The following is a 72,089-nucleotide window of genomic DNA, read 5'->3' as shown; positions in this document are numbered from 1 at the left end:
CCATTGGTTCTAATAACTTCCCGTGTACATTCTTTGGCATTACTGTCTGTTAGATCTCATTATAGTTTTGTTAAAACACGGAAAAACGAGCCCTTATGTATGCACTTCTTTCCCTTATTTCATTGAACGAGGGTCTCGTACTGGCAGACTTGGTGTGTTTAGGATGTATAAGAGGGACAATTAATCAGCTGCCCGCTCATAATTTCACGTGCTACATGACGCCAAACATGCGCAAAAGTGTGTTTTCACATTTGTTGTTTGGCTTATAGATGGCGCTGACTGTCACTCCTACTTCTACATTCACACATAAACTCGAAAAAGTGGATGGAGGCAAGGCCGCTGTGGTAGCTCAGTGGTTAGAGCATCTAACGCGTTATTCGAAGGTCGTAGGTTCGATTCCTGCCCACGACTGGTTATTTTTTCATCCTTTTTTCTTTCTTCTTATATACATTCCATTGGTTCTAATAACTTCCCCTGTACATTCCTTGGCATTACTGTCTCTAGATCTCATTATTGTTGTGTTAAAACACGGAAAAACGAGCCCTTAGGTATACACTTCTTTCCCTTATTTCATTGAACGAGGGTCTCGTACTGGCTGACTTGGTGTGTTTAGGTTGTATAAGAGGGACAATTAATCAGCTGCCCGCTCATAATTTCACATGCTACGTTTCGCCAAGCATGCTCATAAGTGTGTTTTCACATTCGTTGTTTGGCTTATAGATGGTGCTCATTCCTACTTCTAAATTCAAACATAAACTCGAAAAAGTGGATGGAGGGAAGGCCGCTGTGGTAGCTCCGTGGTTAGAGCATCGAACGCGTTATTCGAAGGTTGTAGGTTCGATTCCTGCCGACGGCTGGTTATTTTTTCATCCATTTTCTTTCTTCTTATTGAAATTCCATTGGTTCTAATAACTTCCCCTGTACATTCCTTGGCATTACTGTCTCTTAGATCTCATTAATGTTGTGTTAAAACACGGAAAAACGAGCCCTTAGGTATACACTTCTTTCCCTTATTTCATTGAACGAGGGTCTCGTACTGGCAGACTTGGTGTGTTTAGGTTGTATAAGAGGGACAATTAATCAGCTGCCCGCTCATAATTTCACGTGCTACGTGACGCCAAACATGCGCATAAGTGTGTTTTCACATTCGTTGTTTGGCTTATAGATGGCGCTGACTGTCACTCCTACTTCTAAATTCACAGATAAACTCGAAAAAGTGGATCGAGGGAAGGCCGCTGTGGTAGCTCAGTGGTTAGAGCATCGAACGCGTTATTCGAAGGTCGTAGGTTCAATTCCTGCCCACGGCTGGTTATTTTTTCATCCATTTTCTTTCAATTTATTGACATTTATTTGGTTATAAAAACTTCCCCTGTACATTCCTTGGCATTACTGTCTGTTAGATCTCATTATGCTGTGTTAAATCACGGAAAAACGAGCCCTTAGGTATACACTTCTTTCCCTTATTTCATTGTACGAGGGTCTCGTACTGGCAGACTTGGTGTGTTTAGGTTGTATAAGAGGGACAACTAATCAGCTGCCCGCTCATAATTTCACGTGCTACGTGACGCCAAACATGCGCATAAGTGTGTTTTTACATTCGTCGTTTGGCTTATAGATGGCGCTGACTGTCACTCCTACTTCTAAATTCACACATAAACTCAAAAAAGTGAATGGAGGGAAGGCTGTGGTAGCTCAGTGGTTAGAGCATCGAACGCGTTATTCGAAGGTCGTAGGTTCGATTCCTGCCGACGGCTGGTTATTTTTTCTTCCATTTTCTTTCTTCTTATTGACATTCCATTGGTTCTAATAACTTCCCCTGTACATTCTTCGGCATTACTGTCTCTTAGATCTCATTGATGTTGTTTTAAAACACAGAAAAACGAGCCCTTAGGTATACTCTTCTTTCCCTTATTTCATTGAACGAGGGTCTCGTACTGGTAGACTTAGTGCGTTTAGGTTGTATAAGAGGGACAATTATTCAGCTGCCCGCTCATAATTTCACGTGCTACGTGACGCCAAACATGCGCCTACGTGTGTTTTCACATTCGTTGTTTGGCTTATAGATGGCGCTGACTGTCACTCCTACTTCTAAATCCACACATAAACTCGAAAAAGTGGATGGAGGGAAGCCCGCTGTGGTAGCTCAGTGGTTAGAGCATCGAACGCGTTATTCGAAGGTCGTAGGTTCAATTCCTGCCCACGGCTGGTTATTTTTTCATCCAATTTCTTTCATTTTATTGACATTCCATTGGTTATAATAACTTCCCCTGTACATTCCTTGGCATTACTGTCTGTTAGATCTCATTATAGCTGTGTTAAATCACGGAAAAACGAGCCCTTAGGTATACACTTCTTTCGCTTATTTCATTGAACGAGGGTCTTGTACTGGCAGACTTGGTGTGTTTAGGTTGTATAAGAGGGACAATTAATCAGCTGCCCGCGCATAGTAAATTCACGTGCTACATGACGCCAAACATGCGCAAAAGAGTGTTTTCACATTCGTCGTTTGGCTTAAAGATGGCGCTGACTGTCACTCCTACTTCTAAATTCACATATAAACTCAAAAAAGTGGATGGAGGGAAGGCCGCTGTGGTAGCTCAGTGGTTAGAGCATCGAACGCGTTATGCGAAGGTCGTAGGTTCGATTCCTGCCCATGGCTGGTTATTTTTTTATCCAATTTCTTTCATTTTATTGACATTCCATTGGTTATAATAACTTCCCCTGTACATTCCTTGGCATTACTGTCTGTTAGATCTCATTATAGCTGTGTTAAATCATGGAAAAACGAGCCCTTAGGCATACACTTCTTTCCCTTATTTCATTGAACGAGGGTCTTGTACTGGCAGACTTGGTGTGTTTAGGTTGTATAAGAGGGACAATTAATCAGCTGCCCGCACATAATAAATTCACGTGCTACATGACGCCAAACATGCGCAAAAGAGTGTTTTCACATTCGTCGTTTGGCTTAAAGATGGCGCTGACTGTCACTCCTACTTCTAAATTCACATATAAACTCAAAAAAGTGGATGGAGGGAAAGCCGCTGTGGTAGCTCAGTGGTTAGAGCATCGAAGGCGTTATGCGAAGGTCGTAGGTTCGATTCCTGCCCACGGCTGGGTATTTTTTCATCCACTTTTCTTTCTTCATATTTACATTCCATTGGGTCTAATAACGTCCCCTGTACATTCCTTGGCATTACTGTCTGTTAGATCTCATTAATATTGTGTTAAAACACGAAAAAACGAGCCCTTAGGTATAGACTTCTTTCCCTTATTTCATTGAACGAGGGTCTCGTACTGGCAGACTTGGTGTGTTTAGGTGTTATAAGAGGGACAATTAATCAGCTGCCCGCATATAATAAATTAACGTGCTACATGACGCCACACGTGCGCAAAAGAGTGTTTTTACATTCGTTGTTTGGCTTATAGATGGCGCTGACTGTCACTCCTACTTCTACATTCACACATAAACTCGAAAAAGTGGATGGAGGCAAGGCTGCTGTGGTAGCTCTGTGGTTAGAGCATCGAAAGCGTTATTCGAAGGTCGTAGGTACGATTCCTGAGCACGACTGGTTATTTTTTCATCCATTTTCTTTCTTCTTATTGACATTCCATTGGTTCTAATACCTTCCCCTGTACATTCCTTGGCCTTACTGCCTCTTAGATCTCAGTAATGTTGTGTTAAAACACGGAAAAACGAGCCCTTAGGTATACACTTCTTTCCCTTATTTCATTGAACGAGGGTCTCGTACTGGTAGATTTAGTGCGTTTAGGTTGTATAAGAGGGACAATTATTCAGCTGCCCGCTCATAATTTCACGTGCTACGTGACGCCAAACATGCGCCTAAGTGTGTTTTCACATTCGTTGTTTGGCTTATAGATGGCGCGGACTGTCACTCCTACTTCTAAATCCACACATAAACTCGAAAAAGTGGATGGAGGGAAGGCCGCTGTGGTAGCTCAGTGGTTAGAGCATCGAACGCGTTATTCGAAGGTCGTAGGTTCAATTCCTGCCCACGGCTGGTTATTTTTTCATCCAATTTCTTTCATTTTAATGACATTCCATTGGTTATAATAACTTCCCCTGTACATTCCTTGGCATTACTGTCTGTTAGATCTCATTATAGCTGTGTTAAATCACGGAAAAACGAGCCCTTAGGTATACACTTCTTTCCCTTATTTCATTGAACGAGGGTCTTGTACTGGCAGACTTGGTGTGTTTAGGTTGTATAAGAGGGACAATTAATCAGCTGTCCGCGCATAATAAATTCACGTGCTACATGACGCCAAACATGCGCAAAAGAGTGTTTTCACATTCGTCGTTTGGCTTAAAGATGGCGCTGACTGTCACTCCTACTTCTAAATTCACATATAAACTCAAAAAAGTGGATGGAGGGAAGGCCGCTGTGGTAGCTTAGTGGTTAGAGCATCGAACGCGTTATGCGAAGGTCGTAGGTTCGATTCCTGCCCACGGCTGGTTATTTTTTCATCCACTTTTCTTTCTTCTTATTTACATTTCATTGGGTCTAATAACGTCCCCTGTACATTCCTTGGCATTACTGTCTGTTAGATCTCATTAATATTGTGTTAAAACACAGAAAAATGAGCCCTTTGGTATACACTTCTTTCCCTTATTTCATTGAACCAGGGTCTCGTACTGGCAGACTTGGTGTGTTTAGGTTGTATAAAAGGGACAATTATTCAGCTGCCCGCTCATAATAGGTTCACGTGCTACGTGACGCCAGAAATGCGCATAAGAGCGTTTTCACATTCGTCGTTTGGCTTATAGATGGCGCTGACTGTCACTCCTACTTCTGAATTCAAACATAAACTAAAAAAAGTGGATGGAGGGAAGGCCGCTGTGGTAGCTCAGTGGTTAGAGCATCGAACGCGTTATTCGAAATTCGTAGGTTAAATTCCTGCCCACGGCTGGTTATTTTTCATCCATTTTCTTTCATTTTATACATTCCATTGGTTATAATAACTTCCCCTGTACATTCCTTGGCATTACTGTCTGTTAGATCTCATTATTGCTGTGTTAAGTCAAGGAAAAACGAGCCCTTAGGTATACACCTCCTTCCCTTATTTCATTGAACGAGGGTCTCGTACTGGCAGACTTGGTTTGTTTAGGTTGTATAAGAGGGACAATTAATCAGCTGCCCGCGCATAATATATTCACGTGCTACATGACGCCAAACATGCGCAAAAGTGTGTTTTCACATTCGTTGTTTGGCTTATAGATGGCGCTGACTGTCACGCCTACTTCTACATTCACACATTAACTCGAAAAAGTGGATGGAGGCAAGGCCGCTGTGGTAGCTCAGTGGTTAGAGCATCGAACGCGTTATTCGAAGGTCGTAGGTTCGATTCCTGCCCACGACTGGTTATCTTTTCGTCCTTTTTTCTTTCTTCTTATATACATTCCATTGGTTCTAATAACTTCCCCTGTATATTCCTTGGCATTACTGTCTCTTAGATCTCATTAATGTTGTGTTAAAACACGGAAAACGAGCCCTTAGGTATACACTTCTTTCCCTTATTTCATTGAACGAGGGTCTCGTACTGGCAGACTTGGTGTGTTTAGGTTGTATAAGAGGGACAATTAATCAGCTGCCCGCTCATAATAAGTTCACGTGCTACATGACGCCAAACATGCGCATAAGTGTGTTTTCACATTCGTCGTTTGAATTATAGATGGCGCTGACTGTCACTCCTACTTCTAAATTCACACATAAATTCGAAAAGTGGATGGAGGGAAGGCCACTGTGGTAGCTCAGTGGTTAGAACATCGAACGCGTTATTCGAAGGTCGTAGGTTCGATTCCTGCCCACGGCTGGTTATTTTTTCATCCATTTTCTTTCTTCTTATTGACAATCCATTGGTTACAATAACTTCCCCTGTACATTCCTTGGAATTACTGTCTGTTAGATCTCATTAATATTGTGTTAAATCACGGAAAAACGAGCCCTTAGGTATACACTTCTTTCCTTTATTTTATTGAACGAGGGTCTCGTACTGGCAGACTTGGTGTGTTTAGGTTGTATAAGAGGGACAATTAATCAGCTGCCCGCTCATAATTTCACATGCTACGTGACGCCAAACATGCTCATAAGTGTGTTTTCACACTCGTTGTTTGGCTTATAGATGGCGCTGACTGTCACTCCTACTTCTAAATTCAAACATAAACTCGAAAAAGTGGATGGAGGGAAGGCCACTGTGGTAGCTCAGTGGTTAGAGCATCGAACGCGTTATTCGAAGGTCGTAGGTTCGATTCCTGCCCACGGCTGTTTATTTTTTCATCCATTTTCTTTCCTCTTATTGACATTCCATTGGTTATATTAACTTCCCCTGTACATTCCTTGGCATTACTGTCTGTTAGATCTCATTAATGCTGTGTTAAGTCACGGAAAAACGAGCCCTTAGGTATACACTTCTTTCCCTAATTTCATTGAACGAGGGTCTCGTACTGGCAGACTTGGTCTGTTTAGGTTGTATAAGAGGGACAATTATTCAGCTGCCCGCTCATTGTTTCACGTGCTACGTGACGCCAAACATGCGCATAAGTGTGTTTTTACATTCGTCGTTTGGCTTATAGATGGCGCTGACTGTCACTCCTACTTCTAAATTCACACATAAACTCAAAAAAGTGAATGGAGGGAAGGCCGCTGTGGTAGCTCAGTGGTTAGAGCATCGAACGCGTGATTCGAAGGTCGTAGGTTCGATTCCTGCCGACGGCTGGTTATTTTTTCATCCATTTTCTTTCTTCTTATTGACATTCCATTGGTTCTAATAACTTCCCCTGTACATTCTTTGGCAATACTGTCTCTTAGATCTCATTAATGTTGTTTTAAAACACAGAAAAATGAGCCCTTAGGTATACTCTTCTTTCCCTTATTTCATTGAACGAGGGTCTCGTACTGGCAGACTTGGTGTGTTTAGGTTGTATAAGAGGGACAATTAATCAGCTGCCCGCTCATTGTTTCACGTGCTACGTGACGCCAAAAATGCGTATAAGTGTGTTTTCACATTCGTCGTTTGGCTTATAGATGGCGCTGACTGTCACTCCTACTTCTAAATTCAAACATAAACTCGAAAAAGTGGATGGAGGGAAAACCGCTGTGGTAGCTCAGTGATTAGAGCATCGAACGCGTTATTCGAAGGTTGTAGGTTCGATTCCTGCCGACGGCTGGTTATTTTTTCATCCATTTTCTTTCTTCTTATTGACATTCCATTCGTTCTAATAACTTGCCCTGTACATTCCTTGGCATTACTGTCTCTTAGATCTCATTATTGTTGTGTTAAAACACGGAAAAACGAGCCCTTAGGTATACACTTCTTTCCCTTATTTCATTGAACGAGGGTCTCGTACTGGCAGACTTGGTGTGTTTAGGTTGTATAAGAGGGACAATTAATCAGCTGCCCGCTCATTATTTCACGTGCTACGTGACGCCAAACATGCGCATAAGTGTGTTTTCACATTCGTTGTTTTGCTTATAGATGGCGCTGACTGTCACTCATACTTCTAAATTCACAGATAAACTCGAAAAAGTGGATGGAGGGAATGCCGCTGTGGTAGCTCAGTGGTTAGAGCATCGAACGCGTTATTCGAAGGTCGTAGGTTCAATTCCTGCCCACGGCTGGTTATTTTTTCATCCATTTTCTTTCAATATATTGACATTCCATTGGTTATAATAACTTCCCCTGTACATTCCTTGGCATTACTGTCTGTTAGATCTCTATATGCTGTGTTAAATCACGGAAAAACGAGCCCTTAGGTATACACTTCTTTCCCTTATTTCATTGAACGAGGGTCACGTACTGGCAGACTTGGTGTGTTTAGGTGTTATAAGAGGGACAATTAATCAGCTGCCCGCACATAATAAATTCACGTGCTACATGACGCCAAACATGCGCAAAAGAGTGTTTTCACATTCGTTGTTTGGCATATAGATGGCGCCGACTGACACTCCTACTTTTACATTCACACAAAAACTCGAAAAAGTGGATGGAGGCAAGGCCGCTGTGGTAGCTCAGTGGTTAGAGCATCGAACGCGTTATTCGAAGGAAGTAGGTTCGATTCCAGCCCACGACTGGTAATTTTTTCATCCATTTTCTTTCTTCTTATTGACATTCCATTTGTTTTAATACTTTCCCCTGTACATTCCTTGGCATTACTGTCTCTTAGATCTCAATAATGTTGTGTTAAAACACGGAAAAACGAGCCCTTAGGTATACACTTCTTTCCCTTATTTCATTGAACGAGGGTCTCGTACTGGTAGACTTAGTGTGTTTAGGTTGTATAAGAGGGACAATTAATCAGCTGCCCGCTCATAATTTCACGTGCTACGTGATGCCAAACATGCGCCTAAGTGTGTTTTCACATTCGTTGTTTGGCTTATAGATGGCGCTGACTGTCACTCCTACTTCTAAATCCACACATAAACTCGAAAAAGTGGATGGAGGGAAGGCCGCTGCGGTAGCTCAGTGGTTAGAGCATCGAACGCATTATTCGAAGGTCGTAGGTTCAATTCCTGCCCACGGCTTGTTATTTTTTCATCCAATTTCTCTCATTTTATTGACATTTCATTGGTTATAATAAGTTCCCCTGTACATTCCTTGGCATTACTGTCCGTTAGATCTCATTAATGTTGTGTTAAATCACGGAAAAACGAGCCCTTAGGTATACACTTCTTTCCCTTATTTCATTGAACGAGGGTCTTGTACTCGCAGCCTTGGTGTGTTTAGGTTGTATAAGAGGGACAATTAATCAGCTGCCCGCGCATATTAAATTCACGTGCTACATGACGCCAAACATGCGCAAAAGAGCATTTTCACATTCGTCGTTTGGCTTAAAGATGGCGCTGACTGTCACTCCTACTTCTAAATTCACACATAAACTCGAAAAAGTGGATGGAGAGAAGGCCGCTGTGCTAGCTCAGTGGTTAGAGCATCGAACGCGTTATTCGAAGGTTGTAGGTTCAATTCCTGCCGACGGCTGGTTATTTTTTCATCCATTTTCTTTCTTCTTATTGACATTCCATTGGTTCTAATAACTTCCCCTGTACATTCTTTGGCATTACTGTCTGTTAGATCTCATTAATGGTTTGTTAAAACACGGAAAAACGAGCCCTTATGTATACACTTCTTTCCCTTATTTCATTGAACGAGGGTCTCGTACTGGCAGACTTGGTGTGTTTAGGATGTATAAGAGGGACAATTAATCAGCTGCCCGCTCATAATTTCACGTGCTACATGACGCCAAACATGCGCAAAAGTGTGTTTTCACATTCGTTGTTTGGCTTATAGATGGCGCTGACTGTCACTCCTACTTCTACATTCACACATAAACTCGAAAAAGTGGATGGAGGCAAGGCCGCTTTGGTAGCTCAGTGGTTAGAGCATCTAACGCGTTATTCGAAGGTCGTAGGTTCGATTCCTGCCCACGACTGGTTATTTTTTCATCCTTTTTTCTTTCTTCTTATATACATTCCATTGGTTCTAATAACTTCCCCTGTACATTCCTTGGCATTACTGTCTCTAGATCTCATTATTGTTGTGTTAAAACACGGAAAAACGAGCCCTTAGGTATACACTTCTTTCCCTTATTTCATTGAACGAGGGTCTCGTACTGGCTGACTTGGTGTGTTTAGGTTGTATAAGAGGGACAATTAATCAGCTGCCCGCTCATAATTTCACATGCTACGTTTCGCCAAGCATGCTCATAAGTGTGTTTTCACATTCGTTGTTTGGCTTATAGATGGTGCTCATTCCTACTTCTAAATTCAAACATAAACTCGAAAAAGTGGATGGAGGGAAGGCCGCTGTGGTAGCTCAGTGGTTAGAGCATCGAACGCGTTATTCGAAGGTTGTAGGTTCGATTCCTGCCGACGGCTGGTTATTTTTTCATCCATTTTCTTGCTTCTTATTGACATTCCATTGGTTCTAATAACTTCCCCTGTACATTCCTTGGCATTACTGTCTCTTAGATCTCATTAATGTTGTGTTAAAACACGGAAAAACGAGCCCTTAGGTATACACTTCTTTCCCTTATTTCATTGAACGAGGGTCTCGTACTGGCAGACTTGGTGTGTTTAGGTTGTATAAGAGGGACAATTAATCAGCTGCCCGCTCATAATTTCACGTGCTACGTGACGCCAAACATGCGCATAAGTGTGTTTTCACACTCGTTGTTTGGCTTATAGATGGCGCTGACTGTCACTCCTACTTCTAAATTCACAGATAAACTCGAAAAAGTGGATCGAGGGAAGGCCGCTGTGGTAGCTCTGTGGTTAGAGCATCGAACGCGTTATTCGAAGGTCGTAGGTTCAATTCCTGCCCACGGCTGGTTATTTTTTCATCCATTTTCTTTCAATTTATTGACATTTAATTGGTTATAAAAACTTCCCCTGTACATTCCTTGGCATTACTGTCTGTTAGATCTCATTATGCTGTGTTAAATCACGGAAAAACGAGCCCTTAGGTATACACTTCTTTCCCTAATTTCATTGTACGAGGGTCTCGTACTGGCAGACTTGGTGTGTTTAGGTTGTATAAGAGGGACAACTAATCAGCTGCCCGCGCATAATAAATTCACGTGCTACATGACGCCAAACATGCGCAAAAGAGTGTTTTCACATTCGTCGTTTGGCTTAAAAATGGCGCTGACTGTCACTCCTATTTCTAAATTCACATATAAACTCAAAAAAGTGGATGGAGGGAAGGCCCCTGTGGTAGCTCAGTGGTTAGAGCATCGAACGCGTTATGCGAAGGTCGTAGGTTCGATTCCTGCCCACGGCTGGTTATTTTTTCATCCACTTTTCTTTCTTCTTATTTACATTCCATTGGGTCTAATAACGTCCCCTGTACATTCCTTGGCATTACTGTCTGTTAGATCTCATTAATATTGTGTTAAAACACGGAAAAACGAGCCCTTAGGTATACACTTCTTTCCCTTATTTCATTGAACGAGGGTCTCGTACTGGCAGACTTGGTGTGTTTAGGTGTTATAAGAGGGACAATTAATCAGCTGCCCGCTCATAATAAGTTCACGTGCTACGTGACGCCAAACATGCGCATAAGTGTGTTTTCACATTCGTTGTTTGGCTTATAGATGGCGCTGACTGTCACTCCTACTCCTATATCCACACATAAACTCGAAAAAGTGGATGGAGGGAAGGCCGCTTTGGTAGCTCAGTGGTTAGAGCATCGAACGCGTTATTCGAAGGTCGTAGGTTCAATTCCTGCCCACGGCTGGTTATTTTTTCATCAAATTTCTTTCATTTTATTGACATTCCATTGGTTATAATAACTTCCCCTGTACATTCCTTGGCATTACTGTCTGTTAGATTTCATTATAGCTGTGTTAAATCCCGGAAAAACGAGCCCTTAGGTATACACTTCTTTCCCTTATTTCATTGAACAAGGGTCTTGTACTGGCAGACTTGGTGTGTTTAGGTTGTATAAGAGGGACAATTAATCAGCTCCCCGTGCATAATAAATTCACGTGCTACATGACGCCAAACATGCGCAAAAGAGTGTTTTCACATTCGTCGTTTATCCCAAAGATGGCGCTGACTGTCACTCCTACATCTAAATTCACATATAAACTCAAAAAAGTGGATGGAGGGAAGGCCGCTGTGGTAGCTCAGTGGTTAGAGCATCGAACGCGTTATTCGAAGGTCGTAGGTTCGATTCCTGCCCACGACTGGTTATTTTTTCATCCTTTTTTCTTTCTTCCTATATACATTCCATTGGTTCTAATAACTTCCCCTGTACATTCCTTGGCATTACTGTCTCATAGATCTCATTATTGTTGTGTTAAAACACGGAAAAATGAGCCCTTAGGTATACACTTCTTTCCCTTATTTCATTGAACGAGGGTCTCGTACTGGCAGACTTGGTGTGTTAAGGTTGTATAAGAGGGACAATTAATCAGCTGCCCGCTCATTGTTTCACGTGCTACGTGACGCCAAACATGCGCATAAGTGTGTTTTCACATTCGTCGTTTGGCTTATAGATGGCGCTGACTGTCACTCCTACTTCTAAATTCACACATAAACTCGAAAAAGTGGATGGAGGAAAAGCCGCTGTGGTAGTTCAGGGATTACAGCATCGAACGCGTTATTCGAAGGTTGTAGGTTCGATTCCTGCCGACGGCTGGTTATTTTTTCATCTATTTTCTTTCTTCTTATTGACATTCCATTGGTTCTAATAACTTCCCCTGTACATTCCTTGGCATTACTGTCTCTTAGATCTCATTAATGTTGTGTTAAAACACGGAAAAATTAGCCCTTAGGTATACACTTCTTTCCCTTATTTCATTGAACGAGGGTCTCGTACTGGCAGACTTGGTGTGTTTAGGTTGTATAAGAGGGACAAATAATCAGCTGCCCGCTCATAATTTCACGTGCTACATGACGCCAAACATGCGCAAAAGTGTGTTTTCACATTCGTTGTTTGGCTTAAAGATGGCGCTGACTGTCACTCCTACTTCTACATTCACACATAAACTCAAAAAAGTGGATGGAGGCAAGGCCGCTGTGGTAGCTCAGTGGTTAGAGCATCGAACGCGTTATTCAAAGGTCGTAGGTTCGATTCCTGCCCACGACTGGTTATTTTTTCATCCTTTTTTCTTTCTTCTTATATACATTCCATTGGTTCTAATAACTTCCCCTGTACATTCCTTGGCATTACTGTCTCTTAGATCTCATTAATGTTGTGTTAAAACATGGAAAAACGAGCCCTTAGGTATACACTTCTTTCCCTTATTTCATTGAACGAGGGTCTCGTACTGGTAGACTTAGTGTGTTTAGGTTGTATAAGAGGGACAATTAATCAGCTGCCCGCTCATAATTTCACGTGCTACGTGACGCCAAACATGCGCCTAAGTGTGTTCTCACATTCGTTGTTTGGCTTATAGATGGCGTTGACTGTCACTCCTACTTCTAAATCCACACATAAACTCGAAAAAGTGGATGGAGGGAAGGCCGCTGCGGTAGCTCAGTGGTTAGAGCATCGAACGCGTTATTCGAAGGTCGTAGGTTCAATTCCTGCCCACGGCTGGTTATTTTTTCATCCAATTTCTTTCATTTTATTGACATTCCATTGGTTATAATAACTTCCCCTGTACATTCCTTGGCATTACTGTCTCTTAGATCTCATTATAGCTTTGTTAAATCACGGAAAAACGAGCCCTTAGGTATAGACTTCTTTCCCTTATTTCATTGAACGAGGGTCTTGTACTGGCAGACTTGGTGTGTTTAGGTTGTATAAGAGGGACAATTAATCAGCTGCCCGCGCATAATAAATTCACGTGCTACATGACGCCAAACATGCGCAAAAGAGTGTTTTCACATTCGTCGTTTGGCTTAAAGATGGCGCTGAGTGTCACTCCTACTTCTAAATTCACATATAAACTCAAAAAAGTGGATGGAGGGAAGGCCGCTGTGGTAGCTCAGTGGTTAGAGCATCGAATGCATTATGCGAAGGTCGTAGGTTCGGTTCCTGCCCACGGCTGGTTATTTTTTCATCCACTTTTCTTTCTTCTTATTTACATTCCATTGGGTCTAATAACGTCCCCTGTACATTCCTTGGCATTACTGTCTGTTAGATCTCATTAATATTGTGTTAAATCACGGAAAAATGAGCCCTTAGCTATACACTTCTTTCCCTTATTTCATTGAACGAGGGTCTCGTACTGGCAGACTTGGTGTGTTTAGGTGTTATAAGAGGGACAATCAATCAGCTGCCCGCTCACAATTTCACATGCTACGTGACGCCAAACATGCTCATAAGTGTGTTTTCACATTCGTTGTTTGGCTTATAGATGGCGCTGACTGTCACTCCTACTTCTAAATTAAACATAAACTCGAAAAAGTGGATAGAGGGAAGGCCGCTGTGGTAGCTCAGTGGTTAGAGCATTGAACGCGTTATTCGAAGGTCGTAGGTTCGATTCCTGCCCACGACTGGTTATTTTTCCATCCATTTTCTTTCTTCCTATTGACATTCTATTGGTTCTAATAACTTCCCCTGTACATTCCTTGGCATTACTGTCTCTTAGATCTCATTAATGTTGTGTTAAAACACGGAAAAACGAGCCCTTAGGTATACACTTCTTTCCCTTATTTCATTGAACGAGGGTCTCGTACTGGCAGACTTGGTGTGTTTAGGTTGTATAAGAGGGACAATTATTCAGCTGCCCGCGCATAATAAATTCACGTGCTACATGACGCCAAACATGCGCAAAAGAGTGTTTTCACATTCGTCGTTTGGCTTAAAAATGGCGCTGACTGTCACTCCTACTTCTAAATTCACATATAAACTCAAAAAAGTGGATGGAGGGAAAGCCGCTGTGGTAGCTCAGTGGTTAGAGCATCGAACGCGTTATTCGAAGGTCGTAGGTACGATTCCTGCCCACGACTGGTTATTTTTTCATCCATTTTCTTTCTTCTTATTGACATTCCATTGGTTCTAATACCTTCCCCTGTACAATCCTTGGCATTACTGTCTCTTATATCTCATTAATGTTGTGTTAAAGCACGGAAAAACGAGCCCTTAGGTATACACTTCTTTTCCTTATTTCATTGAACCAGGGTCTCGTACTGGCAGACTTGGTGTGTTTAGGTTGTATAAGAGGGACAATTATTCAGCTGCCCGCTCATAATAGGTTCACGTGCTACGTGACGCCAGAAATGCGCATAAGAGCGTTTTCACATTCGTCGTTTGGCTTATAGATGGCGCTGACTGTCACTCCTACTTCTGAATTCAAACATAAACTCAAAAAGTGGATACAGGGAAAGCCGCTGTGGTAGCTCAGTGGTTAGAGCATCGAACGTGTTATGCGAAGGTCGTAGGTTCGATTTCTGCCCACGGCTGGTTATTTTTTCATCCACTTTTCTTTCTTCATATTTATATTCCATTGGGTCTAATAACGTCCCCTGTACATTCCTTGGCATTACTGTCTGTTAGATCTCATTAATATTGTGTTAAAACACGGAAAAACGAGCCCTTAGGTATAGACTTCTTTCCCTTATTTCATTGAACGAGGGTCTCGTACTGGCAGACTTGGTGTGTTTAGGTGTTATAAGAGGGACAGTTAATCAGCTGCCCGTGCATAATAAATTCACGTGCTACATGACGCCAAACATGCGCAAAAGAGTGTTTTCACATTCGTCGTTTGGCTTAAACATGGCGCTGACTGTCACTCCTACTTCTAAATTCACATATAAACTCAAAAAAGTGAATGGAGGGAAGGCCGCTGTGGTAGCTCAGTGGTTAGAGCATCGAACGGGTTATTCGAAGGTCGTAGATTCGATTCCTGCCCACGACTGGTTATTTTTTCATTCTTTTTTCTTTCTTCTTATATACATTCCATTGGTTCTAATAACTTCCCCTGTACATTCCTTTGCATTACTGTCTCTTAGATCTCATTAATGTTGTGTTAAAACACGGAAAAACGAGCCCTTAGGTATACACTTCTTTCCCTTATTTCATTGAACGAGGGTCTCGTACTGGAAGACTTGGTGTGTTTAGGTTGTATAAGAGGGACAATTATTTTGCTGCCCGCGCATAATAAATTCACGTGCTACATGACGCCAAACATGCGCAAAAGAGTGTTTTCACATTCGTCGTTTGGCTTAAAAATGGCGCTGACTGTCACTCCTACTTCTAAATTCACATATAAACTCAAAAAAGTGGATGGAGGGAAAGCCGCTGTGGTAGCTCAGTGGTTAGAGCATCGAACGCGTTATGCGAAGGTCGTAGGTTCGATTCCTGCCCACGGCTGGTTATTTTTTCATCCACTTTTCTTTCTTCATATTTACATTCCATTGGGTCTAATAACGTCCCCTGTACATTCCTTGGCATTACAGTCTGTTAGATCTCATTAATATTGTGTTAAAACACGGAAAAACGAGCCCTTAGGTATACACTTCTTTCCCTTATTTCATTGAACGAGGGTCTCGTACTGGCAGACTTGGTGTGTTTAGGGGTTATAAGAGGGACAATTAATCAGCTGCCCGCACATAATAAATTCACATGCTACATGACACCAAACGTGCGCAAAAGAGCTTTTTCACATTCGTCGTTTGGCTTATAGATGGCGCTGACTGTCACTCCTACTTCTGAATTCAAACATAAACTCAAAAAAGTGGATGGAGGGAAGGCCGCTGTGGTAGCTCAGTGGTTAGAGCATCGAACGCGTTATTCGAAGGTCGTAGGTTCGATTCCTGCCCACGGCTGGTTATTTTTCATCCATTTTCTTTCATCTTATTGACATTCCATTGGTTATAATAACTTCCCCTGTACATTCCTTGGCATTACTGTCTGTTAGATCTCGTTAATGCTGTGTTAAGTCACGGAAAAACGAGCCCTTAGGTATACACCCCTTTCACTTATTTCATTGAACGAGGGTCTCGTACTGGCAGACTTGGTGTGTTTAGGTTGTATAAGAGGGACAATTAATCAGCTGCCCGCGCATAATAAATTCACGTGCTACATGACGCCAAACATGCGCAAAAGTGTGTTTTCACATTCGTTGTTTGGCTTATAGATGGCGCTGACTGTCACTCCTACTTCTACATTCACACATAAACTCGAAAAAGTGGATGGAGGCAAGGCCGCTGTGGTAGCTCAGTGGTTAGAGCATCGAACGCGTTATTCGAAGGTCGTAGGTTCGATTCCTGCCCACGACTGGTTATCTTTTCGTCCTTTTTTCTTTCTTCTTATATACATTCCATTGGTTCTAATAACTTCCCCTGTACATTCCTTGGCATTACTGTCTCATAGATCTCATTAATGTTGTGTTAAAACACGGAAAAACGAGCACTTAGGTATACACTTCTTTCCCTTATTTCATTGAACGAGGGTCTCGTACTGGCAGACTTGGTGTGTTTAGGTTGTATAAGAGGGACAATAATTCAGCTGCCCGCTCATAATAAGTTCACGTGCTACGTGACGCCAAACATGCGCATAAGTGTGTTTTCACATTCGTCGTTTGGCTTATAGATGGCGCTGACTGTCACTCCTACTTCTAAATTCACACATATACTCGAAAAAGTGGATGGAGGGAAAGCCGCTGTGGTAGCTCAGTAGTTAGAGCATCGAACGCGTTATTCGAAGGTTGTAGGTTCGATTCCTGCCAACGGCTGGTTATTTTTTCATCCATTTTCTTTCTTCTTATTGACATTCCATTGGTTCTAATAACTTCCCCTGTACATTCCTTGGCATTACTGTCTCTTAGATCTCATTAATGTTGTGTTAAAACACGGAAAAACGAGCCCTTAGGTATACACTTCTTTTCCTTATTTCATTGAACCAGGGTCTCGTACTGGCAGACTTGGTGTGTTTAGGTTGTATAAGAGGGACAATTATTCAGCTGCCCGCTCATAATAGGTTCACGTGCTACGTGACGCCAGAAATGCGCATAAGAGCGTTTTCACATTCGTCGTTTGGCTTATAGATGGCGCTGACTGTCACTCCTACTTCTGAATTCAAACATAAACTCAAAAAAGTGGATACAGGGAAAGCCGCTGTGGTTGCTCAGTGGTTAGAGCATCGAACGTGTTATGCGAAGGTCGTAGGTTCGATTTCTGCCCACGGCTGGTTATTTTTTCATCCACTTTTCTTTCTTCATATTTATATTCCATTGGGTCTAATAACGTCCCCTGTACATTCCTTGGCATTACTGTCTGTTAGATCTCATTAATATTGTGTTAAAACACGGAAAAACGAGCCCTTAGGTATACACCTCCTTCCCTTATTTCATTGAACGAGGGTCTCGTACTGGCAGACTTGGTTTGTTTAGGTTGTATAAGAGGGACAATTAATCAGCTGCCCGCGCATAATATATTCACGTGCTACATGACGCCAAACATGCGCAAAAGTGTGTTTTCACATTCGTTGTTTGGCTTATAGATGGCGCTGACTGTCACGCCTACTTCTACATTCACACATTAACTCGAAAAAGTGGATGGAGGCAAGGCCGCTGTGGTAGCTCAGTGGTTAGAGCATCGAACGCGTTATTCGAAGGTCGTAGGTTCGATTCCTGCCCACGACTGGTTATCTTTTCGTCCTTTTTTCTTTCTTCTTATATACATTCCATTGGTTTTAATAACTTCCCCTGTACATTCCTTGGCATTACTGTCTCTTAGATCTCATTAATGTTGTGTTAAAACACGGAAAACGAGCCCTTAGGTATACACTTCTTTCCCTTATTTCATTGAACGAGGGTCTCGTACTGGCAGACTTGGTGTGTTTAGGTTGTATAAGAGGGACAATTAATCAGCTGCCCGCTCATAATAAGTTCACGTGCTACATGACGCCAAACATGCGCATAAGTGTGTTTTCACATTCGTCGTTTGAATTATAGATGGCGCTGACTGTCACTCCTACTTCTAAATTCACATATAAACTCAAAAAAGTGAATGGAGGGAAGGCCGCTGTGGTAGCTCAGTGGTTAGAGCATCGAACGGGTTATTCGAAGGTCGTAGATTCGATTCCTGCCCACGACTGGTTATTTTTTCATTCTTTTTTCTTTCTTCTTATATACATTCCATTGGTTCTAATAACTTCCCCTGTACATTCCTTTGCATTACTGTCTCTTAGATCTCATTAATGTTGTGTTAAAACACGGAAAAACGAGCCCTTAGGTATACACTTCTTTCCCTTATTTCATTGAACGAGGGTCTCGTACTGGAAGACTTGGTGTGTTTAGGTTGTATAAGAGGGACAATTATTTTGCTGCCCGCGCATAATAAATTCACGTGCTACATGACGCCAAACATGCGCAAAAGAGTGTTTTCACATTCGTCGTTTGGCTTAAAAATGGCGCTGACTGTCACTCCTACTTCTAAATTCACATATAAACTCAAAAAAGTGGATGGAGGGAAAGCCGCTGTGGTAGCTCAGTGGTTAGAGCATCGAACGCGTTATGCGAAGGTCGTAGGTTCGATTCCTGCCCACGGCTGGTTATTTTTTCATCCACTTTTCTTTCTTCATATTTACATTCCATTGGGTCTAATAACGTCCCCTGTACATTCCTTGGCATTACAGTCTGTTAGATCTCATTAATATTGTGTTAAAACACGGAAAAACGAGCCCTTAGGTATACACTTCTTTCCCTTATTTCATTGAACGAGGGTCTCGTACTGGCAGACTTGGTGTGTTTAGGGGTTATAAGAGGGACAATTAATCAGCTGCCCGCACATAATAAATTCACATGCTACATGACACCAAACGTGCGCAAAAGAGCTTTTTCACATTCGTCGTTTGGCTTATAGATGGCGCTGACTGTCACTCCTACTTCTGAATTCAAACATAAACTCAAAAAAGTGGATGGAGGGAAGGCCGCTGTGGTAGCTCAGTGGTTAGAGCATCGAACGCGTTATTCGAAGGTCGTAGGTTCGATTCCTGCCCACGGCTGGTTATTTTTCATCCATTTTCTTTCATCTTATTGACATTCCATTGGTTATAATAACTTCCCCTGTACATTCCTTGGCATTACTGTCTGTTAGATCTCGTTAATGCTGTGTTAAGTCACGGAAAAACGAGCCCTTAGGTATACACCCCTTTCACTTATTTCATTGAACGAGGGTCTCGTACTGGCAGACTTGGTGTGTTTAGGTTGTATAAGAGGGACAATTAATCAGCTGCCCGCGCATAATAAATTCACGTGCTACATGACGCCAAACATGCGCAAAAGTGTGTTTTCACATTCGTTGTTTGGCTTATAGATGGCGCTGACTGTCACTCCTACTTCTACATTCACACATAAACTCGAAAAAGTGGATGGAGGCAAGGCCGCTGTGGTAGCTCAGTGGTTAGAGCATCGAACGCGTTATTCGAAGGTCGTAGGTTCGATTCCTGCCCACGACTGGTTATCTTTTCGTCCTTTTTTCTTTCTTCTTATATACATTCCATTGGTTCTAATAACTTCCCCTGTACATTCCTTGGCATTACTGTCTCATAGATCTCATTAATGTTGTGTTAAAACACGGAAAAACGAGCACTTAGGTATACACTTCTTTCCCTTATTTCATTGAACGAGGGTCTCGTACTGGCAGACTTGGTGTGTTTAGGTTGTATAAGAGGGACAATAATTCAGCTGCCCGCTCATAATAAGTTCACGTGCTACGTGACGCCAAACATGCGCATAAGTGTGTTTTCACATTCGTCGTTTGGCTTATAGATGGCGCTGACTGTCACTCCTACTTCTAAATTCACACATATACCCGAAAAAGTGGATGGAGGGAAAGCCGCTGTGGTAGCTCAGTAGTTAGAGCATCGAACGCGTTATTCGAAGGTTGTAGGTTCGATTCCTGCCAACGGCTGGTTATTTTTTCATCCATTTTCTTTCTTCTTATTGACATTCCATTGGTTCTAATAACTTCCCCTGTACATTCCTTGGCATTACTGTCTCTTAGATCTCATTAATGTTGTGTTAAAACACGGAAAAACGAGCCCTTAGGTATACACTTCTTTTCCTTATTTCATTGAACCAGGGTCTCGTACTGGCAGACTTGGTGTGTTTAGGTTGTATAAGAGGGACAATTATTCAGCTGCCCGCTCATAATAGGTTCACGTGCTACGTGACGCCAGAAATGCGCATAAGAGCGTTTTCACATTCGTCGTTTGGCTTATAGATGGCGCTGACTGTCACTCCTACTTCTGAATTCAAACATAAACTCAAAAAAGTGGATACAGGGAAAGCCGCTGTGGTTGCTCAGTGGTTAGAGCATCGAACGTGTTATGCGAAGGTCGTAGGTTCGATTTCTGCCCACGGCTGGTTATTTTTTCATCCACTTTTCTTTCTTCATATTTATATTCCATTGGGTCTAATAACGTCCCCTGTACATTCCTTGGCATTACTGTCTGTTAGATCTCATTAATATTGTGTTAAAACACGGAAAAACGAGCCCTTAGGTATACACCTCCTTCCCTTATTTCATTGAACGAGGGTCTCGTACTGGCAGACTTGGTTTGTTTAGGTTGTATAAGAGGGACAATTAATCAGCTGCCCGCGCATAATATATTCACGTGCTACATGACGCCAAACATGCGCAAAAGTGTGTTTTCACATTCGTTGTTTGGCTTATAGATGGCGCTGACTGTCACGCCTACTTCTACATTCACACATTAACTCGAAAAAGTGGATGGAGGCAAGGCCGCTGTGGTAGCTCAGTGGTTAGAGCATCGAACGCGTTATTCGAAGGTCGTAGGTTCGATTCCTGCCCACGACTGGTTATCTTTTCGTCCTTTTTTCTTTCTTCTTATATACATTCCATTGGTTTTAATAACTTCCCCTGTACATTCCTTGGCATTACTGTCTCTTAGATCTCATTAATGTTGTGTTAAAACACGGAAAACGAGCCCTTAGGTATACACTTCTTTCCCTTATTTCATTGAACGAGGGTCTCGTACTGGCAGACTTGGTGTGTTTAGGTTGTATAAGAGGGACAATTAATCAGCTGCCCGCTCATAATAAGTTCACGTGCTACATGACGCCAAACATGCGCATAAGTGTGTTTTCACATTCGTCGTTTGAATTATAGATGGCGCTGACTGTCACTCCTACTTCTAAATTCACACATAAATTCGAAAAGTGGATGGAGGGAAGGCCACTGTGGTAGCTCAGTGGTTAGAACATCGAACGCGTTATTCGAAGGTCGTAGGTTCGATTCCTGCCCACGGCTGGTTATTTTTTCATCCATTTTCTTTCTTCTTATTGACAATCCATTGGTTACAATAACTTCCCCTGTACATTCCTTGGAATTACTGTCTGTTAGATCTCATTAATATTGTGTTAAATCACGGAAAAACGAGCCCTTAGGTATACACTTCTTTCCTTTATTTTATTGAACGAGGGTCTCGTACTGGCAGACTTGGTGTGTTTAGGTTGTATAAGAGGGACAATTAATCAGCTGCCCGCTCATAATTTCACATGCTACGTGACGCCAAACATGCTCATAAGTGTGTTTTCACACTCGTTGTTTGGCTTATAGATGGCGCTGACTGTCACTCCTACTTCTAAATTCAAACATAAACTCGAAAAAGTGGATGGAGGGAAGGCCACTGTGGTAGCTCAGTGGTTAGAGCATCGAACGCGTGATTCGAAGGTCGTAGGTTCGATTCCTGCCGACGGCTGGTTATTTTTTCATCCATTTTCTTTCTTCTTATTGACATTCCATTGGTTCTAATAACTTCCCCTGTACATTCTTTGGCAATACTGTCTCTTAGATCTCATTAATGTTGTTTTAAAACACAGAAAAACGAGCCCTTAGGTATACTCTTCTTTCCCTTATTTCATTGAACGAGGGTCTCGTACTGGCAGACTTGGTGTGTTTAGGTTGTATAAGAGGGACAATTAATCAGCTGTCCGCTCATTGTTTCACGTGCTACGTGACGCCAAACATGCGTATAAGTGTGTTTTCACATTCGTCGTTTGGCTTATAGATGGCGCTGACTGTCACTCCTACTTCTAAATTCAAACATAAACTCGAAAAAGTGGATGGAGGGAAAACCGCTGTGGTAGCTCAGTGATTAGAGCATCGAACGCGTTATTCGAAGGTTGTAGGTTCGATTCCTGCCGACGGCTGGTTATTTTTTCATCCATTTTCTTTCTTCTTATTGACATTCCATTGGTTCTAATAACTTGCCCTGTACATTCCTTGGCATTACTGTCTCTTAGATCTCATTATTGTTGTGTTAAAACACGGAAAAACGAGCCCTTAGGTATACACTTCTTTCCCTTATTTCATTGAACGAGGGTCTCGTACTGGCAGACTTGGTGTGTTTAGGTTGTATAAGAGGGACAATTAATCAGCTGCCCGCTCATTATTTCACGTGCTACGTGACGCCAAACATGCGCATAAGTGTGTTTTCACAATCGTCGTTTGGCTTATAGATGGCGCTGACTGTCACTCCTACTTCTGAATTCAAACATAAACTCAAAAAAGTGGATACAGGGAAAGCCGCTGTGGTAGCTCAGTGGTTAGAGCATCGAACGTGTTATGCGAAGGTCGTAGGTTCGATTTCTGCCCACGGCTGGTTATTTTTTCATCCACTTTTCTTTCTTCATATTTATATTCCATTGGGTCTAATAACGTCCCCTGTACATTCCTTGGCATTACTGTCTGTTAGATCTCATTAATATTGTGTTAAAACACGGAAAAACGAGCCCTTAGGTATAGACTTCTTTCCCTTATTTCATTGAACGAGGGTCTCGTACTGGCAGACTTGGTGTGTTTAGGTGTTATAAGAGGGACAGTTAATCAGCTGCCCGTGCATAATAAATTCACGTGCTACATGACGCCAAACATGCGCAAAAGAGTGTTTTCACATTCGTCGTTTGGCTTAAAGATGGCGCTGACTGTCACTCCTACTTCTAAATTCACATATAAACTCAAAAAAGTGAATGTAGGGAAGGCCGCTGTGGTAGCTCAGTGGTTAGAGCATCGAACGGGTTATTCGAAGGTCGTAGATTCGATTCCTGCCCACGACTGGTTATTTTTTCATTCTTTTTTCTTTCTTCTTATATACATTCCATTGGTTCTAATAACTTCCCCTGTACATTCCTTTGCATTACTGTCTCTTAGATCTCATTAATGTTGTGTTAAAACACGGAAAAACGAGCCCTTAGGTATACACTTCTTTCCCTTATTTCATTGAACGAGGGTCTCGTACTGGAAGACTTGGTGTGTTTAGGTTGTATAAGAGGGACAATTATTTTGCTGCCCGCGCATAATAAATTCACGTGCTACATGACGCCAAACATGCGCAAAAGAGTGTTTTCACATTCGTCGTTTGGCTTAAAAATGGCGCTGACTGTCACTCCTACTTCTAAATTCACATATAAACTCAAAAAAGTGGATGGAGGGAAAGCCGCTGTGGTAGCTCAGTGGTTAGAGCATCGAACGCGTTATGCGAAGGTCGTAGGTTCGATTCCTGCCCACGGCTGGTTATTTTTTCATCCACTTTTCTTTCTTCATATTTACATTCCATTGGGTCTAATAACGTCCCCTGTACATTCCTTGGCATTACAGTCTGTTAGATCTCATTAATATTGTGTTAAAACACGGAAAAACGAGCCCTTAGGTATACACTTCTTTCCCTTATTTCATTGAACGAGGGTCTCGTACTGGCAGACTTGGTGTGTTTAGGGGTTATAAGAGGGACAATTAATCAGCTGCCCGCACATAATAAATTCACATGCTACATGACACCAAACGTGCGCAAAAGAGCTTTTTCACATTCGTCGTTTGGCTTATAGATGGCGCTGACTGTCACTCCTACTTCTGAATTCAAACATAAACTCAAAAAAGTGGATGGAGGGAAGGCCGCTGTGGTAGCTCAGTGGTTAGAGCATCGAACGCGTTATTCGAAGGTCGTAGGTTCGATTCCTGCCGACGGCTGGTTATTTTTCATCCATTTTCTTTCATCTTATTGACATTCCATTGGTTATAATAACTTCCCCTGTACATTCCTTGGCATTACTGTCTGTTAGATCTCGTTAATGCTGTGTTAAGTCACGGAAAAACGAGCCCTTAGGTATACACCCCTTTCACTTATTTCATTGAACGAGGGTCTCGTACTGGCAGACTTGGTGTGTTTAGGTTGTATAAGAGGGACAATTAATCAGCTGCCCGCGCATAATAAATTCACGTGCTACATGACGCCAAACATGCGCAAAAGTGTGTTTTCACATTCGTTGTTTGGCTTATAGATGGCGCTGACTGTCACTCCTACTTCTACATTCACACATAAACTCGAAAAAGTGGATGGAGGCAAGGCCGCTGTGGTAGCTCAGTGGTTAGAGCATCGAACGCGTTATTCGAAGGTCGTAGGTTCGATTCCTGCCCACGACTGGTTATCTTTTCGTCCTTTTTTCTTTCTTCTTATATACATTCCATTGGTTCTAATAACTTCCCCTGTACATTCCTTGGCATTACTGTCTCATAGATCTCATTAATGTTGTGTTAAAACACGGAAAAACGAGCACTTAGGTATACACTTCTTTCCCTTATTTCATTGAACGAGGGTCTCGTACTGGCAGACTTGGTGTGTTTAGGTTGTATAAGAGGGACAATAATTCAGCTGCCCGCTCATAATAAGTTCACAAGCTACGTGACGCCAAACATGCGCATAAGTGTGTTTTCACATTCGTCGTTTGGCTTATAGATGGCGCTGACTGTCACTCCTACTTCTAAATTCACACATATACTCGAAAAAGTGGATGGAGGGAAAGCCGCTGTGGTAGCTCAGTAGTTAGAGCATCGAACGCGTTATTCGAAGGTTGTAGGTTCGATTCCTGCCAACGGCTGGTTATTTTTTCATCCATTTTCTTTCTTCTTATTGACATTCCATTGGTTCTAATAACTTCCCCTGTACATTCCTTGGCATTACTGTCTCTTAGATCTCATTAATGTTGTGTTAAAACACGGAAAAACGAGCCCTTAGGTATACACTTCTTTTCCTTATTTCATTGAACCAGGGTCTCGTACTGGCAGACTTGGTGTGTTTAGGTTGTATAAGAGGGACAATTATTCAGCTGCCCGCTCATAATAGGTTCACGTGCTACGTGACGCCAGAAATGCGCATAAGAGCGTTTTCACATTCGTCGTTTGGCTTATAGATGGCGCTGACTGTCACTCCTACTTCTGAATTCAAACATAAACTCAAAAAAGTGGATACAGGGAAAGCCGCTGTGGTTGCTCAGTGGTTAGAGCATCGAACGTGTTATGCGAAGGTCGTAGGTTCGATTTCTGCCCACGGCTGGTTATTTTTTCATCCACTTTTCTTTCTTCATATTTATATTCCATTGGGTCTAATAACGTCCCCTGTACATTCCTTGGCATTACTGTCTGTTAGATCTCATTAATATTGTGTTAAAACACGGAAAAACGAGCCCTTAGGTATACACCTCCTTCCCTTATTTCATTGAACGAGGGTCTCGTACTGGCAGACTTGGTTTGTTTAGGTTGTATAAGAGGGACAATTAATCAGCTGCCCGCGCATAATATATTCACGTGCTACATGACGCCAAACATGCGCAAAAGTGTGTTTTCACATTCGTTGTTTGGCTTATAGATGGCGCTGACTGTCACGCCTACTTCTACATTCACACATTAACTCGAAAAAGTGGATGGAGGCAAGGCCGCTGTGGTAGCTCAGTGGTTAGAGCATCGAACGCGTTATTCGAAGGTCGTAGGTTCGATTCCTGCCCACGACTGGTTATCTTTTCGTCCTTTTTTCTTTCTTCTTATATACATTCCATTGGTTTTAATAACTTCCCCTGTACATTCCTTGGCATTACTGTCTCTTAGATCTCATTAATGTTGTGTTAAAACACGGAAAACGAGCCCTTAGGTATACACTTCTTTCCCTTATTTCATTGAACGAGGGTCTCGTACTGGCAGACTTGGTGTGTTTAGGTTGTATAAGAGGGACAATTAATCAGCTGCCCGCTCATAATAAGTTCACGTGCTACATGACGCCAAACATGCGCATAAGTGTGTTTTCACATTCGTCGTTTGAATTATAGATGGCGCTGACTGTCACTCCTACTTCTAAATTCAAACATAAACTCGAAAAAGTGGATGGAGGGAAAACCGCTGTGGTAGCTCAGTGATTAGAGCATCGAACGCGTTATTCGAAGGTTGTAGGTTCGATTCCTGCCGACGGCTGGTTATTTTTTCATCCATTTTCTTTCTTCTTATTGACATTCCATTGGTTCTAATAACTTGCCCTGTACATTCCTTGGCATTACTGTCTCTTAGATCTCATTATTGTTGTGTTAAAACACGGAAAAACGAGCCCTTAGGTATACACTTCTTTCCCTTATTTCATTGAACGAGGGTCTCGTACTGGCAGACTTGGTGTGTTTAGGTTGTATAAGAGGGACAATTAATCAGCTGCCCGCTCATTATTTCACGTGCTACGTGACGCCAAACATGCGCATAAGTGTGTTTTCACAATCGTCGTTTGGCTTATAGATGGCGCTGACTGTCACTCCTACTTCTGAATTCAAACATAAACTCAAAAAAGTGGATACAGGGAAAGCCGCTGTGGTAGCTCAGTGGTTAGAGCATCGAACGTGTTATGCGAAGGTCGTAGGTTCGATTTCTGCCCACGGCTGGTTATTTTTTCATCCACTTTTCTTTCTTCATATTTATATTCCATTGGGTCTAATAACGTCCCCTGTACATTCCTTGGCATTACTGTCTGTTAGATCTCATTAATATTGTGTTAAAACACGGAAAAACGAGCCCTTAGGTATAGACTTCTTTCCCTTATTTCATTGAACGAGGGTCTCGTACTGGCAGACTTGGTGTGTTTAGGTGTTATAAGAGGGACAGTTAATCAGCTGCCCGTGCATAATAAATTCACGTGCTACATGACGCCAAACATGCGCAAAAGAGTGTTTTCACATTCGTCGTTTGGCTTAAAGATGGCGCTGACTGTCACTCCTACTTCTAAATTCACATATAAACTCAAAAAAGTGAATGGAGGGAAGGCCGCTGTGGTAGCTCAGTGGTTAGAGCATCGAACGGGTTATTCGAAGGTCGTAGATTCGATTCCTGCCCACGACTGGTTATTTTTTCATTCTTTTTTCTTTCTTCTTATATACATTCCATTGGTTCTAATAACTTCCCCTGTACATTCCTTTGCATTACTGTCTCTTAGATCTCATTAATGTTGTGTTAAAACACGGAAAAACGAGCCCTTAGGTATACACTTCTTTCCCTTATTTCATTGAACGAGGGTCTCGTACTGGAAGACTTGGTGTGTTTAGGTTGTATAAGAGGGACAATTATTTTGCTGCCCGCGCATAATAAATTCACGTGCTACATGACGCCAAACATGCGCAAAAGAGTGTTTTCACATTCGTCGTTTGGCTTAAAAATGGCGCTGACTGTCACTCCTACTTCTAAATTCACATATAAACTCAAAAAAGTGGATGGAGGGAAAGCCGCTGTGGTAGCTCAGTGGTTAGAGCATCGAACGCGTTATGCGAAGGTCGTAGGTTCGATTCCTGCCCACGGCTGGTTATTTTTTCATCCACTTTTCTTTCTTCATATTTACATTCCATTGGGTCTAATAACGTCCCCTGTACATTCCTTGGCATTACAGTCTGTTAGATCTCATTAATATTGTGTTAAAACACGGAAAAACGAGCCCTTAGGTATACATTTCTTTCCCTTATTTCATTGAACGAGGGTCTCGTACTGGCAGACTTGGTGTGTTTAGGGGTTATAAGAGGGACAATTAATCAGCTGCCCGCACATAATAAATTCACATGCTACATGACACCAAACGTGCGCAAAAGAGCTTTTTCACATTCGTCGTTTGGCTTATAGATGGCGCTGACTGTCACTCCTACTTCTGAATTCAAACATAAACTCAAAAAAGTGGATGGAGGGAAGGCCGCTGTGGTAGCTCAGTGGTTAGAGCATCGAACGCGTTATTCGAAGGTCGTAGGTTCGATTCCTGCCCACGGCTGGTTATTTTTCATCCATTTTCTTTCATCTTATTGACATTCCATTGGTTATAATAACTTCCCCTGTACATTCCTTGGCATTACTGTCTGTTAGATCTCGTTAATGCTGTGTTAAGTCACGGAAAAACGAGCCCTTAGGTATACACCCCTTTCACTTATTTCATTGAACGAGGGTCTCGTACTGGCAGACTTGGTGTGTTTAGGTTGTATAAGAGGGACAATTAATCAGCTGCCCGCGCATAATAAATTCACGTGCTACATGACGCCAAACATGCGCAAAAGTGTGTTTTCACATTCGTTGTTTGGCTTATAGATGGCGCTGACTGTCACTCCTACTTCTACATTCACACATAAACTCGAAAAAGTGGATGGAGGCAAGGCCGCTGTGGTAGCTCAGTGGTTAGAGCATCGAACGCGTTATTCGAAGGTCGTAGGTTCGATTCCTGCCCACGACTGGTTATCTTTTCGTCCTTTTTTCTTTCTTCTTATATACATTCCATTGGTTCTAATAACTTCCCCTGTACATTCCTTGGCATTACTGTCTCATAGATCTCATTAATGTTGTGTTAAAACACGGAAAAACGAGCACTTAGGTATACACTTCTTTCCCTTATTTCATTGAACGAGGGTCTCGTACTGGCAGACTTGGTGTGTTTAGGTTGTATAAGAGGGACAATAATTCAGCTGCCCGCTCATAATAAGTTCACGTGCTACGTGACGCCAAACATGCGCATAAGTGTGTTTTCACATTCGTCGTTTGGCTTATAGATGGCGCTGACTGTCACTCCTACTTCTAAATTCACACATATACTCGAAAAAGTGGATGGAGGGAAAGCCGCTGTGGTAGCTCAGTAGTTAGAGCATCGAACGCGTTATTCGAAGGTTGTAGGTTCGATTCCTGCCAACGGCTGGTTATTTTTTCATCCATTTTCTTTCTTCTTATTGACATTCCATTGGTTCTAATAACTTCCCCTGTACATTCCTTGGCATTACTGTCTCTTAGATCTCATTAATGTTGTGTTAAAACACGGAAAAACGAGCCCTTAGGTATACACTTCTTTTCCTTATTTCATTGAACCAGGGTCTCGTACTGGCAGACTTGGTGTGTTTAGGTTGTATAAGAGGGACAATTATTCAGCTGCCCGCTCATAATAGGTTCACGTGCTACGTGACGCCAGAAATGCGCATAAGAGCGTTTTCACATTCGTCGTTTGGCTTATAGATGGCGCTGACTGTCACTCCTACTTCTGAATTCAAACATAAACTCAAAAAAGTGGATACAGGGAAAGCCGCTGTGGTTGCTCAGTGGTTAGAGCATCGAACGTGTTATGCGAAGGTCGTAGGTTCGATTTCTGCCCACGGCTGGTTATTTTTTCATCCACTTTTCTTTCTTCATATTTATATTCCATTGGGTCTAATAACGTCCCCTGTACATTCCTTGGCATTACTGTCTGTTAGATCTCATTAATATTGTGTTAAAACACGGAAAAACGAGCCCTTAGGTATACACCTCCTTCCCTTATTTCATTGAACGAGGGTCTCGTACTGGCAGACTTGGTTTGTTTAGGTTGTATAAGAGGGACAATTAATCAGCTGCCCGCGCATAATATATTCACGTGCTACATGACGCCAAACATGCGCAAAAGTGTGTTTTCACATTCGTTGTTTGGCTTATAGATGGCGCTGACTGTCACGCCTACTTCTACATTCACACATTAACTCGAAAAAGTGGATGGAGGCAAGGCCGCTGTGGTAGCTCAGTGGTTAGAGCATCGAACGCGTTATTCGAAGGTCGTAGGTTCGATTCCTGCCCACGACTGGTTATCTTTTCGTCCTTTTTTCTTTCTTCTTATATACATTCCATTGGTTTTAATAACTTCCCCTGTACATTCCTTGGCATTACTGTCTCTTAGATCTCATTAATGTTGTGTTAAAACACGGAAAACGAGCCCTTAGGTATACACTTCTTTCCCTTATTTCATTGAACGAGGGTCTCGTACTGGCAGACTTGGTGTGTTTAGGTTGTATAAGAGGGACAATTAATCAGCTGCCCGCTCATAATAAGTTCACGTGCTACATGACGCCAAACATGCGCATAAGTGTGTTTTCACATTCGTCGTTTGAATTATAGATGGCGCTGACTGTCACTCCTACTTCTAAATTCACACATAAATTCGAAAAGTGGATGGAGGGAAGGCCACTGTGGTAGCTCAGTGGTTAGAACATCGAACGCGTTATTCGAAGGTCGTAGGTTCGATTCCTGCCCACGGCTGGTTATTTTTTCATCCATTTTCTTTCTTCTTATTGACAATCCATTGGTTACAATAACTTCCCCTGTACATTCCTTGGAATTACTGTCTGTTAGATCTCATTAATATTGTGTTAAATCACGGAAAAACGAGCCCTTAGGTATACACTTCTTTCCTTTATTTTATTGAACGAGGGTCTCGTACTGGCAGACTTGGTGTGTTTAGGTTGTATAAGAGGGACAATTAATCAGCTGCCCGCTCATAATTTCACATGCTACGTGACGCCAAACATGCTCATAAGTGTGTTTTCACACTCGTTGTTTGGCTTATAGATGGCGCTGACTGTCACTCCTACTTCTAAATTCAAACATAAACTCGAAAAAGTGGATGGAGGGAAGGCCACTGTGGTAGCTCAGTGGTTAGAGCATCGAACGCGTGATTCGAAGGTCGTAGGTTCGATTCCTGCCGACGGCTGGTTATTTTTTCATCCATTTTCTTTCTTCTTATTGACATTCCATTGGTTCTAATAACTTCCCCTGTACATTCTTTGGCAATACTGTCTCTTAGATCTCATTAATGTTGTTTTAAAACACAGAAAAACGAGCCCTTAGGTATACTCTTCTTTCCCTTATTTCATTGAACGAGGGTCTCGTACTGGCAGACTTGGTGTGTTTAGGTTGTATAAGAGGGACAATTAATCAGCTGTCCGCTCATTGTTTCACGTGCTACGTGACGCCAAACATGCGTATAAGTGTGTTTTCACATTCGTCGTTTGGCTTATAGATGGCGCTGACTGTCACTCCTACTTCTAAATTCAAACATAAACTCGAAAAAGTGGATGGAGGGAAAACCGCTGTGGTAGCTCAGTGATTAGAGCATCGAACGCGTTATTCGAAGGTTGTAGGTTCGATTCCTGCCGACGGCTGGTTATTTTTTCATCCATTTTCTTTCTTCTTATTGACATTCCATTGGTTCTAATAACTTGCCCTGTACATTCCTTGGCATTACTGTCTCTTAGATCTCATTATTGTTGTGTTAAAACACGGAAAAACGAGCCCTTAGGTATACACTTCTTTCCCTTATTTCATTGAACGAGGGTCTCGTACTGGCAGACTTGGTGTGTTTAGGTTGTATAAGAGGGACAATTAATCAGCTGCCCGCTCATTATTTCACGTGCTACGTGACGCCAAACATGCGCATAAGTGTGTTTTCACAATCGTTGTTTTGCTTATAGATGGCGCTGACTGTCACTCATACTTCTAAATTCACAGATAAACTCGAAAAAGTGGATGGAGGGAATGCCGCTGTGGTAGCTCAGTGGTTAGAGCATCGAACGCGTTATTCGAAGGTCGTAGGTTCAATTCCTGCCCACGGCTGGTTATTTTTTCATCCATTTTCTTTCAATATATTCACATTCCATTGGTTATAATAACTTCCCTTGTACATTCCTTGGCATTACTGTCTGTTAGATCTCTATATGCTGTGTTAAATCACGGAAAAACGAGCCCTTAGGTATACACTTCTTTCCCTTATTTCATTGAACGAGGGTCACGTACTGGCAGACTTGGTGTGTTTAGGTGTTATAAGAGGGACAATTAATCAGCTGCCCGCACATAATAAATTCACGTGCTACATGACGCCAAACATGCGCAAAAGAGTGTTTTCACATTCGTTGTTTGGCATATAGATGGCGCCGACTGACACTCCTACTTTTACATTCACACAAAAACTCGAAAAAGTGGATGGAGGCAAGGCCGCTGTGGTAGCTCAGTGGTTAGAGCATCGAACGCGTTATTCGAAGGTCGTAGGTTCGATTCCAGCCCACGACTGGTTATTTTTTCATCCTTTTTTCTTTCTTCTTATATACATTCCATTGGTTCTAATAGCCTCCCCAGTACATTCCTTGGCATTACTGTCTGTTAGATCTCAATAATATTGTGTTAAAACACGGAATAACGAGCCCTTAGGTATACACTTCCTTCCCTTAATTCATTGAACGAGGGTCTCGTTCTGGCAGACTTCGTGTGTTTAGGTTGTATAAGAGGGACAATTAATCAGCTGCCCGCTCATAATAAGTTCACGTGCTACGTGACGCCAGACACGCGCATAAGAGTGTTTTCATATTCGCCGTTTCGCTTATAGATGGCGCTGACTGTCACTCCTACTTCTAAATTCACATATAAACTCAAAAAAGTGGATGGAGGGAAGGCCGCTGTGGTATCTCAATGGTTAGAGCATCGAACGCGTTATTCGAAGGTCGTAGGTTCGATTCCTGCCCACGGCTGGTTATTTTTTCATCCACTTTTCTTTCTTCTTATTTACATTCCATTGGTTCTAATAACTTCCCCTGTACATTCCTTGCCCAGCTGCGGCGGCTGCATTTCCAATGAAGGCGGAAATGTTGTAGGCCTGTGTGCTCAGATTTGGGCGAACGTTAAAGAACCCCAGGTGGTTGAAATTTCCGGAGCCCTCCACTACGGCGTCTCTCATAAACAAATGGTGGTTTTGGGACGTTAAACCCCACAAATCAATCAATCATGTACATTCCTTGGCATTACTGTCTGTTAGTTCTCATTATGCTGTTGTAAATCACGGAAAAACGAGCCCTTAGGTATACACTTCTTTCCCTTATTTCATTGTACGAGGGTCTCGTACTGGCAGACTTGGTGTGTTTAGGTTGTATAAGAGGGACAACTAGTCAGCGTCCCGCGCATAATAAATTCACGTGCTCATGACGCCAAACATGCGCAAAAGAGTGTTTTCACATTCGTTGTTTGGCCTATAGATGGCGCTGACTGTCACTCCTACTTCTACATTCACACACAAACTCGAAAAAGTGGATGGAGGCAAGGCCGCTGTGGTAGCTCAGTGGTTAGAGCATCAAACGCGTTATTCGAAGGCCGTAGGTTTGATTCCTGCCGACGGCTGGTAATTTTTTCATCCATTTTCTTTCTTCTTATTGACATTCCATTTGTTTTTATACTTTCCCCTGTACATTCCTTGGCATTACTGTCTCTTAGATCTCATTAATGTTGTGTTAAAACACGGAAAAACGAGCCCTTAGGTATACACTTCTTTCCCTTATTTCATTCAACGAGGGTCTCGTACTGGTAGACTTAGTGTGTTTAGGTTGTATAAGAGGGACAATTAATCAGCTGCCCGCTCATAATTTCACGTGCTACGTGATGCCAAACATGCGCCTAAGTGTGTTTTCACATTCGTTGTTTGGCTTATAGATGGCGCTGACTGTCACTCCTACTTCTAAATCCACACATAAACTCGAAAAAGTGGATGGAGGGAAGGCCGCTGCGGTAGCTCAGTGGTTAGAGCATCGAACGCGTTATTCGAAGGTCGTAGGTTCAATTCCTGCCCACGGCTTGTTATTTTTTCATCCAATTTCTCTCATTTTATTGACATTTCATTGCTTATAATAAGTTCCTCTGTACATTCCTTGGCATTACTGTCTGTTAGATCTCATTATAGCTGTGTTAAATCACGGAAAAACGAGCCCTTAGGTATACACTTCTTTCCCTTATTTCATTGAACGAGGGTCTTGTACTGGCAGCCTTGGTGTGTTTAGGTTGTATAAGAGGGACAATTAATCAGCTGCCCGCGCATATTAAATTCACGTGCTACATGACGCCAAACATGCGCAAAAGAGCATTTTCACATTCGTCGTTTGGCTTAAAGATGGCGCTAACTGTCACTCCTACTTCTAAATTCACACATAAACTCGAAAAAGTGGATGGAGAGAAGGCCGCTGTGGTAGCTCAGTGGTTAGAGCATCGAACGCGTTATTCGAAGGTTGTAGGTTCGATTCCTGCCGACGGCTGGTTATTTTTTCATCCATTTTCTTTCTTCTTATTGACATTCCATTGGTTCTAATAACTTCCCCTGTACATTCTTTGGCATTACTGTCTGTTAGATCTCATTAATGTTTTGTTAAAACACGGAAAAACGAGCCCTTATGTATACACATCTTTCCCTTATTTCATTGAACGAGGGTCTCGTACTGGCAGACTTGGTGTGTTTAGGATGTATAAGAGGGACAATTAATCAGCTGCCCGCTCATAATTTCACGTGCTACATGACGCCAAACATGCGCAAAAGTGTGTTTTCACATTCGTTGTTTGGCTTATAGATGGCGCTGACTGTCACTCCTACTTCTACATTCACACATAAACTCGAAAAAGTGGATGGAGGCAAGGCCGCTGTGGTAGCTCAGTGGTTAGAGCATCTAACGCGTTATTCGAAGGTCGTAGGTTCGATTCCTGCCCACGACTGGTTATTTTTTCATCCTTTTTTCTTTCTTCTTATATACATTCCATTGGTTCTAATAACTTCCCCTGTACATTCCTTGGCATTACTGTCTCTAGATCTCATTATTGTTGTGTTAAAACACGGAAAAACGAGCCCTTAGGTATACACTTCTTTCCCTTATTTCATTGAACGAGGGTCTCGTACTGGCTGACTTGGTGTGTTTAGGTTGTATAAGAGGGACAATTAATCAGCTGCCCGCTCATAATTTCACATGCTACGTTTCGCCAAGCATGCTCATAAGTGTGTTTTCACATTCGTTGTTTGGCTTATAGATGGTGCTCATTCCTACTTCTAAATTCAAACATAAACTCGAAAAAGTGGATGGAGGGAAGGCCGCTGTGGTAGCTCAGTGGTTAGAGCATCGAACGCGTTATTCGAAGGTTGTAGGTTCGATTCCTGCCGACGGCTGGTTATTTTTTCATCCATTTTCTTTCTTCTTATTGACATTCCATTAGTTCTAATAACTTCCCCTGTACATTCCTTGGCATTACTGTCTCTTAGATCTCATTAATGTTGTGTTAAAACACGGAAAAACGAGCCCTTAGGTATACACTTCTTTCCCTTATTTCATTGAACGAGGGTCTCGTACTGGCAGACTTGGTGTGTTTAGGTTGTATAAGAGGGACAATTAATCAGCTGCCCGCTCATAATTTCACGTGCTACGTGACGCCAAACATGCGCATAAGTGTGTTTTCACACTCGTTGTTTGGCTTATAGATGGCGCTGACTGTCACTCCTACTTCTAAATTCACAGATAAACTCGAAAAAGTGGATCGAGGGAAGGCCGCTGTGGTAGCTCAGTGGTTAGAGCATCGAACGCGTTATTCGAAGGTCGTAGGTTCAATTCCTGCCCACGGCTGGTTATTTTTTCATCCATTTTCTTTCAATTTATTGACATTTAATTGGTTATAAAAACTTCCCCTGTACATTCCTTGGCATTACTGTCTGTTAGATCTCATTATGCTGTGTTAAATCACGGAAAAACGAGCCCTTAGGTATACACTTCTTTCCCTTATTTCATTGTACGAGGGTCTCGTACTGGCAGACTTGGTGTGTTTAGGTTGTATAAGAGGGACAACTAATCAGCTGCCCACGCATAATAAATTCACGTGCTACATGACGCCAAACATGCGCAAAAGAGTGTTTTCACATTCGTCGTTTGGCTTAAAAATGGCGCTGACTGTCACTCCTACTTCTAAATTCACATATAAACTCAAAAAAGTGGATGGAGGGAAGGCCCCTGTGGTAGCTCAGTGGTTAGAGCATCGAACGCGTTATGCGAAGGTCGTAGGTTCGATTCCTGCCCACGGCTGGTTATTTTTTCATCCACTTTTCTTTCTTCTTATTTACATTCCATTGGGTCTAATAACGTCCCCTGTACATTCCTTGGCATTACTGTCTGTTAGATCTCATTAATATTGTGTTAAAACACGGAAAAACGAGCCCTTAGGTATACACTTCTTTCCCTTATTTCATTGAACGAGGGTCTCGTACTGGCAGACTTGGTGTGTTTAGGTGTTATAAGAGGGACAATTAATCAGCTGCCCGCTCATAATAAGTTCACGTGCTACGTGACGCCAAACATGCGCATAAGTGTGTTTTCACATTCGTTGTTTGGCTTATAGATGGCGCTGACTGTCACTCCTACTCCTATATCCACACATAAACTCGAAAAAGTGGATGGAGGGAAGGCCGCTTTGGTAGCTCAGTGGTTAGAGCATCGAACGCGTTATTCGAAGGTCGTAGGTTCAATTCCTGCCCACGGCTGGTTATTTTTTCATCAAATTTCTTTCATTTTATTGACATTCCATTGGTTATAATAACTTCCCCTGTACATTCCTTGGCATTACTGTCTGTTAGATTTCATTATAGCTGTGTTAAATCCCGGAAAAACGAGCCCTTAGGTATACACTTCTTTCCCTTATTTCATTGAACGAGGGTCTTGTACTGGCAGACTTGGTGTGTTTAGGTTGTATAAGAGGGACAATTAATCAGCTCCCCGTGCATAATAAATTCACGTGCTACATGACGCCAAACATGCGCAAAAGAGTGTTTTCACATTCGTCGTTTATCCCAAAGATGGCGCTGACTGTCACTCCTACATATAAATTCACATATAAACTCAAAAAAGTGGATGGAGGGAAGGCCGCTGTGGTAGCTCAGTGGTTAGAGCATCGAACGCGTTATTCGAAGGTCGTAGGTTCGATTCCTGCCCACGACTGGTTATTTTTTCATCCTTTTTTCTTTCTTCCTATATACATTCCATTGGTTCTAATAACTTCCCCTGTACATTCCTTGGCATTACTGTCTCATAGATCTCATTATTGTTGTGTTAAAACACGGAAAAATGAGCCCTTAGGTATACACTTCTTTCCCTTATTTCATTGAACGTGGGTCTCGTACTGGCAGACTTGGTGTGTTAAGGTTGTATAAGAGGGACAATTAATCAGCTGCCCGCTCATTGTTTCACGTGCTACGTGACGCCAAACATGCGCATAAGTGTGTTTTCACATTCGTCGTTTGGCTTATAGATGGCGCTGACTGTCACTCCTACTTCTAAATTCACACATAAACTCGAAAAAGTGGATGGAGGAAAAGCCGCTGTGGTAGTTCAGGGATTAGAGCATCGAACGCGTTATTCGAAGGTTGTAGGTTCGATTCCTGCCGACGGCTGGTTATTTTTTCATCTATTTTCTTTCTTCTTATTGACATTCCATTGGTTCTAATAACTTCCCCTGTACATTCCTTGGCATTACTGTCTCTTAGATCTCATTAATGTTGTGTTAAAACACGGAAAAATTAGCCCTTAGGTATACACTTCTTTCCCTTATTTCATTGAACGAGGGTCTCGTACTGGCAGACTTGGTGTGTTTAGGTTGCATAAGAGGGACAAATAATCAGCTGCCCGCTCATAATTTCACGTGCTACATGACGCCAAACATGCGCAAAAGTGTGTTTTCACATTCGTTGTTTGGCTTAAAGATGGCGCTGACTGTCACTCCTACTTCTACATTCACACATAAACTCGAAAAAGTGGATGGAGGCAAGGCCGCTGTGGTAGCTCAGTGGTTAGAGCATCGAACGCGTTATTCAAAGGTCGTAGGTTCGATTCCTGCCCACGACTGGTTATTTTTTCATCCTTTTTTCTTTCTTCTTATATACATTCCATTGGTTCTAATAACTTCCCCTGTACATTCCTTGGCATTACTGTCTCTTAGATCTCATTAATGTTGTGTTAAAACATGGAAAAACGAGCCCTTAGGTATACACTTCTTTCCCTTATTTCATTGAACGAGGGTCTCGTACTGGTAGACTTAGTGTGTTTAGGTTGTATAAGAGGGACAATTAATCAGCTGCCCGCTCATAATTTCACGTGCTACGTGACGCCAAACATGCGCCTAAGTGTGTTCTCACATTCGTTGTTTGGCTTATAGATGGCGCTGACTGTCACTCCTACTTCTAAATCCACACATAAACTCGAAAAAGTGGATGGAGGGAAGGCCGCTGCGGTAGCTCAGTGGTTAGAGCATCGAACGCGTTATTCGAAGGTCGTAGGTTCAATTCCTGCCCACGGCTGGTTATTTTTTCATCCAATTTCTTTCATTTTATTGACATTCCATTGGTTATAATAACTTCCCCTGTACATTCCTTGGCATTACTGTCTCTTAGATCTCATTATAGCTGTGTTAAATCACGGAAAAACGAGCCCTTAGGTATACACTTCTTTCCCTTATTTCATTGAACGAGGGTCTTGTACTGGCAGACTTGGTGTGTTTAGGTTGTATAAGAGGGACAATTAATCAGCTGCCCGCGCATAATAAATTCACGTGCTACATGACGCCAAACATGCGCAAAAGAGTGTTTTCACATTCGTCGTTTGGCTTAAAGATGGCCCTGAGTGTCACTCCTACTTCTAAATTCACATATAAACTCAAAAAAGTGGATGAAGGGAAGGCCGCTGTGATAGCTCAGTGGTTAGAGCATCAAACGCGTTATTCGAAGGTTGTAGGTTCGATTCCTGCCGACGGCTGGTTATTTTTTCATCCATTTTCTTTCTTCTTATTGACATTCCATTGGTTCTAATAACGTCCCCTGTACATTCCTTGGCATTACTGTCTGCTAGATGTCATTAATATTGTGTTAAAACACGGAAAAACGAGCCCTTAGGTATACACTTCTTTCCCTTATTTCATTGAACGAGGGTCTCGTACTGGCAGACTTGGTGTGTTTAGGGGTTATAAAAGGGACAATTAATCAGCTGCCCGCACATAATAAATTCACATGCTACATGACACCAAACGTGCGCAAAAGAGTTTTTCACATTCGTTGTTTGGCTTATAAATGGCGTTGACTGTCACTCCTACTTCTACATTCACACATAAACTCGAAAAAGTGGATGGAGGCAAGGCCGCTGTGGTAGCTCAGTGGTTAGAGCATCGAACGCGTTATTCGAAGGTCGTAGGTACGATTCCTGCCCACGACTGGTTATTTTTTTCATCCATTTTCTTTCTTCTTATTGACATTCCATTGGTTCTAATACCTTCCCCTGTACAATCCTTGGCATTACTGTCTCTTATATCTCATTAATGTTGTGTTAAAACACGGAAAAACGAGCCCTTAGGTATACACTTCTTTTCCTTATTTCATTGAACCAGGGTCTCGTACTGGCAGACTTGGTGTGTTTAGGTTGTATAAGAGGGACAATTATTCAGCTGCCCGCTCATTATAGGTTCACGTGCTACGTGACGCCAGAAATGCGCATAAGAGCGTTTTCACATTCGTCGTTTGGCTTATAGATGGCGCTGACTGTCACTCCTACTTCTGAATTCAAACATAAACTCAAAAAAGTGGATACAGGGAATGCCGCTGTGGTAGCTCAGTGGTTAGAGCATCGAACGTGTTATGCGAAGGTCGTAGGTTCGATTTCTGCCCACGGCTGGTTATTTTTTCATCCACTTTTCTTTCTTCATATTTATATTCCATTGGGTCTAATAACGTCCCCTGTACATTCCTTGGCATTACTGTCTGTTAGATCTCATTAATATTGTGTTAAAACACGGAAAAACGAGCCCTTAGGTATAGACTTCTTTCCCTTATTTCATTGAACGAGGGTCTCGTACTGGCAGACTTGGTGTGTTTAGGTGTTATAAGAGGGACAGTTAATCAGCTGCCCGTGCATAATAAACTCACGTGCTACATGACGCCAAACATGCGCAAAAGAGTGTTTTCACATTCGTCGTTTGGCTTAAAGATGGCGCTGACTGTCACTCCTACTTCTAAATTCACATATAAACTCAAAAAAGTGAATGGAGGGAAGGCCGCTGTGGTAGCTCAGTGGTTAGAGCATCGAACGCGTTATTCGAAGGTCGTAGATTCGATTCCTGCCCACGACTGGTTATTTTTTCATCCTTTTTTCTTTCTTCTTATATACATTCCATTGGTTCTAATAACTTCCCCTGTACATTCCTTTGCATTACTGTCTCTTAGATCTCATTAATGTTGTGTTAAAACACGGAAAAACGAGCCCTTAGGTATACACTTCTTTCCCTTATTTCATTGAACGAGGGTCTCGTACTGGCAGACTTGGTGTGTTTAGGTTGTATAAGAGGGAGAATTATTTTGCTGCCCGCGCATAATAAATTCACGTGCTACATGACGCCAAACATGCGCAAAAGAGTGTTTTCACATTCGTCGTTTGGCTTAAAAATGGCGCTGACTGTCACTCCTACTTCTAAATTCACATATAAACTCAAAAAAGTGGATGGAGGGAAAGCCGCTGTGGTAGCTCAGTGGTTAGAGCATCGAACGCGTTATGCGAAGGTCGTAGGTTCGATTCCTGGCCACGGCTGGTTATTTTTTCATCCACTTTTCTTTCTTCATATTTACATTCCATTGGGTCTAATAACGTCCCCTGTACATTCCTTGGCATTACTGTCTGCTAGATGTCATTAATATTGTGTTAAAACTCGGAAAAACGAGCCCTTAGGTATACACTTCTTTCCCTTATTTCATTGAACGAGGGTCTCGTACTGGCAGACTTGGTGTGTTTAGGGGTTATAAAAGGGACAATTAATCAGCTGCCCGCACATAATAAATTCACATGCTACATGACACCAAACGTGCGCAAAAGAGTTTTTCACATTCGTTGTTTGGCTTATAAATGGCGTTGACTGTCACTCCTACTTCTACATTCACACATAAACTCGAAAAAGTGGATGGAGGCAAGGCCGCTGTGGTAGCTCAGTGGTTAGAGCATCGAACGCGTTATTCGAAGGTCGTAGGTACGATTCCTGCCCACGACTGGTTATTTTTTTCATCCATTTTCTTTCTTCTTATTGACATTCCATTGGTTCTAATACCTTCCCCTGTACAATCCTTGGCATTACTGTCTCTTATATCTCATTAATGTTGTGTTAAAACACGGAAAAACGAGCCCTTAGGTATACACTTCTTTTCCTTATTTCATTGAACCAGGGTCTCGTACTGGCAGACTTGGTGTGTTTAGGTTGTATAAGAGGGACAATTATTCAGCTGCCCGCTCATAATAGGTTCACGTGCTACGTGACGCCAGAAATGCGCATAAGAGCGTTTTCACATTCGTCGTTTGGCTTATAGATGGCGCTGACTGTCACTCCTACTTCTGAATTCAAACATAAACTCAAAAAAGTGGATACAGGGAAAGCCGCTGTGGTAGCTCAGTGGTTAGAGCATCGAACGTGTTATGCGAAGGTCGTAGGTTCGATTTCTGCCCACGGCTGGTTATTTTTTCATCCACTTTTCTTTCTTCATATTTATATTCCATTGGGTCTAATAACGTCCCCTGTACATTCCTTGGCATTACTGTCTGTTAGATCTCATTAATATTGTGTTAAAACACGGAAAAACGAGCCCTTAGGTATAGACTTCTTTCCCTTATTTCATTGAACGAGGGTCTCGTACTGGCAGACTTGGTGTGTTTAGGTGTTATAAGAGGGACAGTTAATCAGCTGCCCGTGCATAATAAATTCACGTGCTACATGACGCCAAACATGCGCAAAAGAGTGTTTTCACATTCGTCGTTTGGCTTAAAGATGGCGCTGACTGTCACTCCTACTTCTAAATTCACATATAAACTCAAAAAAGTGAATGGAGGGAAGGCCGCTGTGGTAGCTCAGTGGTTAGAGCATCGAACGCGTTATTCGAAGGTCGTAGATTCGATTCCTGCCCACGACTGGTTATTTTTTCATCCTTTTTTCGTTCTTCTTATATACATTCCATTGGTTCTAATAACTTCCCCTGTACATTCCTTTGCATTACTATCTCTTAGATCTCATTAATGTTGTGTTAAAACACGGAAAAACGAGCCCTTAGGTATACACTTCTTTCCCCTATTTCATTGAACGAGGGTCTCGTACTGGCAGACTTGGTGTGTTTAGGTTGTATAAGAGGGACAATTATTTTGCTGCCCGCGCATAATAAGTTCACGTGCTACATGACGCCAAACATGCGCAAAAGAGTGTTTTCACATTCGTCATTTGGCTTAAAAATGGCGCTGACTGTCACTCCTACTTCTAAATTCACATATAAACTCAAAAAAGTGGATGGAGGGAAAGCCGCTGTGGTAGCTCAGTGGTTAGAGCATCGAACGCGTTATGCGAAGGTCGTAGGTTCGATTCCTGCCCACGGCTGGTTATTTTTTCATCCACTTTTCTTTCTTCATATTTACATTCCATTGGGTCTAATAACGTCCCCTGTACATTCCTTGGCATTACAGTCTGTTAGATCTCATTAATATTGTGTTAAAACACGGAAAAACGAGCCCTTAGGTATACACTTCTTTCCCTTATTTCATTGAACGAGGGTCTCGTACTGGCAGACTTGGTGTGTTTAGGGGTTATAAGAGGGACAATTAATCAGCTGCCCGCACATAATAAATTCACATGCTACATGACACCAAACGTGCGCAAAAGAGTTTTTCACATTCGTTGTTTGGCTTATAGATGGCGTTGACTGTCACTCCTACTTCTACATTCACACATAAACTCGAAAAAGTGGATGGAGCCAAGGCCGCTGTGGTAGCTCAGTGGTTAGAGCATCGAACGCGTTATTCGAAGGTCGTAGGTACGATTCCTGCCCACGACTGGTTATTTTTTCATCCATTTTCTTTCTTCTTATTGACATTCCATTGGTTCTAATACCTTCCCCTGTACAATCCTTGGCATTACTGTCTCTTAGATCTCATTAATGTTGTGTTAAAACACGGAAAAACGAGCCCTTAGGTATACACATCTTTTCCTTATTTCATTGAAAGAGGGTCTCGTACTGGTAGACTTAGTGCGTTTAGGTTGTATAAGAGGGACAATTATTCAGCTGCCCGCTCATAATTTCACGTGCTACGTGACGCCAAACATGCGCAAAAGAGTGTTTTCACATTCGTCGTTTGGCTTATAGATGGCGCTGACTGTCACTCCTACTTCTAAATTCACATACAAACTCAAAAAAGTGGATGGAGGGAAGGCCGCTGTGGTAGCTCAGTGGTTAGAGCATCGAACGCGTTATGCGAAGGTCGTAGGTTCGATTCCTGCCCACGGCTGGTTATTTTTTCATCCACTTTTCTTTCTTATTTACATTCCATTGGGTCTAATAACGTCCCCTGTACATTCCTCTGCATTACTGTCTGTTAGATCTCATTATTATTGTGTTAAAACACGGAAAAATGAGCCCTTAGGTATACACTTCTTTCCCTTATTTCATTGAACCAGGGTCTCGTACTGGCAGACTTGGTGTGTTTAGGTTGTATAAGAGGGACAATTATTCAGCTGCCCGCTCATAATAGGTTCACGTGCTACGTGACGCCAGAAATGCGCATAAGAGCTTTTTCACATTCGTCGTTTGGCTTATAGATGGCGCTGACTGTCACTCCTACTTCTGAATTCAAACATAAACTCAAAAAAGTGGATGGAGGGAAGGCCGCTGTGGTAGCTCAGTGGTTAGAGCATCGAACGCGTTATTCGAAGGTCGTAGGTTCGATTCCTGCCCACGGCTGGTTATTTTTCATCCATTTTCTTTCATCTTATTGACATTCCATTGGTTATAATAACTTGCCCTGTACATTCCTTGGCATTACTGTCTGTTAGATCACGTTAATGCTGTGTTAAGTCACGGAAAAACGAGCCCTTAGGTATACACCCCTTTCACTTATTTCATTGAACGAGGGTCTCGTACTGGCAGACTTGGTGTGTTTAGGTTGTATAAGAGGGACAATTAATCAGCTGCCCGCGCATAATAAATTCACGTGCTACATGACGCCAAACATGCGCAAAAGTGTGTTTTCACATTCGTTGTTTGGCTTATAGATGGCGCTGACTGTCAGTCCTACTTCTACATTCACACATAAACTCGAAAAAGTGGATGGAGGCAACGGCGCTGTGGTAGCTCAGTGGTTAGAGCATCGAACGCGTTATTCGAAGGTCGTAGGTTCGATTCCTGCCCACGACTGGTTATCTTTTCGTCCTTTTTTCTTTCTTCTTATATACATTCCATTGGTTCTAATAACTTCCCCTGTACATTCCTTGGCATTACTGTCTCATAGATCTCATTAATGTTGTGTTAAAACACGGAAAAACGAGCACTTAGGTATACACTTCTTTCCCTTATTTCATTGAACGAGGGTCTCGTACTGGCAGACTTGGTGTGTTTAGGTTGTATAAGAGGGACAATATTTCAGCTGCCCGCTCATAATAAGTTCACGTGCTACGTGACGCCAAACATGCGCATAAGTGTGTTTTCACATTCGTCGTTTGGCTTATAGATGGCGCTGACTGTCACTCCTACTTCTAAATTCACACATATACTCGAAAAAGTGGATGGAGGGAAAGCCGCTGTGGTAGCTCAGTGGTTAGAGCATCGAACGCGTTATTCGAAGGTTGTAGGTTCGATTCCTGCCAACGGCTGGTTATTTTTTCATCCATTTTCTTTCTTCTTATTGACATTCCATTGGTTCTAATAACTTCCCCTGTACATTCCTTGGCATTACTGTCTCTTAGATCTCATTAATGTTGTGTTAAAACACGGAAAAACGAGCCCTTAGGTATACACTTCTTTCCCTTATTTCATTGAAAGAGGGTCTCGTACTGGCAGACTTGGTGTGTTTAGGGGTGTGATGCAGGGTTCTTGTTTGCTGATTTGGTTTTCTCCCGGGCTGAGCCTCAGAGAGTTTTGTTAATAAGGACAAAGCCGTTCGGTTTCCAAGAAACACACAAAAAGTTTAATTGAAAAGTAAAAAGACAAAGATTCCTCACAAAACAAAACACTTAATAAACAGTTGACTGGACATGACGAAACACATCTGTAAACACCCAACAAGAACGTTCAAAGTCAGTAACTAAACCTAACGTTCGAAAGGGGCTGAGTGATGGGAGTAGCGCAAGATATCTGTTCGGTCTCACCCACACGCTGAATTCCGCCGACGATGAGCAAACCGGAACGCGGTGATTCCGGCTTCAGGACGCGGGCAGGACGGGGATGAAGGAACGCTGGCTGCTGACGACACGTCGAGAAACCAGGCCGGAACGTGGTGGCTCTGGCTTTAGGAGTGTGGACCCGTCTGTGACGAGAGAACGCAGGCTGGTGGTGACGCGTCAGAGAACCAGGGTCGACCTAGTCAAGCAGCTGGGCGCACAGCTCGGGCCCGGAGCCCGACGGCTGTAGCTCGCCTGCCGGAACCAAAGTCCGCAGGCCCTGGAAAGGAGTTCAGGACCGGATGGCCACGGTCCTTTGGAGCGGGAACACGACGGCAGGAGGCCCCGGCCGGTTGAAGACCTGCAGGCTCGGGTCCTACGCCCGACGGCCCATCTTCAGCGCCCGGTCCGGTGACGACCTTCCGCTTGCCCCGTCTTCTTCGAACTCCCCTTGCTCTGGTCTGCTCTGGCTCCTGCTTCAGCTCTGGCCCACTTGTCTCGTTCTCATTGGAGATACTGCTGTCTCGTGGTGTCAAGCCATTGGGCCTTGAAATCTCCGTGTTCGCTGCCCATTGGATGTTTTACCTTTTGTTTACTTCACGTCCTGCCACGCATCCTCGTGCTCGACGCTCTTTAACGTCGTCATTCTTGTTTAAGCAGCCCCGCACGTGCACTCTGGTATTTCTCCTTTTGTTTTTTTTTTTTTTTCCGTGACGCGCACTTTTCGAAGGCGCGCACTTTGAACGCGCACCACACATCACATACGCCCCCCTTTCATTCAAGTTTTTTTTTTTTTAGAAAAAAAAACTGCCGATGAGTGCGCGTTCTGCACTACGTCACAATTACACCACATATTTGCACCACGCAGTTCAACACATCACACCGATGGCACCACACTGCTTCTTCGTTGACATGTCTCACGTCGAAACACCGAGTCCACAGAACGTAACATTCAACCAACAACAATAAGAAAAGTTTTTTTTTTTTTTCGAGAAGAAAAAAAAAACTGCCGTTGAGTGCACGTTTCGCACTGCACCACAATTTACCCACATATGTCCGCCACACAGTTCACTGCATTGCCCAAAGGTCCACATTCACTAACCTCAAAATACGCAAGAAGTGAGAAAAAGTATGGACACATCTAGCGGATTGTGAAAATCCCCAAATTAGTAGTACACCACCCCTTTTTTTTTTATCATATATACCCTATCATCTCAAAACTATACATCATGTTAATGTTACATTGCATGTAACTTCTTCAAATATTTACAAGCAACACCCTTCCATGGTCCGCAAGCAAGATCCAAAAGAAACCAGCGGGAAATCGAATTTGACGCTTAAGTTATAGCGTCCCGTACAAGACGTTTAACTGCTCTAACCATTTGACAAGAGTAAGGAATCGGAAGCCAGTGGAAGAATTCTCGACCGTAAGCTCGTATGAACCTAAAGCTGTGTATCACCAGGTTCCCAACCTCGAAATCACAAGCATACACGCTGGAATGTCTGTATGCCAGTCGGAGGCGTTGCCTCCAGGCGCACCAGTACAACCACGCCTGAATCATTTCATCCTTCCCACGAACGCCTTGCTTGAGCTCGTAAGCCGCTAATCGTTGAGACATCTTAACAGAAGCGACCTCTTCAACCGAAGATGCCAAAGAGCACCAGTCGGCGTCCTTCCTCGTACAATAACCTGCTGGACCATTACTGCCTTCTGGTTCACTTTCCATCCCTTCAGCTTTCTGTATTGCTTGTTCATCAATACTTTCAACCCTTCTGCCTGGGTCATCGTGATTACCCTCATTGTCACATATAGCTGACCTACATTGCAACTCTACTCTCTGTTCTTCAACAAGTGCTTTTGCATTTTGCTCCAATATTCTTCTAAAAGCATCATCTACAATTTCCCGAGAACACAAGCCATCTCTCTGTATGGGCAAGTTATAATCATGGTGAAAAACCATGTCCGTAGCGTCTGTTGCTATCTCCAGTGGCCCAAAACAATAGGTAGCTGCTACATCAGAGCTTTCATTATGGCATTCGCCGGCATTACCTAGGAGACCTTTTATTGCTCCTTCAGCGGAGCTATTCAGAGGCAATCCTACCTCTGAATAAAGTGCGCTTGACCTCTCACAGGTTTCAAAATACCCTTTACTCTGAATGGAACGTTCTTGTTCCATGCTCACGAAGCATTCCTGCGCTTCAATAAGCTTATCGAGTCTCCTAGTCTTTTGACTGTTTACCTCCCTGTCATACTCTTTCAGAGTTTCTTTCTCTAGCGAAAGGTCATGACGAGGTACAGGGTCAGTCTCACGTAAATTCAAATCGCTCCCGATGTAACTGCTTTCAGAGCACACCTCATCCACTGGTTGACTACTCTGGCTCTCAGACCACGTATATTCAGCGTTTTCCCTCTCAAGCCACTGCTGCAAATCCTCATATTCTAGTTCCAACAGTCTCTTCTTTTCGCGCATCTCTATCTCGAGCAGCCTTTTCTTTTCACGCATTTCTAGCTCAAGCTGCTCCTTCTTAGCGCGTGTCTCTCGCTCGAGCTTCTCTCTCCTAGCCCGTGTTTCTCGCTCGAACTCCTCTCTCTTAGCGTGTGTTTGCAATGCAATCTGCTGCTTTTTAGCGTCACATATCGCAGCCCGTTGCTCACGCTCCCTCTTCATCCGCTCCTCGTACCATACTCTAAACTCCGCTCCCGTCAGTCCCATTTTATCCGCCAACTCAATTAACTCCCACGTGTTCGTCATCGTGTTAACCGCGTCAAAAAATCTACTGGAAAAACAAACGACTTTGTCCTGTCGCTGCGGACGCCAATTTGTGATGCAGGGTTCTTGTTTGCTGATTTGGTTTTCTCCCGGGCTGAGCCTCAGAGAGTTTTGTTAATAAGGACAAAGCCGTTCGGTTTCCAAGAAACACACAAAAAGTTTAATTGAAAAGTAAAAAGACAAAGATTCCTCACAAAACAAAACACTTAATAAACAGTTGACTGGACATGACGAAACACATCTGTAAACACCCAACAAGAACGTTCAAAGTCAGTAACTAAACCTAACGTTCGAAAGGGGCTGAGTGATGGGAGTAGCGCAAGATATCTGTTCGGTCTCACCCACACGCTGAATTCCGCCGACGATGAGCAAACCGGAACGCGGTGATTCCGGCTTCAGGACGCGGGCAGGACGGGGATGAAGGAACGCTGGCTGCTGACGACACGTCGAGAAACCAGGCCGGAACGTGGTGGCTCTGGCTTTAGGAGTGTGGACCCGTCTGTGACGAGAGAACGCAGGCTGGTGGTGACGCGTCAGAGAACCAGGGTCGACCTAGTCAAGCAGCTGGGCGCACAGCTCGGGCCCGGAGCCCGACGGCTGTAGCTCGCCTGCCGGAACCAAAGTCCGCAGGCCCTGGAAAGGAGTTCAGGACCGGATGGCCACGGTCCTTTGGAGCGGGAACACGACGGCAGGAGGCCCCGGCCGGTTGAAGACCTGCAGGCTCGGGTCCTACGCCCGACGGCCCATCTTCAGCGCCCGGTCCGGTGACGACCTTCCGCTTGCCCCGTCTTCTTCGAACTCCCCTTGCTCTGGTCTGCTCTGGCTCCTGCTTCAGCTCTGGCCCACTTGTCTCGTTCTCATTGGAGATACTGCTGTCTCGTGGTGTCAAGCCATTGGGCCTTGAAATCTCCGTGTTCGCTGCCCATTGGATGTTTTACCTTTTGTTTACTTCACGTCCTGCCACGCATCCTCGTGCTCGACGCTCTTTAACGTCGTCATTCTTGTTTAAGCAGCCCCGCACGTGCACTCTGGTATTTCTCCATTTGTTTTTTTTTTTTTTTTCCGTGACGCGCACTTTTCGAAGGCGCGCACTTTGAACGCGCACCACACATCACAAGGGGTTATAAAAGGGACAATTAATCAGCTGCCCGCACATAATAAATTCACATGCTACATGACACCAAACGTGCGCAAAAGAGTTTTTCACATTCGTTGTTTAGCTTATAGATGGCGTTGACTGTCACTCCTACTTCTACATTCACACATAAACTCGAAAAAGTGGATGGAGGCAAGGCCGCTGTGGTAGCTCAGTGGTTAGAGCATCGAACGCGTTATTCGAAGGTCGTAGGTACGATTCCTGCCCACGACTGGTTATTTTTTCATCCATTTTCTTTCTTCTTATTGACATTCCATTGGTTCTAATACCTTCCCCTGTACAATCCTTGGCATTACTGTCTCTTAGATCTCATTAATGTTGTGTTAAAACACGGAAAAACGAGCCCTTAGGTATACACTTCTTTTCCTTATTTCATTGAACCAGGGTCTCGTACTGGCAGACTTGGTGTGTTTAGGTTGTATAAGAGGGACAATTATTCAGCTGCCCGCTCATAATAGGTTCACGTGCTACGTGACGACAGAAATGCGCATAAGAGCGTTTTCACATTCGTCGTTTCGCTTATAGATGGCGCTGACTGTCACTCCTACTTCTGAATTCAAACATAAACTCAAAAAAGTGGATACAGGGAAAGCCGCTGTGGTAGCTCAGTGGTTAGAGCATCGAACGTGTTATGCGAAGGTCGTAGGTTCGATTTCTGCCCACGGCTGGTTATTTTTTCATCCACTTTTCTTTCTTCATATTTATATTCCATTGGGTCTAATAACGTCCCCTGTACATTCCTTGGCATTACTGTCTGTTAGATCTCATTATTATTGTGTTAAAACACGGAAAAACGAGCCCTTAGGTATAGGCTTCTTTCCCTTATTTCATTGAACGAGGGTCTCGTACTGGCAGACTTGGTGTGTTTAGGTGTTATAAGAGGGACAGTTAATCAGCTGCCCGCACATAATAAATTCACGTGCTACATGACGCCAAACATGCGCAAAAGAGTGTTTTCACATTCGTTGTTTGGCTTATAGATGGCGCTGACTGTCACTCCTACTTCTACATTCACACATAAACTCGAAAAAGTGGATGGAGGCAAGCCCGCTGTGGTAGCTCAGTGGTTAGAGCATCGAACGCGTTATTCGAAGCTCGTAGGTACGATTCCTGCCCACGACTGGTTATTTTTCATCCATTTTCTTTCTTCTTATTGACATTCCATTGGTTCTAATACCTTCCCCTGTACATTCCTTGGCATTACTGTCTCTTAGATCTCATTAATGTTGTGTTAAAACACGGAAAAACGAGCCCTTAGGTATACACTTCTTTCCCTTATTTCATTGAACGAGGGTCTCGTACTGGTAGACTTAGTGTGTTTAGGTTGTATAAAAGGGACAATTAATCAGCTGCCCGCTCATAATTTCACGTGCTACGTGACGCCAAACATGCGCCTAAGTGTGTTTTCACATTCGTTGTTTGGCTTACAGATGGCGCTGACTGTCACTCCTACTTCTAAATCCACACATAAACTCAAAAAAGTGGATGGAGGGAAGGCCGCTTTGGTAGCTCAGCGGTTAGAGCATCGAACGCGTTATTAGAAGGTCGTAGGTTCAATTCCTGCCCACGGCTGGTTATTTTTTCATCCAATTTCTTTCATTTTATTGACATTCCATTGGTTATAATAACTTCCCCTGTACATTCCTTGGCATTACTGTCTGTTAGATCTCATTATAGCTGTGTTAAATCACGGAAAAACGAGCCCTTAGGTATACACTTCTTTCCCTTATTTCATTGAACGAGGGTCTTGTACTGGCAGACTTGGTGTGTTTAGGTTGTATAAGAGGGACAATTAATCAGCTGCCCGTGCATAATAAATTCACGTGCTACATGACGCCAAACATGCGCAAAAGAGTGTTTTCACATTCGTCGTTTGGCTTAAAGATGGCGCTGACTGTCACTCCTACTTCTAAATTCACATATAAACTCAAAAAAGTGAATGGAGGGAAGGCCGCTGTGGTAGCTCAGTGGTTAGAGCATCGAACGCGTTATTCGAAGGTCGTAGGTTCGATTCCTGCCCACGACTGGTTATTTTTTCATCCTTTTTTCTTTCTTCTTATATACATTCCATTGGTTCTAATAACTTTCCCTGTACATTCCTTGGCATTACTGTCTCTTAGATCTCATTAATGTTGTGTTAAAACACGCAAAAACGAGCCCTTAGGTATACACTTCTTTCCCTTATTTCATTGAACGAGGGTCTCGTACTGGCAGACTTGGTGTGTTTAGGTTGTATAAGAGGGACAATTATTTTGCTGCCCGCGCATAATAAATTCACGTGCTACATGACGCCAAACATGCGCAAAAGAGTGTTTTCACATTCGTCGTTTGGCATAAAAATGGCGCTGACTGTCACTCCTACTTCTAAATTCATATATAAACTCAAAAAAGTGGATGGAGGGAAAGCCGCTGTGGTAGCTCAGTGGTTAGAGCATCGAACGCGTTATGCGAAGGTCGTAGGTTCGATTCCTGCCCACGGCTGGTTATTTTTTCATCCACTTTTCTTTCTTCATATTTACATTCCATTGGGTCTTATAACGTCCCCTGTACATTCCTTGGCATTACTGTCTGTTAGATCTCATTAATATTGTGTTAAAACACGGAAAAACGAGCCCTTAGGTATACACTTCTTTCCCTTATTTCATTGAACGAGGGTCTCGTACTGGCAGACTTGGTGTGTTTAGGGGTTATAAGAGGGACAATTAATCAGCTGCCCGCACATAATAAATTCACATGCTACATGACACCAAACGTGCGCAAAAGAGTTTTTCACATTCGTTGTTTGGCTTATAGATGGCGTTGACTGTCACTCCTACTTCTACATTCACACATAAATTCGAAAAAGTGGATGGAGGCAAGGCCGCTGTGGTAGCTCAGTGGTTAGAGCATCGAACGCGTTATTCGAAGGTCGTAGGTACGATTCCTGCCCACGACTGGTTATTTTTTCATCCATTTTCTTTGTTCTTATTGACATTCCATTGGTTCTAATACCTTCCCCTGTACAATCCTTGGCATTACTGTCTCTTAGATCTCATTAATGTTGTGTTAAAACACGGAAAAACGAGCCCTTAGGTATACACTTCTTTTCCTTATTTCATTGAACGAGGGTCTCGTACTGGTAGACTTAGTGCGTTTAGGTTGTATAAGAGGGACAATTATTCAGCTGCCCGCTCATAATTTCACGTGCTACGTGACGCCAAACATGCGCCTAAGTGTGTTTTCACATTCGTTGTTTGGCTTATAGATGGCGCTGACTGTCACTCCTACTTCTAAATCCACACATAAACTCGAAAAAGTGGATGGAGGGAAGGCTGCTGTGGTAGCTCAGTAGTTAGAGCATCGAACGCGTTATTCGAAGGTCGTAGGTTCAATTCCTGCCCACGGCTGGTTATTTTTTCATCCAATTTCTTTCATTTTATTGACATTCCATTGGTTATAATAACTTCCCCTGTACATTCCTTGGCATTACTGTCTGTTAGATCTCATTATAGCTGTGTTAAATCACGGAAAAACGAGCCCTTAGCTATACACTTCTTTCCCTTATTTCATTGGACGAGGGTCTTGTACTGGCAGACTTGGTGTGTTTAGGTTGTATAAGAGGGTCAATTAATCAGCTGCCCGCGCATAATAAATTCACGTGCTACATGACGCCAAACATGCGCAAAAGAGTGTTTTCACATTCGTCGTTTGGCTTAAAGATGGCGCTGACTGTCACTCCTACTTCTAAATTCAAACATAAACTCAAAAAAGTGGATGGAGGGAAGGCCGCTGTGGTAGCTCAGTGGTTAGAGCATCGAACGCGTTATTCGAAGGTCGTAGGTTCGATTCCTGCCCACGGCTGGTTATTTTTCATCCATTTTCTTTCATCTTATTGACATTCCATTGGTTCTAATAACTTCACCTGTACATTCCTTGGCATTACTGTCTCTTAGATCTCATTAATGTTGTGTTAAAACACGGAAAAACGAGCCCTTAGGTATACACTTCTTTCCCTTATTTCATTGAACGAGGGTCTCGTACTGGCAGACTTGGTGTGTTTAGGTTGTATAAGAGGGACAATAATTCAGCTGCCCGCTCATAATAAGTTCACGTGCTACGTGACGCCAAACATGCGCATAAATGTGTTTTCACATTCGTCGTTTGGCTTATAGATGGCGCTGACTGTCACTCCTACTCCTAAATTCACACATATACTCGAAAAAGTGGATGGAGGGAAGGCCGCTGTGGCAGCTCAGTGGTTAGAGCATCGAACGCGTTATTCGAAGGTTCTAGGTTCGATTCCTGCCAACGGCTGGTTATTTTTTCATCCATTTTCTTTCTTCTTATTGACATTCCATTGGTTCTAATAACTTCCCCTGTACATTCCTTGGCATTACTGTCTCTTAGATCTCATTAATGTTGTGTTAAAACACGGAAAAACGAGCCCTTAGGTATACACTTCTTTCCCTTATTTCATTGAAAGAGGGTCTCGTACTGGCAGACTTGGTGTGTTAAGGTTGTATAAGAGGGACAATTAATCAGCTGCCCGCTCATTGTTTCACATGCTACGTGACGCCAAACATGCGCATAAGTGTGTTTTCACATTCGTCGTTTGGCTTATAGATGGCGCTGACTGTCACTCCTACTTCTAAATTCACACATAAACTCGAAAAAGTGGATGGAGGGAAGGCCGCTGTGGTATCTCAGTGGTTAGAGCATCGAGCGCGTTATTCGAAGGTTGTAGGTTCGATTCCTGCCGACGGCTGGTTATTTTTTCATCCATTTTCTTTCTTCTTATTGACATTCCATTGGTTCTAATAACTTCCCCTGTACATTCCTTGGCATTACTGTCTCTTAGATCTCATTATTGTTGTGTTAAAACACGGAAAAACGAGCCCTTAGGTATACACTTCTTTCCCTTATTTCATTGAACGAGGGTCTCGTACTGGCAGACTTGGTGTGTTTAGGTGTTATAAGAGGGACAATCAATCAGCTGCCCGCTCACAACTTCACATGCTACGTGACGCCAAACATGCTCATAAGTGTGTTTTCACATTCGTCGTTTGGCTTAAAGATGGCGCTGACTGTCACTCCTACTTCTAAATTCACATATAAACTCAAAAAAGTGGATGGAGGGAAGGCCGCTGTGGTAGCTCAGTGGTTAGAGCATCGAACGCGTTATTCGAAGGTCGTAGGTTCGATTCCTGCCCACGACTGGTTATTTTTTCATCCTTTTTTCTTTCTTCTTATATACATTCCATTGGTTCTAATAACTTCCCCTGTACATTCCTTGGCATTACTGTCTCTTAGATCTCATTAATGTTGTGTTAAAACACGGAAAAATGAGCCCTTAGGTATACACTTCTTTCCCTTATTTCATTGAACGAGGGTCTCGTACTGGCAGACTTGGTGTGTTAAGGTTGTATAAGAGGGACAATTAATCAGCTGCCCGCTCATTGTTTCACGTGCTACGTGACGCCAAACATGCGCATAAGTGTGTTTTCACATTCGTCGTTTGGCTTATAGATGGCGCTGACTGTCACTCCTACTTCTAAATTCACACATAAACTCGAAAAAGTGGATGGAGGGAAAGCCGCTGTGGTAGCTCAGTGATTAGAGCATCGAACGCGTTATTCGAAGGTTGTAGGTTCGATTCCTGCCGACGGCTGGTTTTTTCATCCATTTTCTTTCTTCTTATTGACATTCCATTGGTTCTAATAACTTGTCCTGTACATTCCTTGGCATTACTGTCTCTTATATCTCATTATTGTTGTGTTAAAACACGGAAAAACGAGCCCTTAGGTATACACTTCTTTCCCTTATTTCATTGAACGAGGGTCTCGTACTGGCAGACTTGGTGTGTTTAGGTTGTATAGGAGGGACAATTAATCAGCTGCCCGCTCATTATTTCACGTGCTACGTGACGCCAAACATGCGCATAAGTGTGTTTTCACATTCGTTGTTTGGCTTATAGATGGCGCTGACTGTCACTCCTACTTCTAAATTCACAGATAAACTCGAAAATGTGGATGGAGGGAATGCCGCTCTGGTAGCTCAGTGGTTAGAGCATCGAACGCGTTATTCGAAGGTCGTAAGTTCGATTCTTGCCCACGACTGGTTATTTTTTCATCCTTTTTTCTTTCTTCCTATATACATTCCATTGGTTCTAATAACCTCCCCAGTACATTCCTTGGCATTACTGTCTGTTAGATCTCAATAATATTGTGTTAAAACACGGAAAAACGAGCCCTTAGGTATACACTTCTTTCCCTTATTTCATTGAACGAGGGTCTCGTTCTGGCAGACTTAGTGTGTTTAGGTTGTATAAAAGGGACAATTAATCAGCTGCCCGCTCATAATTTCACGTGCTACGTGACGCCAAACATGCGCCTAAGTGTGTTTTCACATTCGTTGTTTGGCTTACAGATGGCGCTGACTGTCACTCCTACTTCTAAATCCACACATAAACTCAAAAAAGTGGATGGAGGGAAGGCCGCTTTGGTAGCTCAGCGGTTAGAGCATCGAACGCGTTATTAGAAGGTCGTAGGTTCAATTCCTGCCCACGGCTGGTTATTTTTTCATCCAATTTCTTTCATTTTATTGACATTCCATTGGTTATAATAACTTCCCCTGTACATTCCTTGGCATTACTGTCTGTTAGATCTCATTATAGCTGTGTTAAATCACGGAAAAACGAGCCCTTAGGTATACACTTCTTTCCCTTATTTCATTGAACGAGGGTCTTGTACTGGCAGACTTGGTGTGTTTAGGTTGTATAAGAGGGACAATTAATCAGCTGCCCGTGCATAATAAATTCACGTGCTACATGACGCCAAACATGCGCAAAAGAGTGTTTTCACATTCGTCGTTTGGCTTAAAGATGGCGCTGACTGTCACTCCTACTTCTAAATTCACATATAAACTCAAAAAAGTGAATGGAGGGAAGGCCGCTGTGGTAGCTCAGTGGTTAGAGCATCGAACGCGTTATTCGAAGGTCGTAGGTTCGATTCCTGCCCACGACTGGTTATTTTTTCATCCTTTTTTCTTTCTTCTTATATACATTCCATTGGTTCTAATAACTTTCCCTGTACATTCCTTGGCATTACTGTCTCTTAGATCTCATTAATGTTGTGTTAAAACACGCAAAAACGAGCCCTTAGGTATACACTTCTTTCCCTTATTTCATTGAACGAGGGTCTCGTACTGGCAGACTTGGTGTGTTTAGGTTGTATAAGAGGGACAATTATTTTGCTGCCCGCGCATAATAAATTCACGTGCTACATGACGCCAAACATGCGCAAAAGAGTGTTTTCACATTCGTCGTTTGGCATAAAAATGGCGCTGACTGTCACTCCTACTTCTAAATTCACATATAAACTCAAAAAAGTGGATGGAGGGAAAGCCGCTGTGGTAGCTCAGTGGTTAGAGCATCGAACGCGTTATGCGAAGGTCGTAGGTTCGATTCCTGCCCACGGCTGGTTATTTTTTCATCCACTTTTCTTTCTTCATATTTACATTCCATTGGGTCTTATAACGTCCCCTGTACATTCCTTGGCATTACTGTCTGTTAGATCTCATTAATATTGTGTTAAAACACGGAAAAACGAGCCCTTAGGTATACACTTCTTTCCCTTATTTCATTGAACGAGGGTCTCGTACTGGCAGACTTGGTGTGTTTAGGGGTTATAAGAGGGACAATTAATCAGCTGCCCGCACATAATAAATTCACATGCTACATGACACCAAACGTGCGCAAAAGAGTTTTTCACATTCGTTGTTTGGCTTATAGATGGCGTTGACTGTCACTCCTACTTCTACATTCACACATAAATTCGAAAAAGTGGATGGAGGCAAGGCCGCTGTGGTAGCTCAGTGGTTAGAGCATCGAACGCGTTATTCGAAGGTCGTAGGTACGATTCCTGCCCACGACTGGTTATTTTTTCATCCATTTTCTTTGTTCTTATTGACATTCCATTGGTTCTAATACCTTCCCCTGTACAATCCTTGGCATTACTGTCTCTTAGATCTCATTAATGTTGTGTTAAAACACGGAAAAACGAGCCCTTAGGTATACACTTCTTTTCCTTATTTCATTGAACGAGGGTCTCGTACTGGTAGACTTAGTGCGTTTAGGTTGTATAAGAGGGACAATTATTCAGCTGCCCGCTCATAATTTCACGTGCTACGTGACGCCAAACATACGCCTAAGTGTGTTTTCACATTCGTTGTTTGGCTTATAGATGGCGCTGACTGTCACTCCTACTTCTAAATCCACACATAAACTCGAAAAAGTGGATGGAGGGAAGGCTGCTGTGGTAGCTCAGTAGTTAGAGCATCGAACGCGTTATTAGAAGGTCGTAGGTTCAATTCCTGCCCACGGCTGGTTATTTTTTCATCCAATTTCTTTCATTTTATTGACATTCCATTGGTTATAATAACTTCCCCTGTACATTCCTTGGCATTACTGTCTGTTAGATCTCATTATAGCTGTGTTAAATCACGGAAAAACGAGCCCTTAGGTATACACTTCTTTCCCTTATTTCATTGGACGAGGGTCTTGTACTGGCAGACTTGGTGTGTTTAGGTTTTATAAGAGGGTCAATTAATAAGCTGCCCGCGCATAATAAATTCACGTGCTACATGACGCCAAACATGCGCAAAAGAGTGTTTTCACATTCGTCGTTTGGCTTAAAGATGGCGCTGACTGTCACTCCTACTTCTAAATTCAAACATAAACTCAAAAAAGTGGATGGAGGGAAGGCCGCTGTGGTAGCTCAGTGGTTAGAGCATCGAACGCGTTATTCGAAGGTCGTAGGTTCGATTCCTGCCCACGGCTGGTTATTTTTCATCCATTTTCTTTCATCTTATTGACATTCCATTGGTTCTAATAACTTCACCTGTACATTCCTTGGCATTACTGTCTCTTAGATCTCATTAATGTTGTGTTAAAACACGGAAAAACGAGCCCTTAGGTATACACTTCTTTCCCTTATTTCATTGAACGAGGGTCTCGTACTGGCAGACTTGGTGTGTTTAGGTTGTATAAGAGGGACAATAATTCAGCTGCCCGCTCATAATAAGTTCACGTGCTACGTGACGCCAAACATGCGCATAAATGTGTTTTCACATTCGTCGTTTGGCTTATAGATGGCGCTGACTGTCACTCCTACTCCTAAATTCACACATATACTCGAAAAAGTGGATGGAGGGAAGGCCGCTGTGGCAGCTCAGTGGTTAGAGCATCGAACGCGTTATTCGAAGGTTCTAGGTTCGATTCCTGCCAACGGCTGGTTATTTTTTCATCCATTTTCTTTCTTCTTATTGACATTTTATTGGTTCTAATAACTTCCCCTGTACATTCCTTGGCATTACTGTCTCTTAGATCTCATTATTGTTGTGTTAAAACACGGAAAAACGAGCCCTTAGGTATACACTTCTTTCCCTTATTTCATTGAAAGAGGGTCTCGTACTGGCAGACTTGGTGTGTTAAGGTTGTATAAGAGGGACAATTAATCAGCTGCCCGCTCATTGTTTCACATGCTACGTGACGCCAAACATGCGCATAAGTGTGTTTTCACATTCGTCGTTTGGCTTATAGATGGCGCTGACTGTCACTCCTACTTCTAAATTCACACATAAACTCGAAAAAGTGGATGGAGGGAAGGCCGCTGTGGTATCTCAGTGGTTAGAGCATCGAGCGCGTTATTCGAAGGTTGTAGGTTCGATTCCTGCCGACGGCTGGTTATTTTTTCATCCATTTTCTTTCTTCTTATTGACATTCCATTGGTTCTAATAACTTCCCCTGTACATTCCTTGGCATTACTGTCTCTTAGATCTCATTATTGTTGTGTTAAAACACGGAAAAACGAGCCCTTAGGTATACACTTCTTTCCCTTATTTCATTGAACGAGGGTCTCGTACTGGCAGACTTGGTGTGTTTAGGTGTTATAAGAGGGACAATCAATCAGCTGCCCGCTCACAACTTCACATGCTACGTGACGCCAAACATGCTCATAAGTGTGTTTTCACATTCGTCGTTTGGCTTAAAGATGGCGCTGACTGTCACTCCTACTTCTAAATTCACATATAAACTCAAAAAAGTGGATGGAGGGAAGGCCGCTGTGGTAGCTCAGTGGTTAGAGCATCGAACGCGTTATTCGAAGGTCGTAGGTTCGATTCCTGCCCACGACTGGTTATTTTTTCATCCTTTTTTCTTTCTTCTTATATACATTCCATTGGTTCTAATAACTTCCCCTGTACATTCCTTGGCATTACTGTCTCTTAGATCTCATTAATGTTGTGTTAAAACACGGAAAAATGAGCCCTTAGGTATACACTTCTTTCCCTTATTTCATTGAACGAGGGTCTCGTACTGGCAGACTTGGTGTGTTAAGGTTGTATAAGAGGGACAATTAATCAGCTGCCCGCTCATTGTTTCACGTGCTACGTGACGCCAAACATGCGCATAAGTGTGTTTTCACATTCGTCGTTTGGCTTATAGATGGCGCTGACTGTCACTCCTACTTCTAAATTCACACATAAACTCGAAAAAGTGGATGGAGGGAAAGCCGCTGTGGTAGCTCAGTGATTAGAGCATCGAACGCGTTATTCGAAGGTTGTAGGTTCGATTCCTGCCGACGGCTGGTTTTTTCATCCATTTTCTTTCTTCTTATTGACATTCCATTGGTTCTAATAACTTGTCCTGTACATTCCTTGGCATTACTGTCTCTTATATCTCATTATTGTTGTGTTAAAACACGGAAAAACGAGCCCTTAGGTATACACTTCTTTCCCTTATTTCATTGAACGAGGGTCTCGTACTGGCAGACTTGGTGTGTTTAGGTTGTATAGGAGGGACAATTAATCAGCTGCCCGCTCATTATTTCACGTGCTACGTGACGCCAAACATGCGCATAAGTGTGTTTTCACATTCGTTGTTTGGCTTATAGATGGCGCTGACTGTCACTCCTACTTCTAAATTCACAGATAAACTCGAAAATGTGGATGGAGGGAATGCCGCTCTGGTAGCTCAGTGGTTAGAGCATCGAACGCGTTATTCGAAGGTCGTAAGTTCGATTCCTGCCCACGACTGGTTATTTTTTCATCCTTTTTTCTTTCTTCCTATATACATTCCATTGGTTCTAATAACCTCCCCAGTACATTCCTTGGCATTACTGTCTGTTAGATCTCAATAATATTGTGTTAAAACACGGAAAAACGAGCCCTTAGGTATACACTTCTTTCCCTTATTTCATTGAACGAGGGTCTCGTTCTGGCAGACTTCGTGTGTTTAGGTTGTATAAGAGGGACAATTAATCAGCTGCCCGCTCATAATAAGTTCACGTGCTACGTGACACCAGACACGCGCATAGGAGTGTTTTCATATTCGCCGTTTCGCTTATAGATGGCGCTGACTGTCACTCCTACTTCTAAATTCACATATAAACTCAAAAAAGTGGATGGAGGGAAGGCCGCTGTGGTATCTCAATGGTTAGAGCATCGAACGCGTTATTCGAAGGTCGTAGGTTCGATTCCTGCCCACGGCTGGTTATTTTTTCATCCACTTTTCTTTCTTCTTATTCACATTCCATTGGTTCTAATAACTTCCCCTGTACATTCCTTGCCCAGCTGCGGCGGCTGCATTTCCGATGGAGGCGGTAATGTTGTAGGCCTGTGTGCTCAGATTTGGGCGCACGTTAAAGAACCCCAGGTGGTTGAAATTTCCGGAGCCCTCCACTACGGCGTCTCTCATAAACAAATGGTGGTTTTGGGACGTTAAACCCCACAAATCAATCAATCATGTACATTCCTTGGCATTACTATCTGTTAGATCTCATTATGCTGTGGTAAATCACGGAAAAACGAGCCCTTTGGTATACACTTCTTTCCTTTATTTCATTGTACGAAGGTCTCGTACTGGCCGACTTGGTGTGTTTAGGTTGTATAAGAGGGACAACTAGTCAGCTGCCCGCGAATAATAAATTCACGTGCTACATGACGCCAAACATGCGCAAAAGAGTGTTTTCACATTCGTTGTTTGGCTTATAGATGGCGCTGACTGTCACTCCTACTTCTACATTCACACCAAACTCGAAAAAGTGGATGGAGGCAAGGCCGCTGTGGTAGCTCAGTGGTTAGAGCATCAAACGCGTTATTCGAAGGCCGTAGGTTCGATTCCTGCCAACGGCTGGTAATTTTTTCATCCATTTTCTTTCTTCTTATTGACATTCCATTTGTTCTAATACTTTCCCCTGTACATTCCTTGGCATTACTGTCTCTTAAATCTCATTAATGTTGTGTTAAAACACGGAAAAACGAGCCCTTAGGTATACACTTCTTTCCCTTATTTCATTGAACGAGGGTCTCGTACTGGTAGACTTAGTGTATTTAGGTTGTATAAGAGGGACAATTAATCAGCTGGCCGCTCATAATTTCACGTGCTACGTGACGCCAAACATGCGCCTAAGTGTGTTTTCACATTCGTTGTTTGGCTTATAGATGGCGCTGACTGTCACTCCTACTTCTAAATCCACACATAAACTCGAAAAAGTGGATGGAGGGAAGGCCGCTTTGGTAGCTCAGTGGTTAGAGCATCGAACGCGTTATTCGAAGGTCGTAGGTTCAATTCCTGCCCACGGCTGGTTATTTTTTCATCCAATTTCTTTCATTTTATTGACATTCCATTGGTTATAATAACTTCCCCTGTACATTCCTTGGCATTACTGTCTGTTAGATCTCATTATAGCTGTGTTAAATCACGGAAAAACGAGCCCTTAGGTATACACTTCTTTCCCTTATTTCATTGAACGAGGGTCTTGTACTGGCAGACTTGGTGTGTTTAGGTTGTATAAGAGGGACAATTATTCAGCTGCCCATGCATAATAAATTCACGTGCTACATGACGCCAAACATGCGCAAAAGAGTGTTTTCACATTCGTCGTTTGGCTTAAAGATGGCGCTGACTGTCACTCCTACTTCTAAATTCACATATAAACTCAAAAAAGTGAATGGAGGGAAGGCCGCTGTGGTAGCTCAGTGGTTAGAGCATCGAACGCGTTATTCGAAGGTCGTAGGTTCGATTCCTGCCCACGACTGGTTATTTTTTCATCCTTTTTTCTTTCTTCTTATATACATTCCATTGGTTCTAATAACTTCCCCTGTACATTCCTTGGCATTACTGTCTCTTAGATCTCATTAATGGTGTGTTAAAACACGGAAAAATGAGCCCTTAGGTATACACTTCTTTCCCTTATTTCATTGAACGAGGGTCTCGTACTGGCAGACTTGGTGTGTTAAGGTTGTATAAGAGGGACAAATAATCAGCTGCCCGCTCATTGTTTCACGTGCTACGTGACGCCAAACATGCGCATAAGTGTGTTTTCACATTCGTCGTTTGGCTTATATATGGCGCTGACTGTCACTCCTACTTCTAAATTCACACATAAACTCGAAAAAGTGGATGGAGGGAAAGCCGCTGTGGTAGCTCAGTGATTAGAGCATCGAACGCGTTATTCGAAGGTTGTAGGTTCGATTCCTGCCGACGGCTGGTTTTTTCATCCATTTTCTTTCTTCTTATTGACATTCCATTGGTTCTAATAACTTGTCCTGTACATTCCTTGGCATTACTGTCTCTTAGATCTCATTATTGTTGTGTTAAAACACGGAAAAACGAGCCCTTAGGTATACACTTCTTTCCCTTATTTCATTGAACGAGGGTCTCGTACTGGCAGACTTGGTGTGTTTAGGTTGTATAAGAGGGACAATTAATCAGCTGCCCGCTCATTATTTCACGTGCTACGTGACGCCAAACATGCGCATAAGTGTGTTTTCACATTCGTTGTTTGGCTTATAGATGGCGCTGACTGTCACTCCTACTTCTAAATTCCCAGATAAACTCGAAAAAGTGGATGGAGGGAATGCCGCTCTGGTAGCTCAGTGGTTAGAGCATCGAACGCGTTAATCGAAGGTCGTAAGTTCGATTCCTGCCCACGACTGGTTATTTTTTCATCCTTTTTTCTTTCTTCTTATATACATTCCATTGGTTCTAATAACCTCCCCAGTACATTCCTTGGCATTACTGTCTGTTAGATCTCAATAATATTGTGTTAAAACACGGAAAAACGAGCCCTTAGGTATACACTTCTTTCCCTTATTTCATTGAACGAGGGTCTCGTTCTGGCAGACTTCGTGTGTTTAGGTTGTATAAGAGGGACAATTAATGAGCTGCCCACTCATAATATGTTCACGTGCTACGTGACACCAGACACGCGCATAAGAGTGTTTTCATATTCGCCGTTTCGCTTATAGATGGCGCTGACTGTCACTCCTACTTCTAAATTCACATATAAACTCAAAAAAGTGGATAGAGGGAAGGCCGCTGTGGTATCTCAATGGTTAGAGCATCGAACGCGTTATTCGAAGGTCGTAGGTTCGATTCCTGCCCACGGCTGGTTATTTTTTCATCCACTTTTCTTTCTTCTTATTCACATTCCATTGGTTCTAATAACTTCCCCTGTACATTCCTTGCCCAGCTGCGGCGGCTGCATTTCCGATGGAGGCGGTAATGTTGTAGGCCTGTGTGCTCAAATTTGGGCGCACATAAAGAACCCCAGGTGGTTAAATTTCCGGAGCCGTCCACTACGGCGTCTCTCATAAACAAATGGTGGTTTTGGGACGTTAAACCCCACAAATCAATCAATCATGTACATTCCTTGGCATTACTATCTGTTAGATCTCATTATGCTGTGGTAAATCACGGAAAAACGAGCCCTTTAGTATACACTTCTTTCCCTTATTTCATTGTACGAAGGTCTCGTACTGGCAGACTTGGTGTGTTTAGGTTGTATAAGAGGGACAACTAGTCAGCTGCCCGCGAATAATAAATTCACGTGCTACATGACGCCAAACATGCGCAAAAGAGTGTTTTCACATTCGTTGTTTGGCTTATAGATGGCGCTGACTGTCACTCCTACTTCTACATTCACACAAAACTCGAAAAAGTGGATGGCGGCAAGGCCGCTGTGGTAGCTCAGTGGTTAGAGCATCAAACGCGTTATTCGAAGGCCGTAGGTTCGATTCCTGCCAACGGCTGGTAATTTTTTCATCCATTTTCTTTCTTCTTATTGACATTCCATTTGTTCTAATACTTTCCCCTGTACATTCCTTGGCATTACTGTCTCTTAGATCTCATTAATGTTGTGTTAAAACACGGAAAAACGAGCCCTTAGGTATATACTTCTTTCCTTTATTTCATTGAACGAGGGTCTCGTACTGGTAGACTTAGTGTGTTTAGGTTGTATAAGAGGGACAATTAATCAGCTGCCCGCTCATAATTTCACGTGCTACGTGACGCCAAACATGCGCCTAAGTGTGTTTTCACATTCGTTGTTTGGCTTATAGATGGCGCTGACTGTCACTCCTACTTCTAAATCCACACATAAACTCGAAAAAGTGGATGGAGGGAAGGCCGCTGTGGTAGCTCAGTGGTTAGAGCATCGAACGCGTTATTCGAAGGTCGTAGGCTCGATTTCTTCCCACGGCTGGTTATTTTTTCATCCAATTTCTTTCATTTTATTGACATTCGATTGGTTATAATAACTACCCCGGTACATTCCTTGGCATTACTGTCTGTTAGATCTCATTATAGCTGTGTTAAATCACGGAAAAATGAGCCCTTAGGTATACACTTCTTTCCCTTATTTCATTGAACGAGGGTCTTGTACTGGCAGACTTGGTGTGTTTAGGTTGTATAAGAGGGACAATTAATCAGCTGCCCGCGCATAATAAATTCACGTGCTACATGACGCCAAACATGCGCAAAAGAGTGTTTTCACATTCGTCGTTTGGCTTAAAGATGGCGCTGACTGTCACTCCTACTTCTAAATTCACATATAAACTCAAAAAAGTGGATGGATTGAAGGCCGCTGTGGTAGCTCAGTGGTTAGAGCTTCGAACGCGTTATGCGAAGGTCGTAGGCTCGATTTCTGCCCACGGCTGGTTATTTTTTCATCCACTTTTCTTTCTTCTTATTTACATTCCATTGGGTCTAATAACGTCCCCTGTACATTCCTTGGCCTTACTGTCTGTTAGATCTCATTAATATTGTGTTGAAGCACGGAAAATTGAGCCCTTAGGTATACACTTTTTTCCCTTATTTCATTGAACCAGGGTCTCGTACTGGCAGACTTGGTGTGTTTAGGTTGTATAAGAGGGACAATTAATCAGCTGCCCGCTCATAATAGCTTCACGTGCTACGTGACACCAGAAATGCGCATAAGAGCGTTTTCACATTCGTCGTTTGGCTTATAGATGGCGCTGACTGTCACTCCTACTTCTAAATTCAAACATAAACTCAAAAAAGTGAATGGAGGGAAGGCCGCTGTGGTAGCTCAGTGGTTAGAGCATCGAACGCGTTATTCGAAGGTCGTAGGTTCGATTCCTGCCCACGACTGGTTATTTTTTCATCCTTTTTTCTTTCTTCTTATATACATTCCATTGGTTCTAATAACTTCCCCTGTACATTCCTTGGCATTACTGTCTCTTAGATCTCATTAATGGTGTGTTAAAACACGGAAAAATGAGCCCTTAGGTATACACTTCTTTCCCTTATTTCATTGAACGAGGGTCTCGTACTGGCAGACTTGGTGTGTTAAGGTTGTATAAGAGGGACAATTAATCAGCTGCCCGCTCATTGTTTCACGTGCTACGTGACGCCAAACATGCGCATAAGTGTGTTTTCACATTCGTCGTTTGGCTTATATATGGCGCTGACTGTCACTCCTACTTCTAAATTCACACATAAACTCGAAAAAGTGGATGGAGGGAAAGCCGCTGTGGTAGCTCAGTGATTAGAGCATCGAACGCGTTATTCGAAGGTTGTAGGTTCGATTCCTGCCGACGGCTGGTTTTTTCATCCATTTTCTTTCTTCTTATTGACATTCCATTGGTTCTAATAACTTGTCCTGTACATTCCTTGGCATTACTGTCTCTTAGATCTCATTATTGTTGTGTTAAAACACGGAAAAACGAGCCCTTAGGTATACACTTCTTTCCCTTATTTCATTGAACGAGGGTCTCGTACTGGCAGACTTGGTGTGTTTAGGTTGTATAAGAGGGACAATTAATCAGCTGCCCGCTCATTATTTCACGTGCTACGTGACGCCAAACATGCGCATAAGTGTGTTTTCACATTCGTTGTTTGGCTTATAGATGGCGCTGACTGTCACTCCTACTTCTAAATTCCCAGATAAACTCGAAAAAGTGGATGGAGGGAATGCCGCTCTGGTAGCTCAGTGGTTAGAGCATCGAACGCGTTAATCGAAGGTCGTAAGTTCGATTCCTGCCCACGACTGGTTATTTTTTCATCCTTTTTTCTTTCTTCTTATATACATTCCATTGGTTCTAATAACCTCCCCAGTACATTCCTTGGCATTACTGTCTGTTAGATCTCAATAATATTGTGTTAAAACACGGAAAAACGAGCCCTTAGGTATACACTTCTTTCCCTTATTTCATTGAACGAGGGTCTCGTTCTGGCAGACTTCGTGTGTTTAGGTTGTATAAGAGGGACAATTAATGAGCTGCCCACTCATAATATGTTCACGTGCTACGTGACACCAGACACGCGCATAAGAGTGTTTTCATATTCGCCGTTTCGCTTATAGATGGCGCTGACTGTCACTCCTACTTCTAAATTCACATATAAACTCAAAAAAGTGGATAGAGGGAAGGCCGCTGTGGTATCTCAATGGTTAGAGCATCGAACGCGTTATTCGAAGGTCGTAGGTTCGATTCCTGCCCACGGCTGGTTATTTTTTCATCCACTTTTCTTTCTTCTTATTCACATTCCATTGGTTCTAATAACTTCCCCTGTACATTCCTTGCCCAGCTGCGGCGGCTGCATTTCCGATGGAGGCGGTAATGTTGTAGGCCTGTGTGCTCAAATTTGGGCGCACATAAAGAACCCCAGGTGGTTAAATTTCCGGAGCCGTCCACTACGGCGTCTCTCATAAACAAATGGTGGTTTTGGGACGTTAAACCCCACAAATCAATCAATCATGTACATTCCTTGGCATTACTATCTGTTAGATCTCATTATGCTGTGGTAAATCACGGAAAAACGAGCCCTTTAGTATACACTTCTTTCCCTTATTTCATTGTACGAAGGTCTCGTACTGGCAGACTTGGTGTGTTTAGGTTGTATAAGAGGGACAACTAGTCAGCTGCCCGCGAATAATAAATTCACGTGCTACATGACGCCAAACATGCGCAAAAGAGTGTTTTCACATTCGTTGTTTGGCTTATAGATGGCGCTGACTGTCACTCCTACTTCTACATTCACACCAAACTCGAAAAAGTGGATGGCGGCAAGGCCGCTGTGGTAGCTCAGTGGTTAGAGCATCAAACGCGTTATTCGAAGGCCGTAGGTTCGATTCCTGCCAACGGCTGGTAATTTTTTCATCCATTTTCTTTCTTCTTATTGACATTCCATTTGTTCTAATACTTTCCCCTGTACATTCCTTGGCATTACTGTCTCTTAGATCTCATTAATGTTGTGTTAAAACACGGAAAAACGAGCCCTTAGGTATATACTTCTTTCCTTTATTTCATTGAACGAGGGTCTCGTACTGGTAGACTTAGTGTGTTTAGGTTGTATAAGAGGGACAATTAATCAGCTGCCCGCTCATAATTTCACGTGCTACGTGACGCCAAACATGCGCCTAAGTGTGTTTTCACATTCGTTGTTTGGCTTATAGATGGCGCTGACTGTCACTCCTACTTCTAAATCCACACATAAACTCGAAAAAGTGGATGGAGGGAAGGCCGCTGTGGTAGCTCAGTGGTTAGAGCATCGAACGCGTTATTCGAAGGTCGTAGGCTCGATTTCTTCCCACGGCTGGTTATTTTTTCATCCAATTTCTTTCATTTTATTGACATTCGATTGGTTATAATAACTACCCCGGTACATTCCTTGGCATTACTGTCTGTTAGATCTCATTATAGCTGTGTTAAATCACGGAAAAATGAGCCCTTAGGTATACACTTCTTTCCCTTATTTCATTGAACGAGGGTCTTGTACTGGCAGACTTGGTGTGTTTAGGTTGTATAAGAGGGACAATTAATCAGCTGCCCGCGCATAATAAATTCACGTGCTACATGACGCCAAACATGCGCAAAAGAGTGTTTTCACATTCGTCGTTTGGCTTAAAGATGGCGCTGACTGTCACTCCTACTTCTAAATTCACATATAAACTCAAAAAAGTGGATGGATTGAAGGCCGCTGTGGTAGCTCAGTGGTTAGAGCTTCGAACGCGTTATGCGAAGGTCGTAGGCTCGATTTCTGCCCACGGCTGGTTATTTTTTCATCCACTTTTCTTTCTTCTTATTTACATTCCATTGGGTCTAATAACGTCCCCTGTACATTCCTTGGCCTTACTGTCTGTTAGATCTCATTAATATTGTGTTGAAGCACGGAAAATTGAGCCCTTAGGTATACACTTTTTTCCCTTATTTCATTGAACCAGGGTCTCGTACTGGCAGACTTGGTGTGTTTAGGTTGTATAAGAGGGACAATTAATCAGCTGCCCGCTCATAATAGCTTCACGTGCTACGTGACACCAGAAATGCGCATAAGAGCGTTTTCACATTCGTCGTTTGGCTTATAGATGGCGCTGACTGTCACTCCTACTTCTAAATTCAAACATAAACTCGAAAAAGTGGATGGAGGGAAGGCCGCTGTGGTAGCTCAGTGGTTAGAGCATCGAACGCGTTATTCGAAGGTCGTAGGTTCGATTCCTGCCCACGGCTGGTTATTTTTTCATCCATTTTCTTTCATCTCATTGACATTCCATTGGTTATATTAACTTCCCCTGTACATTCCTTGGCATTACTGTCTGTTAGATCTCATTATAGCCGTGTTAAATCACGGAAAAACGAGCCCTTAGGTATACACTTCTTTCCCTTATTTCATTGAACGAGGGTCTCGTACTGGCAGACTTGGTGTGTTTAAGTTGTATAAGAGGGACAATTAATCAGCTGCTCGCGCATAATAAATTCACGTGCTACATGACGCCAAACATGCGCAAAAGTGTGTTTTCACATTCGTTGTTTGGCTTATAGATGGCGCTGACTTTCACTCCTACTTCTACATTCACACATAAACTCGAAAAAGTGGATGGAGGCAAGGCCGCTGTGGTAGCTCAGTGGTTAGAGCATCGAACGCGTTATTCGAAAGTCGTAGGTTCGATTTCTGCCCACGACTGGTTATTTTTTCATCCTTTTTTCTTTCTTCCTATATACATTCAATTGGTTCTAATAACTTCCCCTGTACATTCCTTGGCATTACTGTCTCTTAGATCTCATTAATGTTGTGTTGAAACACGGAAAAACGAGCCCTTAGGTATACACTTCTTTCCCTTATTTCATTGTACGAGGGTCTCGTACTGGCAGACTTGGTGTGTTTAGGTTGTATAAGAGGGACAACTAATCAGCTGCCCGCGCATAATAAGTTCACGTGCTACATGACGCCAAACATGCGCAAAAGAGTGTTTTCACATTCGTCGTTTGGCTTAAAAATGGCGCTGACAGTCACTCCTACTTCTAAATTCACATATAAACTCAAAAAAGTGGATGGAGGGAAGGCCCCTGTGGTAGCTCAGTGGTTAGAGCATCGAACGCGTTATGCGAAGGTCGTAGGTTCGATTCCTGCCCACGGCTGGTTATTTTTTCATCCACTTTTGTTTCTTCTTATTCACATTCCATTGGGTCTAATAACGTCCCCTGTACATTCCTTGGCATTACTGTCTGTTAGATCTCATTAAAATTGTTTAAAACACGGAAAAACGAGCCCTTAGGTATATTCTTCTTTCCCTTATTTCATTGAACGAGGGTCTCGTACTGGCAGACTTGGTGTGTTTAGGTGTTATAAGAGGGACAATTAATCAGCTGCCCGCGCATAATAAATTCACGTGCTACATGACGCCAAACATGCGCAAAAGAGTGTTTTCACATTCGTTGTTTGGCATATAGATGGCGCCGACTTACACTCCTACTTTTACATTCACACATAAACTCGAAAAAGTGGATGGAGGCAAGGCCGCTGTGGTAGCTCAGTGGTTAGAGCATCGAACGCGTTATTCGAAGGTCGTAGGTTCGATTCCTGCCCACGACTGGTTATTTTTTCATCCTTTTTTCTTTCTTCTTATATACATTCCATTGGTTCTAATAACCTCCCCAGTACATTCCTTGGCATTACTGTCTGTTAGATCTCAATAATATTGTGTTAAAACACGGAAAAACGAGCCCTTAGGTATACACTTCTTTCCCTTATTTCATTGAACGAGGGTCTCGTTCTGGCAGTCTTCGTGTGTTTAAGTTGTATAAGGGGGACAATAATCAGCTGCCCGCTCATAATAAGTTCACGTGCTACGTGACGCCAGACACGCGCATAAGAGTGTTTTCATATTCGCCGTTTCGCTTACAGATGGCGCTGACTGTCACTCCTACTTCTAAATTCACATATAAACTCAAAAAAGTGAATGGAGGGAAGGCCGCTGTGGTATCTCAATGGTTAGAGCATCGAACGCGTTATTCGAAGGTCGTAGGTTCGATTCCTGCCCACGGCTGGTTATTTTTTCATCCACTTTTCTTTCTTCTTATTTACATTCCATTGGTTCCAATAACTTCCCCTTTACATTCCTTGCCCAGCTGCAGCGGCTGCATTTCCGATGGAGGCGAAAATGTTGTAGGCCTGTGTGCTGAGATTTGGGCGCACGTTAAAGAACCCCAGGTGGTTGAAATTTCCGGAGCCCTCCACTACGGCATCTCTCATAAACAAATGGTGGTTTTGGGACGTTAAACCCCACAAATCAATCAATCATGTACATTCCTTGGCATTACTGTCTGTTAGATCTCATTATTATTGTGTTAAAACACGGAAATACGAGCCCTTAGGTATACACTTCTTTCCCTTATTTAATTGAACGAGGGTCTCGTAATGGCAGACTTGGTGTGTTTAGGTTGTATAAGAGGGACAATTAATCAGCTGCCCGCTCATAATAAGTTCACGTGCTACGTGACGCCAAACATGCGCATAAGTGTGTTTTCACATTCGTCGTTTGGCTTATAGATGGCGCTGACTGTCACTCCTACTTCTAAATTCACACATATACTCGAAAAAGTGGATGGAGGGAAGGCCGCTGTGGTAGCTCTGTGGTTAGAGCATCGAACGCGTTATTCGAAGGTTGTAGGTTCGATTCCTGCCAACGACTGGTTATTTTTTCATCCATTTTCTTTCTTCTTATTGACATTCCATTGGTTCTAATAACTTCCCCTGTACATTCCTTGGCATTACTGTCTCTTAGATCTCATTAATGTTGTGTTAAAACACGGAAAAACGAGCCCTTAGGTATACACTTCTTTCCCTTATTTCATTGAACGAGGGTCTCGTACTGGCAGACTTGGTGTGTTAAGGTTGTATAAGAGGGACAATTAATCAGCTGCCCGCTCATTGTTTCACATGCTACGTGACGCCAAACATGCGCATAAGTGTGTTTTCACATTCGTCGTTTGGCTTATAGATGGCGCTGACTGTCACTCCTACTTCTAAATTCACACATGAACTCGAAAAAGTGGATGGAGGGAAGGCCGCTGTGGTAGCTCAGTGGTTAGAGCATCGAACGCGTTATT

Source organism: Rhipicephalus microplus, chromosome 1 (genome assembly GCF_043290135.1).
Source record: "Rhipicephalus microplus isolate Deutch F79 chromosome 1, USDA_Rmic, whole genome shotgun sequence".
In the NCBI taxonomy this organism is placed as follows: Eukaryota; Metazoa; Arthropoda; class Arachnida; order Ixodida; family Ixodidae; genus Rhipicephalus; species Rhipicephalus microplus.
Note: the sequence above shows the minus strand (reverse complement) of the source record.